This window comes from Megascapheus bottae, chromosome Y (genome assembly GCF_031878675.1).
Source record: "Megascapheus bottae isolate mThoBot1 chromosome Y, mThoBot2.hap1, whole genome shotgun sequence".
In the NCBI taxonomy this organism is placed as follows: domain Eukaryota; kingdom Metazoa; phylum Chordata; class Mammalia; order Rodentia; family Geomyidae; genus Megascapheus; species Megascapheus bottae.
This window is the reverse complement of record NC_143548.1, coordinates 8,820,760-8,883,587: the sequence shown is the minus strand read 5'-3', so window position 1 is coordinate 8,883,587 and position 62,828 is coordinate 8,820,760. Positions and strand designations below refer to the sequence as shown.

The following is a 62,828-nucleotide window of genomic DNA, read 5'->3' as shown; positions in this document are numbered from 1 at the left end:
TTTAACAAGGTTGTTTTATTTTTTTCCCACAAAATGGCTTTTCAACTTCAGGGGCTTTTATCTACTATAGTGTTTCTCTTCACAGCCTCTAGCTTATAGAATGAAGAGTTCCTGTAGTACTTGGGCTGGATGTATGACTCCAAGCAAGGATAATTTTATGCATGTGGAAAAATAAAAGTTTAGAGGAATAATACACAAATGATGATTATTTCATATTACAATAACCTAATGCTCACTTCTTAAGCATGAAAGCATCTGTTAAGTGGGTGTATGGTACAAGGTGGTAGACCACTAACCTTGAGCTGAAGAGCTCAGGGGCAGGGTTCAGAGTTCAAGCCCCAGAATGGATGACAAGAAACTAAGGAAGCAGGAAGGAAAGAAAGAAAGGAAGAGAGGGATACAGAATGGAAGAAAGACAGTCTCTTCAACAAGTGGTGCTGGTACAACTGGTTAAGTACCTGCGGAAAACTAAAGTGGGATCCTTGTTTTCCTCACAAATGGGGCGATGTCGTTTTTCCTGACAGCAGCATAGAATTCCATTGTGTACAAATACCACAACTTGTTGATCCACTCATCAACTGAGGGACATCTAAGTTGGTTCCATATTTTTGCTATGGTGAATAATGCTGCAATGAACATTGTTGAGGTAGTGGATTTAGTATGCCCTCGTTTCTGGATGGTTGGGTAAATGCCAAGTAGTGGAATTGTTGGGTCATAGGGGAACTGTGTTTAAACTCTTGAGGCACTGCCATACTGCTTTCCATAGTGGTTGAATGAGTTTGCATTCCCACCAACAGTGTAGTAGTGATCCCTCCTGGCCACATCCCCTCCAGAATTTGTTGTTATTAGTTTTCTGATACCTGGCCATTCTAACTGGAGTGAGGTGGAATCTGAGAGTTATTTTGATTTGCATTTCTTTTATGACCAGAGATGCCGAGCATTTCTTCATGTGTCTATAGCCAATTCTTATTTCTTCTTCAGAGAAGACTCTCTTTAAGTGTTTGGCCCATCTTTTAATGGTATGGATGTTACTTTGGCCATCAGTTTTGGAGTGATTCAATTTTTTGAACTGTTGATTTATTTTAGATATGAGGCCTTTGTCCATTGTTTGGATGTTGAAGATTTTCTCCCACTCTGTAGGCTTCCTAATTAGTTTACTAGCTATGTCCTTTGCCCTACAAAAGCTCCGCAGTTTAATGCAATCCCACTTAGTCAGCCTTTCTCTTATTTCCTGTGATTCTTGGTCCTTACTAAAAAAGTTTCGAGCTGTGCCAAGGAGGCCTAGTGTATCTCCTATTCCTTCTTGTACAGTTTTCAGTGTGACAGCTTTTACCTCCAGGTCTTTCATCCATTTGAAGTTAATTCTAGTGCAGGGTGACAAAGAAGGATCCAACTTTTGTCTTCTGCTGGTGCTTAACCAGTTCTGCCATCATAACTTGTTGAAGAGGCTGTCTTTCTTCCATTCTATTTCTTTGGCTCCCTTGTCAAAGATTAGGTGGTTATAGGTCTGTGGTATAGTATCTGGGTCCTCAGTTCTATTGCATTGGTCTTCAGACCTGTTCTTGTGCCAGTACCAAGCTGTTTTGATAATCATAGCTCTGTAATAGCCTCTATAGCTTGGAATTGAAATTCCTCCAGCCCTGTTCTTTCTGCTAAGAAGTGTTTTTGCAATATGAAATTTTGGATTGCCTCTTCTATTTCTTTAAAGAATGCCATTGGGATATTGATGGGTATTGAATTGAATTTGTAGATAGCCCTTGGCAAGATTGTCATTTTCATGCTGTTGATTCTTTCAATCCAGGATTATGGGAGCTTTTTCCGTTTCCTTAGTTCTCCTTTAATTTCCTTTTTTAGGGTTTTAAAGTTTTCGTCAAAAAGGTCCTTTACATTCTTAGTTAAGCTGATTCCTAGGTACTTTATTTTCTTTGAGGCTATTGTGAAAGGAGTTTCTTTCCTGATTGTTGCCTCATTCCTCTCACTGTTGGCATAAAGGAAGGCAGTTGATTTTTGAGGATTGATTTTATAGCCTGCTACTCTTCCAAAGTTTTGAATCAGCTCAAGGAACTTGGGAGTAGAGTCTATAGGATTCTTTAAATACCATTGACAATTTGTGTTGTAATATAGTCAGAAATGGCTGTCAATTATGTACTTGTGGTTCAAAGTTCATGAACATAGGATTCATTTTAAAAGAGGATGCAGTCAGTCTATGGAGGCCACAGATGACTTTTTTGGACACCTAAAAACAAACAAACCGGGCAAAATCACTAATGGCTCATCAAAGAGATCAGAACAGAAATCCAACATTTTATGAAATTTAACGATAAGGAGCACACAAAATACCAACTCCTTTGGGACATGGCAAAGGCAGTACTCAGAAGAAAATTTATAGCTCTGAGTGCCTACAACAACAAGTTGGAAAAATGTCTTACCTTAACTTCCTGGAAAAAGAGCAACAAACCAACCCTAATCCCAGTAGACGGAAGCAAATTATTAAAATCAAAGCAGAATTAAATGATTTGGAATCCAAAAAAAACTACAGAAAGAATCAACAAAACAAGGAGTTGGCTCTTTGAAAGAATTAACAAAATTGACAAACCCGTAGAAAATCTTACCAAAAAAAGAAGAGAGCATACTGAAATAAACAAAATTGCAGTCAAAAATGGTAAAATCACAACAGAAATTACCAAGATCCAGAATATCATGAGGGAATACTTCTCAAACTTTTACGCCAACAAATTTGAGAATCTAGAAGAAATGGATGAATTCCTAGCCAATATTAACATACCCACACTGAACCAAGAACTAACCCAACTAAATAGGCCTATTTCAAGCTCTGAAATAGAAATGGCAATAAGAGAACTTCCACCTAAAAAAAGCCCAGGGCCAGATGGATTCACAGCTGAATTCTATAAGGTCTTCAAAGCAGAGCTAACACCAATACTCTTCAAGCTCTTCAAAGAAATTGAAAATGAAGGATCTTTACCAAACTCATTCGATGAAGCCAGCATAACCCTCATCCCCAAACCAGAGATTCATCAAAGAAAGAGGACTATAGACCTATTTCTCTGATGAACATCGATGGAAAACTTCTCAACAAAATACTGGCCAACCGACTTCTCACTTTAAGACCCTTTGTCACTGTCTTCAAAACTGTATGAACTAATTACTGAAATGCCTACATACTCCTGAAACCAACCTTCCCTTACAAACTGTACAACTCCATCCCTCCTCCAGCAGTCTTTCCTGCTTCACCTTCCCAAAGCAGTGGTCTCACCAAATTAGCCCCCAAGGAATTGTTCTTTAGAGGACTCCACCATAATATTCCTCCAGTGTTCTCCATTTTTGTGGAGGTGGTGTTGTTGGCCATGGGGCTTGAACTCTAGGGATGCGTGTTGTTCTATCTGCATAGCTAGGATTATAAGTGTGAGTCCCCGTTGCCCAGTGCCATTTTTTAACAGACTCCATCTCTTGGAAGAAGCTCATCTTACCTTATTAAACAATCCTTCTAAACTCAAGCACAAGCTACCTGACTCCTGTTTTGATTGCACATTCCTGCAAAGTATTATTTAAGCTAAAATAGATAACAACCTTGGCCAAAATGTTTACACTGAACACATGACCACTCTAATAGCTTCCTGGAGAATTAGCTGAAACCAAAGTAGAAAGCCATTATCAGGACATTCTTTGAACCTCTCAACTTCTTGCAATTGAGGAATATAAACTCAGCCCTAGATAGGCCCATGTCAACACTCTCTAACATGTCTAGCTCCTTCAGTCTCTTGGAAAGTGGACAAGAAATCCATGTCTCATTGCTTGCTCCCCAACTCATATTTGGCAACCCACACACTGGCTAAAGCCCTCAGACAGGCATCTTTATGGACTGCATTTGTTGATGATATAAAAAAAATAAGTGGGGAAATCTCTGACAACTAGGAAGGCATTTCCAAGAACTTTCTCATCCGAAGAACCATCTGTTAAGTACTTTTCTTTCACAACCATATGGCCTAAATAAAGAACTCATGTGGTCCTGTAAACAGTTTGTCTGACTCTGTGGTGCTTGCCTAACCTTTCAGAAAAGGGAGTGCTTCTTTCTGTAGTGTCCACAGAGCTGAGATGGTGATCAGAGGGGAGATGTGTGCATGAAAGTACACCAGTAGTCACATGTGAGGTCTCAGACTAATCTCTAGGGTTGGGGATGTTCCTTTGGAATCCTCTCTGACTATGTGAGCCTCCACACCAAGAAGTAGCCTTAGCCAGGAAGTGTGGCTCACACATAATCCTACTTATTGAGGCACCTGAGACTAGCAGGCCTCCATTTTGCCTGGTCACAGTGTCTGGGTCTCTTGTGTTACTGTTTCCTCTTCCTACTTACCCCCAGACCACTATATGTTGCTGGTTCTAAAGGACAAAGAGAAAAGAAAATCCAGAAGAAGTAGGCAAAAGGAAAGTGCAAGGATCCACCATACCAGTGTCACCTGCTGTTTGCCAAAGAGTTCTATGTTAGTAAGTGAGTTTTTCTTCCTTCTGAATTTACCTCAGTCCCAGGTGTGCCCACAGGAGCTGCACAGGATATATAACCTCAGTCTTCTCTTGTCAGTACTGATATACCCTGCCCATTTGCTTTGTGTGTATCATGAAGTCACTTGTTTCCCTTTTTCTCAGTGGCACATCAGCCCTTCCTCAAGTCCCCTCTCGACACACAGATGTCTCTTACGATCATAGATTTGAGGATCTTCCCTGCCAGATGGAGTTGCATCCTGTGTATGCTCTGGGTTCTTCTTGGATTGGGTCCAGGGAACTGAAAAATGATTTCACAGCATACACAATACGTGGCTGTGAGAAACAGTGTCCTGTCACTCTCAGTTTACCCTCAGTTGCTTTGTGATAGCCTGGCATATGAACACAGACACACATATTCATTCTGTTTTGAAGTTATTGGGACAAATTCAGAAAGGAGTAAATGCTTAATATGAGCCACCAGGGAAGGTACCGCAGAAGATCTGTTCATCAGACATAGTCCATCTGTGCACAGCCCAGCTGAAATTAAAGAAGGATCTCCCCATCAATGAAGGCCTCAAATCAAATAGGTAAGGGAACACTCCTGCATGGCAGTCAGGTGTGGAAGCTTTATGTCTAGGCTCCAAAGGACTGGGGCGGAGAAGTTATAGCTTTGCAGCTGAAGAGACCAGGTTTCCTATGAAAGAACACCCTCACCAATAGTAACACACACCTTTTCAACACGTGCCCCTTTGATGCTGCATCAGAGTCTCCACCAACATTATCCTTGGAACTGTTGCAACAGCCCACAAAGGAGATCCCAACTGCACAGGTGGACAGGAGGCTCTTGGTTTGGATAAGTTCTTCAAAGTTACCTAAAATCAAATGGCAGAGATATGTTCAGGATATGCAGGCACAATTATTATCTAAGAGACCTTAAACAAGTGGAAACCACCTTGAATCTCAGTTATCTGCCCTCTGTATCCTTATGAAGGTTGTGTGTAAAATCAGAAAACATGAAGCCTTTGACAGCTTTTACTTTAGCGATGGATAGCCCAAGAAGGTTTGATTCCATTTGAAACCTCAAGTTTCCCATCTAATGTTCCTGGAGAAAATCATTAGCACCACAGGTGGATGTGCTCAAAGATTTCTGGAATGTTAAAAATAGCAGAGTATGCTGAGAACAAAAATGCCAAATAATGGGAACCCTGAGGCAGCATAACTCTTGTTTCTTTTTTTACACCTTTTTCCTTTTTTTCCACAGAAAGCAGAGACTTCTGTTTTCCTTAATTAGGAAAGTGGTAAATTGCTGATAACTTGTCCCTGTTCTGTTGGCAGACATGGGAGAAGGCTTGGCCTTGCTTTCAATAGGCCATTAAACAGTGATCATCTGCCCTTTCCAGAAGTCTGCAAAACATTGCACTTTTCTCAAATATTCACCTGGAGTGGGTTGGGGTCTTCAGGAGCTAGCAGACATTGGAGAAGGACTGTAGGGGATTGTGTAAGTTTTCAGACCAAGTGATGGTACTGCTCATGAATGAAATATAGCTATGGACAATAACAGGCATCTCATATTCCATTCAGCATGAAGCAGCCACAACAAAAGACACACAAACCCACAAAGCCTGAGAGCCTGGAAGCTTCTGGTTGACCCCTAGCTCATGTCCACCAGAGCTTTGGTCACCAGGTTAGGCACCATGTGACACCAGAAATGGTTGTTCCAACCTTTAGGAGCCAGAATGCTTCAGGTCTGGGTCTCTGACTGAAGGGTCTATACTGTTCTGCATTCTAAGAATTTCTGAAAGTTCACTATTGGGATGGACAGAAATTGAAGTGGACAGCAAAGAAGCCTTCTGGAACCAAGTGTCACTTGGGCCAGGGGAAGAGGCTAAGAGTATCAGAGTGAAGAGCACTGGTCTTCTCTACTGAGAGAGAAAGCCTTCACACCGGAGGGCTGGTTCTCTCCTGCACAGCCTGCATTACTGGGCTATTGAGTCCAAGATAGGGAGTTGTGGATCTCTCAAGCACAGCATTCTGGTTTCATAGGCTTCTGTCTGTACTCAGCTCCCAGAGTCCTAGAGACGGCCTTACATGGGATCCTCTGTATCCCAGCAGGATAATCACATGATAGCCTGGCCTGAAACATATGCTAGGATATCTTAGTCTGTGAATCCACCCTTGCTTGAACTCATGCTCAAATAAAACAGATTCCTGTAGTTCACACTATTTCTAATAATTCTCAGAAAACTAAAAATTACCTATGAGTGGTTATTAAATAAATAATTTTGCCCACAAGGCTCCATGAGCACATACATTGCGACTGCTCCAAAAAAAGGCAGAAGCTATCTGTGCTATGTCATCCTGTTCACTCTCATAGCCCAACCAGCGTGGTTGCACAGATGATTTGCAAACCACAACGTCCAGCTAACACAGGGTTGCCTATGTTTTATTCTTCAGGAGAACCTGTTCTTGCTAATGGAATCCCTTTCCTCATTCTGCTCAGGAGTTTGGACTCTCCCTATCCAAAACCTTTTCCAGGCTTAGAAGGAGAGTTGTCCCAGTCCATGAGTGGCCAAGTTTCTATTGCTATCTCTCACTGTTGGGATGAAAGTCTCCTGGGCCTCATCTGGTAAGATTTTCTAGAACCATTTGTCTCTGCTCAACACTCTTCAGACCCATGACTTACCTATGGCCTCTCTATATTATTGCTGTGCTATTGGGACCCTGTGTGAGACACCAAGCTGCTGCCTCCTCTATTCCTACCACAGAGTAGGAGCTCTGATGGCTGTGCCTGGCAGTGGAAGGCATTTGGCCCTCAAGTCTTAATGTCCTGGACCCATTCAGAAGGACCAGAACAATACACCCAATGGGCATCAGACTACAACTGTCTAGGTATTTCATAAAGTATATCAGGAATCTCTAGCCTGCCTATGAAAATGTTTCAAGTCACAGATGACCTGTCTAGGAAGCCCCTGGTGCTCAGGATCAATGGTTTCAAGGTTGAGTTGTTGAATAAGAGAAGACCCTGGGTTCTTATCATCACACACAGAAAACCATTCAATGAAGACATGAAAACACACAGAAAGCAAAAGTGCAAGGTTTTTAAATAAAGTATGCCATTATGTGAAATGGCAGGTAGTTCACTTAATTTTTTTTTAGTTTCCCAGGGTTGTGGGAGTACACGTGTGGTTCCTAAAGCAATGGTAGTGGGATAGACTAGAGAAATGAGGGATAATGCCTCTTGGAAGAAGAGTTGTCCATAGCATGGAGCCTTAAGTAGGAGTTGTGAAAAGATCAGGCTAAGAACACATGGGATTGCATTTTTGCAAGTGTCTCATTTCGGTTAGACTTAGCTCAGAATTGTCTACCCCTTAGAAGGACAAACTGGCCACTAGTTCCCCACAGGGATGAGTGGTCATGAGAGTTACTAGGATGAGATAGAACTCATGAGTCTTTCAGAGAATGTCTGGGAAAGGGAGCTGGTTTCTGGATTCTGGCCTCTAGTTAACCTGATTTACAACCGCTGAATCCAAACTCCCAACTTGAAAACGAAAAGAAAGGAACAGAGGAAGAAGTTAAGCTTGTTATTATTTCCAGGAGTTGTCTCGACTGAAGGGGATAGAAAAGTAGAAAACAGGAGAGATGCATTAGAAGGCAGAAACAGAGGGAAAAATACAGAGCGTAGGAATAAGAGGCAGAAACAGGAATGGCAGCCCTGGCAGAGAAAATCAGCCAGCATGTGGGAAGCAGAAGAGGCACATTGAAAACTCTTTCTGTGAATCAAACTATCCTTCAATAGGATATTTAAATAACATAGTTAAAATAATCGGCACAGGTAGTTTCAGGAGAGGTTCAGCTGACCAGTCTTGGAGTGAATTGGTCACCTGCCACATGGAACTCACACAGTCTGCCAAGGAGATCTTGAGTGGCACGTGGGTTGCTAATAGATTCCCTGTAGAACTGACATAATCCACTTACTCCATCAAAACATTAATGGAAAAAGAGTATGGCCATCACAGAAAGATCCCAAGTGAGTAGATGTAAGGGAAGGAAGGAGCAGTAGAGCAGTAAGGCCGTGAGAGAGAGATCACATTGCTGGTATCCTCCCATCTAGAGTGCACAAGAAGCACAACTTCATTCCTCTTCTACAAGCTCTTCCTTCACAGCAGGGAAATGTCAGTATACCTCCCTAAATCTATCATGAGGCCCTATCTGGCCTGTTGTGGTGGATCCTCCTACCTCAGCCACTAAATAAAGGGGTTACAGGCATGTGCCACTCCCTGAGCAGGAAATGTGTATTTGGGTTTTCTTAATTTATTCAAACCACGACAGGGTGAATTGTACATCTTTTAAAGAAAACCATGTTCCTTGCACACCAAGGGAAAATGACGTCCCCTGCATTATGTTACTCCTAGAGCTGGTAAACCACCTGCAGCCCAGAAGTTCCCAACAACTAGCAAGATATGAGAGGAATTAACAAATAGAAAAATATACCCAGGAATAAGCATAACCAAGGTCCCAAAGAACATCTGCATTGGAAACTATAAAATCTTGGAGAAAAAAAAACTGATAAAGACACCAGAAGATAGAAAGACTTCCATGTGTGTGAGAGGCAGAATTAACATTGTAAAAATGGCCATAATGCCAATAGAAATTCAACCTAATACCCAACAAAGTCCTGATGTCAGTTTTCCCAGAGAAATAAAAAATGGTCTAAAAATTTATATAATAGCACAAAAGACCAGTGCTAGAACTAACTCAGTCCCAAACGTCAAATTTCCTACAGACCCACAGTAATATAGACAGCATAGCAGTGAGACAAAAAACAGCCCCAATGAAATTGGAAGAGGCAAGGAATATGTATACATATATATATACACACACACACATCCATATTTTTCTTTCTATATTTATTTGTTTTATGTTTGGCCCTGGCACTGTTCCTGAGCTCTTCAGCTCAAGGCTCTCACCCTTGAGCTGCAGTGCCTGTTTCTGTTTCCAAGTACTTAATTAGATATAAGAGTCGCACAGACTTCAGTGCCTGGGCCTATCAAGGTTCCAAGCCTGATTTATTTTTTATGAAGGAGCCCCAAACATATGTTTGAAGAAATGGTGTCTTCCACAAATGCTACTGGGAAAGCTGGATGTGCATATGCAGAAGATAAAAATTGAATTCCTATCTCTCACCCTATACTAATACTAGTTCGAAGTGGATCACAGACCTTGATGAAAGAAATTTGAAACTTTGAATGCAGTACAGGAGAGAGCAGGTGAATGATATATGCAATAACTTCCTAACTAGAACTCTACTGGCTCACTACATAGAGCAAGGATTGATAAATGGGATTACATCAATCTGAAATCTCGCTGCAAAGCAAAGAAATGTAACCCCTATGCTAGTCAAAAAGACATCAAAATGACCTACATATCTGACTATAAAGGAGTCACAAATCCAAACATACTGAGACTCCATCTCATTCCAGTCAAGGTGTCCATCATGAAGCATCCAGAAACAACAACATGGAGAACAGAGGTGATCCATCCACCCATTGGAAAGGACTTTCCGACTCAAGGGACGTGAGGAATGCATGCATTTTGGGGGGAAGATGCAATTGTGTGTATAGAAGAGGTCTGGCATTTGGGTTCCCAGAGAGCCTGACTGGTGGGCAGAAGAGGCATCTGTCCAAGTTAACACATGGTTCTGCATCAGTCCTCTGGTGTAACAGTGCAGGTGTAATCCAAGATGTTTCTTTGTTCTTTCTTTTCTCTTTTTTTCCTCCTTTTCTTTTTTGTTGTGGGTCATGGGGATTGAATTTGGCCTCGGTCTGTCCTTGAGCTTTTCAGCTCAAGGCTACCACCCTAGCCCTGGGCCTGGACACTGTCCCTGAGCTCTTTAGTTCCAGGCTACAGCCCTATCCTTGAGCCAAGCCCCACTTCCCATTTTCTAGAGGTTAATTGGAGATAAGAGTCAGATCCTTTTGTGCCAGGACTGGCTTTGAACCTTCATCCTCAGATCTCAAACTCCTGAGTAGCTAGGATTACAGGTATGAGCCACCATGTCCATCTTAAAGAGTTTTTCATAGCCAATTCTTGAGGCAACTCCCAACTTGTAGACAAGAAACCAAAAATGTGGGTTCTAAAGGGACCTCAAGGGGACCTATGATGAGGACAGCCTACATGGAGGAGCAAAGCAGTATTGTGAAAGAGATCAGCAAGTAAGGTATACCTCAATGACTGCATAATGTTAATATAAAAGATGTATGTGTGTACATATATTTACATGTGTATGTTTATGACTATCTGTACAGATGTATACTAATATTACATATGTACAGATACACAATTAATATACATAAGACATTCATGTTACATACAAATCAACACACAAAATAACTTTTACATATTTCAAACACTCATGTACACCCTTTGCTTATTATTCATCTATCTGTTCACAGTCATTTAGGTTCATTCCATAGTGTAGGTTTTATGGGTAAAATTATAGTGCTGTTATCTACACAACCAAGTACAGAGTACCTGGATGGAAGATATTTAGTGAGATGGAATGCATATTTAGTTTCTGAAGGAACCAAAGTAACCCTTTTCTATAGTGTCTATACTAATTTGTATCTGTACTAACATTGCAAGGCATCTGTTGGAATGGATATGCTTTCCTTCCTAATTAATAGTTTTCTCACTGTAGGTAGTCTTGCATTATAAGTTTCTTAGGTAATCATGATTCTTTCAGAGCTGAGTGTCATAGTCTGACTAATAATATTCCTCCTAATAAATATTTTTGGGCATGGCACCTTCCATATTGGATCTTGTGAGTCATGCAAAGGTAGTAAATGGCTGGAGTCATGTAGACATGAGGTATGTACATTGCTTCTCCTAGGATTGGTTTGGTGCCTGCTGCCAGGGATTATCTGCGGCACTGAAGTTACCTGTTTACTCTCCACAGATTCTAGTACTGGCAGACCAGGAAGTATAGGGAACATTAGGCTTCTGTCAGTACCTGCAACCAGTCATAGATGCAAGACCAGATGCTTCACAGTGAATGGCAGAGATGGCTAGTACATCAACTGCATCTTCCCACCTCCTCCACCCCCCACTGCCCGCTAACTCCCTGCCTGGGGTACTGACATGAGCTCTAATAGCAGAAGCCGTTTCCTCTGTCCTCTCCTGAAAATTCCCCCTCTGTCTCTCCTGAAGGATTTCTCTGATTCTGCATGCCTTATATGTCAGAAGCCCCAGAATTCCTTGCTCATCTTCTGCTCTTCTCTCCAACTCATCCTAGACTAGACTATTTGGCACCTCAGACAGAGTAAACTCAGGCATAAGCAACTCCACGCTGTACAGTTATTTTGTTTTCTTTTCATAAATGCCTGCAGTATTAGGCAAACAATTGGATCATTTTATTTGTATGCCACACACTAAGAGATTCTGAAGTATTAACCCATTCTGATTCTCACCACAACCTTGTCTAGCTGGGGCCATTATTCTCTTCCTCTCACTGGTGAGCATGCTGGGGCAAAGAAGGATAGGTCCTCTACTCACGATCTAATTGAAGAGCAAACTGGGACACAGGAGCATAATCCTTTTCTCAAGATCTCACAGGTAAAACAAGAGTCAGTGTACAGAATGCAGTCCATTATCCCTACAGTGCACTACACCCAAGGAAGCACCTCAGATCTTCTGGCTCTATGACTGGTCAGAGACATTTGGAATACCTACATGTTACCCCCACATCGCATTATTGTGCATATTTGTATAGAGGCTTTCCCTGCTGGACACTGACTGGTCCATCCACACAGGAAACTGCAATAGGGCACAGAGATCAAATGCTCTAGGAAGTGTTTTCTATGTTGACCAACTGGCACTCATAACTTCTACCATCTCAGCTGCTGAGAAATCACATCTGCCACTATTACATACCCATGACCTGTGCTTAGCCCTATCAAGCTCCTGTGCACATACTTTTCACATCATGTGTTTTGGAGAAGCCAGAATATATATTACAACTTAATAATCCTCTGACTCATAAAGACCTGCTGAGCATTGTTTTATTCCCTCAGCCTGCATGACTCTTTCAAGCCATAGGTCTCAGGCCTTATTCTTAACTAAGAACTGCCAGGCAGGGCAGGGCAAGGCAGGGCCATTAACTTCAGGGCAGTACTGAGGCTCTGGGCATTGAAAATGTTTTTCCATGCTAGGAACTGAGACCAACAGGGAGAGAGGATAAGCCCCATCCCAGAACTCTGTAAGGAATGGTCCTGCTGAGCACTACAGTGTGAGAATCAAGAATGATAAAACTAAAGTCTCTGAAAAATGGAATCAAAACAGAGCATGTCTTCTTCACTTGTATCTCCAGGTGCTACACATACCACTTTTACCTCAACTGGGCACAAGCTCTTCCATTTTGTATAAGGCTTCTCTGAGCACGTAGCCTCTGAGAGTTTGACTAGAGCTCTGTGTTTTGGGGGTTGCAGGAAGCACATAATCAGGAAGTTACTATGTTTCCACAGGTGAGTGCTTATGTGATCATCCAGGTGAATATCGCAGTCTTCCTGGATAAGTCTGCACGCCTACATTATTTTGGAGTGTTTCCAGTTCAGCAGGTCTGCTACCTAAAGGGGGACAATATAGAGCAGAGAAATGACTTGCTGAAGAAAGGCCTCCTTACTGCCCTTTTGTAACCTCTCAATTTTCAGTGAGGAACTAGCTTCAGAAGCTATCACCTTCATATTTCAGTTCCTTCAAGCAATGTCTTTCATGAATTTCTTATATGTTGTGATGATCGTAGACATGGAGGTAATGAAGATGTGCTGTGAAGTAAAAGTGGTACTGCATCGTAAGAATCGGCATTGCCAGGAGTTTCCCAGAACAGCAAAAGCCCTGAAGGTATATTGTACTGGACTGTACTCTTTCAAGAGCACTTGGAGTAGCCCTGGCCTTGTGGTCCTTTTGTGATTACTGGTCCAGGATGCTTTGGGCTTCTGCCAAGAAGCACCTGTTCTGTGGAGAGTGGAATCGCTGCAGTATGGCAGGTGCAGAAGTAGTGGGAGGCAATTTAGAAAGGTGATGGTTAAGAGTCCACCTTGGATATTGGAGCACCTGAAGGTGCCTGCTGAAGGTGGGAGGATTGGGGACAATGCATAGAACCAGAATAGAACCCATTAAAAATTCTCACGCTGTACTACAGTTCTCTGGGAACCATTTTCAGTATTTTTATTAAGTGAGGGATAAATTGGAGTTTTTTGGGTGGTGTGAGGCAGTTAGGGTGTTTTATCACCTGTGTGATGCTGCGTTGCCAAGTGAAATTCTTGTAAAGTTCTGTGTAGTATCCAACTATGGCCCAATATCCTAATATCCAGAGAAGCTTAAAAGTTAAACTTTGGAAACAACAAGAACCTAATTAATGAACAGACTAAAGAGGTAAAGAGAAGGAAGAAGGAAGAATTAAAAATTGACACTAGAGCCTGTCACCAGGCTCACACCGTTAATCGTAACTACTCAGGAGATCTGAGGATCATGGTTCAAAGCCAGCCTGGGCAATAAAGTCTGTGAGACTCTTAGCACCAGGAGTGGCACTGTGGCTCAAGTGGTAGAGCACTGCAGAGCTTGGGGACAGAGCCTAGGTGCAGAGTTCAAGACCCATGACTGACAAAATAATAATAATTGCCAATAGACACCTGAAGAAGTGATCAACATCTCTCACCAGAAAGAAAATGCAAATCAAAACACCACTCAGATTATATTTCAACCACATCTGAATAGCCATAATCAAGAAAACAAACAATAAGAGATGCTGGTGAAGATATGCAGCCAGAAGGAAACCCTAGTTTGGGAATACAAACTTGTTCAACTATTCTGAAAGCAGTGTGGAGTTTTCCCCAAAGGAACTAAATTGTGGGATCCAGCAGTTCCACTCCTAGGCATTTACCCCAAAAAACTGCAAACCAGGATACAGTAGTCATTAGCAGAACTGTGTTTACTGTAGCACTTGTCACCATAGCCAAGTTATAAAATCAACCCAGAGGCTATTCAACAGATCAGAAAAGATGGTATGTGTACACAGCAGAAATTTACTCATCTATTGGAAGGCATTCCTATTGTACCATTTGTAAAGAAATGGAAAGATTGGGGGGGAAAATTGGGTTAAGTGAAGTAAGTCCAGGCCCAGAGAGACAAAAGATGCATGGGTGGAAGCTGGCTAGAGTTAGCTTATAAACTTATGAGTAAATGTGTTGGAAGGTACACAAGTATTCACAAAAACCATATTTCAGTTATAAGCTGAAATATGATAGACTCAAGGGAGACCTCAAACGTTCAGTTACTTAGAAATCAAAGAGAAAGCCCAACAACTAACTGCCAACTAATGGCTACTTGCAAGAGGTGGGATGGGGTTAAGGGAGCAGGGGTAGAAGAATGAAGAGGAGAAGGTGGAGTTGGGGAAAAGAATGCATTCGATATACATACTACAAAATCAAGAATAAGGGAAGGGGTGGGTAGAGTGGATAGGGTGACATGGAGCCAGATGCACTGTATTTGTAAACTGTTTGCTAAATAACCACTACTGTGTACAACTATTTAAAGATATTAAGACAAGTTAATTTTAACAATTAAGTACAGAGTGGTGGCTACCCCATGAGATTCTCACTTCAATGTTTAGTCCTCATTAAAGTAATTAATGTGGTTCCATGTGGAGAACAACGGGCAATATGTAGGTATGATCTGTGCCCATGAGATATCCAAATATTAGGAAAATACAATGTGATCGCTAGGTGATACCACACAATGAGGCACCAACACTTGCAATGCAAGCCTTACATACATTACATTTTAAATTAGCAACATAATGGATTAATGAGTTTCTTTATCAAAGAGCAGTAGTTCTCCATTACCCAAAGCCACTGGGTATTGGAGAATTCAGCCCTCACTAGACTGTCATGCTTACACTAGGTGCAGAGGAAATAGTCATCTACAATTCTTTTTTTATTCAACAATATATTTCTCCATATAACTCTCTACTAATTCCATAAACAAAATTATACGTTCATTTTGAAGGAACTGAATAAAAATCACCTTTACCTATTTTTACTTAGTCTGAGTACTAAGTCGTGACCTATTTTTTTCACTAGTTTATATGAAAGAAGGAAGTACAATGGTCAATTAATATATTAATAATGACTAAAATTCTAGGAAAATAGATTAATTGCAAATTCTGTAATAAATTAGAAAGCTGGCAATTCAGTTCTACAGGACTGGAGCCAGGTGGCATTTGTAAGATTCGGTGTGAATGTTGTTCCAGGGTTTGGGTGTGGGTTGATAGTTCTTTGCATGATTGGATGCCCAAGCTCTTGATGGTGCTTTGAAGCCTGGAGAGGTGCAGGCAGACCAGTGAAAGGTCCACAGGCCATTAAGAGTCCAGCACGGGGCAGTGGTTAAGGCCTGATCATGGCCTTTCAATTTCTCCCAGGATGGCTGCTGTAGGGATCAGCTCAGTTTTTCCCTGATGCCTACTGTGCGATCTGCTCACTTGTCTGCATGTCACCTGCCATGCAGACTGAGGCCCTTGGAAGCCAGTGCGGTGCCATCTGAGATCCCAGAAACAGGAGTGAACTCACTATCCCTCTCTTTTTCCTAAGGACCAGGCAAGTCACAACAGTGACAGAAGTCGAGCTGCCGGCTTAGATGAAAATAAAGGGATTTGTTATTCCACTGAAAAGACTTTTGTGCCTTTGTATTTAATCTGTACTTAATTCTGGCTTCTTCTAAGACTAAATAAGAAAAATAAAATAAAACTACTTGCCATTGATTTCCATGGAACCTGCTCCACTTAATCTGGTGTTCCCTAGTTTTCCTCCATCTGAAATCATCCTTAACTGACCTTTAGAACCTACCATTTTACCCTCTTCTTTGGATCCTTTTTACCCCTTTCTCATTGCTCCCTCATTGTTCAACCTCCCCACATACTAGTGAATCTCCTACCTTAACCCATTTCATCTCCTACCCCTGTCCTCTCACTCATTAATTTTCCTGGATACCTAAATATCAACCGGTAACAAGGCAACCTGAACAACATCTGTGTTTTCTTATTTCTTTGTTTTGTGCTGTTTGTTTTCCATGGGTGATGTTTACTATCTTCAGTTTTCAGCTACTATGTGCCCTTATCTAAGTCAGTTTGCCTGCTTGTCTTTCTTCTCAATCATGCTTCCAATTTGTTCCTTTCCACTCCTTCCTCCTCTCTGACCTGATGTGTGTGTGAGCACCTTCCCGTTTTGTTCATCTCAGCTTCACCATGAATCATGAGGGCTCTTGCTTTATATATGATTTAATATTTCCATATAGTTTTAACTAAATGTACTATTAGAATGTTATAGAAACTAGATGTTGGGGTTTAACTGAAAGACATGTTTGATTGGAGGTATGCCCTTGGGGGGATATGAATTTCTTGATTAGCCACATAAAAACATTCCCATGCATGCACACAACATGTAGTCTCTCTCTCTCTCTCTCTCTCTGTCTCTCTCTGTCTCTCTCTCTCTCTCTCTCCCTCTCTCTCTCTCTGTCTCTCTCTCTCTCCCTCTCCCTTTCCCTTTCTCTCTCTCCCTCTCTCTCTTTCTCCCTCTTTCTGTCTCTCTTTCTCTCTCTCACTCACTCTGTCTCTCTCTTCCTGTGTCTCCCTGCCCCCTGTACATTTGCTTGCAGATTAAAGAACATTTTTCTTGACCAAGAGCTTCCACATAATGTTCATATTCAGCACAATTGTATAAACAATGATGATAGTGAATCACATATATATACATATGCATATACATATACATATACATATGCATATACACATTCGATATTCCATTCACCCGTGACATGCTGTGTAGTCAGCTTCAGGACAATGGTGAGTTTCTCTTGACCAAAAAATTCAAGATAGGAACTTTCCCAGCTGTTTCTCCTGATAATTACTAAGAAATTTGTGTAGAATTGTGTCTGCTTATTTATTGTATTTATTTTTAATGTTCTGAAATTGGTCAGGAGTCTCTTTCAGGTGGCTGCATATAAGATCAGGTCAGAATCTGCAGTCACTGAGAACTTGACAACTTGTTTCTATATCATGATGAAATTTCTTTATTTTCTCTAGTAGTTCAGGCCAGGATATTTTTGAAAATATTGAGTGAAGATGTGAAAGTGGGAATGATTGACAGTGAGTAAAAGTTTTCTTTTCTTTTCCTTATTACAGGCTAGCTTATAGTTTAATACAGCTAGGCCCATTTTACCACTCAAGTTATTTATTTTTTAAAACTCATAAACACATACTGAATTTCATCAGACAACATTCCTAAATCTATTCAGGGATAATGTGCATGAACATTATAAAAGCTCAAGAAGAGATGTATTCACTACCTTACTTGTGTAACTGTAACCTCACTGAATATGACACTGATAATAAAATTAAAACCATAAAACAGAAACAGGATCAGAAAACCACTTAGAAACCTGAACCTGAAGAGTCTCAACCATTAACCAGTGTAATTTCTGTATACATCAGGCCATATTAGGACATCAATGACACAGGTTTGGGCAATCACAGACAAAACAAACAGCACAGTGGCTGGTACAGCCACTGCACACCTGACTCTGTGCTTTTTGTAGAAAAAAAAACATTTTTGAGGGAAATCAAGCATACATTTGTAAATCCTAAGGAATTTTCAGCATGTTGTGGTACTGAAGAATCAAACTCGGGCTTCAAACATGCTAGGCAAGCCTTCTACCCCCAGGTCAAACTCCCAGCCCAGGTGAGCTTTCTTTAATGATGAAGCAAACACCATAAGCTGGTGATCTTGTGTCCTGGGTGGTGCTGATCTTGCAGGATCATATTCAGCTGCCACCTCAAGGTTTAGGCAGACAAGAAAGAGGGAATCATTGGCCAGAAAGATACATAGCTGAAATGAAATATAATGGAATTGCCAGAGCACATGAAGGGGACATGCAGTGGGGAAAGCAGACCAAGTCAATGAGTTGCCTAAAGGTTGTTCCAAGCAGGTACCTGAAACTCCCTGAATGGAAGCTCATTTGACTCAATGACACACTTAGGTTTCTATGAGTAGCTATGTCTACAGTTAAAGCTGGCATGGAGGTCCAAATTGCATCTGGACCTCAGGGGATATGGGAGCAATTTCTGGGATCTGTGGCAAGACATACCTAGATGTATATTTCAGGATGCCAGAAAGCAGGGGGACCATGGCCTTGAAGATCAGATGGTGTGATGTGGCCATTATCACCAATACATGGACAAAACATTTGTGGGGCGTCTTGCTTTGCTTTCTGTTGCTGAATGTCCTCTTCATGGCTTCCATCAGCTCCATTATATTCACTTTAAGCTATTTATCTCTATAGGGGTGGCTGTTAAATATGATCTTCAGCTGTATATGGTGATGTATGTTTCTTCCTAGAAGAAGTTCCCCTGGGCTGTGAGTTTGACCTAGTGGTAGAGGGCTTGCCTAGCATTCATGAAGACGTGGGTTCAATTCCTTGGTATCACGTACATAGAAAAAAGCCAGAAGTAGTGGTCAAGTGGTGGAATTCTGGCCTTAAGAAAGACCAAGAGCCTAGGATCACAATAGAGGGAAGTAGGCAGCTCTGGCCATCTGCTCATACTCCTGGCACACTATCTTTGCTCTGAAGGCTGTTTGTAGATTCTCCTTTCCTGGCATCTGTGACTAGGGAAATCTCTTTACCAAGCTTCATTGGCTAAGTGTCTGACTAGACCTAAGAGAAAGAGTCATTTTTTTACAGAGTCCCCATCTAGAAGTTCATGCTGCATCCAAGCATGGGAGTTTCCTCTGACTTCGTAGGAAAGATTTCTCCTGTTTCTCTTCACCAGACTGGAATGTCGAGTACTAGCTCAATCACCCATCTCTCCAGGACAAGGTTTATATATTTTCCCTTTACCAGAGTCCCAAACTTACAGAAAAAAGTGATCCCTAAGGAAAACAAGCTCAACCTCATATCCAAAATGTGATTCCTTGGTCTTGAAATGTGCTTTGGTTGACTTGTGATCCAACCAAGTGTATGTACATCCTTCAAGATGGTGATGTGTTGATGCTGTCATGCCTCTGTTTCTCCTGGGAGCTCGAGAGTGAAGCCACCAGATGAGCACATTTGCACCATCAATCTGATCTTCCAAGGTTGTTCTTGGCACAACTCGTGGGGACAGAATTTCTGAGGCTGGATCTCTCTGAGAATCACCACTAAAGAACTTGCTATTCATTCCTTACCAGTGGGGGATGGGGTGTAAAGCTTCCCTGACCTGTCCTGGATCTTCACCTGAGATCATCACTAAGGGCATGTGTTCAATCCCCTGCCATAATAAACTAGGGAAGAAAGCATGTACAGTGGACAGAGCTGTAGAAAAGGCCAGAGGTGGGGAATGACCAGCTGGCTGCTCAGAGAAGCAGGGGGTATCAGGACAGCTGAGAGAAAGAAGAGCCTTGAACACCAAGCATGGTAACATGAAGCGACAGGGCATGCATGAGGAATCATTGTCCACGCTGAGGAAGGAGTCTGGTATTGGGAGAGGGAAAAAGCCAAGCCTTCATGGACTTCAACTTTACTGCCATTCCATGGCTTTTACCCGTTCTGCCAGTTCCCCTACCCCTCTTGCTGGTGTCATCTAGGCTTTTCTCACCCCACACAGGTGCTTACATTGTAAGCAGTTCTTCCTTATCCCCAAAGTGATAATCCAAGTCTTTGCGGAAGGTTTCTGTCGCTCCTCTGGCTGCTGTTGGCCATCCAGACAGCAGGGACATGGTCCTCTAGGTACCCCTGAAATGTTTTAGGACTTATATATGAAATTCAGAGACTATGGAGAAAGCACAGTTGGGATGGAAGCTAATGCTCCAGACCACAGTATCTAGCTATGCGTGTATACAGGTAGATGTCAGGGTTTCAACTTGGCTTACTTACTCCTAGCATAGACGTGGGTCAGGCTTCATACACTCAGGGTCATCAGTTGGAAAAGCTGCATATATTTTAGGACTAAATTCTATAGGTGGAATCTGGGTCCTGCTCAACTTCCCTTCAATTACAACAAGCCTCCAATCTAACTGCATTCTTTTCTGTCTCCACCCTCCCTTGTTCTAGGCCTGAAAGGGGCCAATTTGTGTCCCCAAACAGGACCTCAGCTAGAATTATGTCTCCTTCTTCCACTTGAATGGTATAGGCAGAGTCTATGACTGACTTTTAGAAAAAATCCATATACTCACAGGAGGCACTGGCTTGCTTTTTTACTCAATCAAGTCCTAAATATATTTGCACAGAGTCACAGACAAAATGACAGTACTGGATTGTCCTGAAGTATCAGTTCCCATTTCTCCAGCCCTCTGGCTTTCTTTGGCTTGTCTCACCACCTCATGTGTGCTCGATGAATTTTCTGACTGCTACAGAATCTGAATCTGAAGAAGGGCTTTTGAAGAATGTATTTACTTGTGGATTCAGATATAATTTAATGCTCCATCATCTTCTGGTCACTGTCTAATGTACCCTAAAACACATGAAAAATACATATACATTATAACTGTAAACTTTAAAGTTGCTTTGGTTTTTAGGACATTGGCTAAAACATGCTAACTCCTTTCCAGATTTATGATCTCTTAAGTTTCCAGTTCCTTGACATAAGAACAATTCTTGATCATTCCTTCCCAACTACCATGCAGAGGACTAGATAAGAAAACTTATAAGACATGGTTTACCTCAACCAATATTATTTCTAGATACCGGTAGAAAGAAATCTCTGAGAGCAAAAACTCAGGAAGATGGAAGGAAGATTGGAAATGGAGTTTTCTCTTGTGGAATCATGTGCAGGGAGAGGGTATTAAAGATTCAGCCTGGCTTCTGCCTGAGTGTCTCTGGATCTTCAGCATGCTTCAAGTAGAATCAGCTCCGCCTTAAACTACTGTTTCACTGCTGTTCTTCCAAGTTCCTGTTTCCTCTAGAGGCCCTGGATAGACTGGCTTTGGGCATCCCCATTTGCCCATAGCCCTCAGATATATAGGTGTGAAGTTAGCTTGTAATTACCGGACAAGATGGACTGCATATCTTAGCTACCCAACTATTCATCTTTCCTTTCTGCTTCCTCTTCAGGTGTCTTCAATCTCTTGTAGTAGTACAAAGGATTGAGCCACAGGTCTCTTCTGATGATCTGGCAATGAAACAGGAATGTCACATCAGGAATGAGACCCAACACCCCAGCAAGCCAGTGAACCAACCAAGGTCACCGATGGCTTGATTTAGTCTTTCTCGATGCACCTCGGTGATCCTGTCTGAGCCGGCAAAATTATGATCAGTAAACCAGTTAAAGAAATTTGGGCTGGTGTTGTGGTGTCTCCGACTATCAGCTTGAATTCTGTACTCCTGATGCCATTGAATGGGAGTGGAATGGCTTGTCCTATATCCTGCAATACATGATAAGACTATCCATGTCATGTTGGACACTATCAATTCACCTTCTCTACCACACAGCCTGGGAGCCACTTCTTACCGGTGATCTCCACTAGGTATTCCTTAACAATCACTCCATTCTGGAAGTATGGGTTATTCCTGAAGATGAAGGTGATCTTGAAGGAGCTCCTGGGATGTCTGACTTCAAGAACCTAACAGAACAAAAGGCATAAATTAAAGGCACTTTTCTATGTAACTTCCAAGTCCCTATTTTGCAGAGAATTCTCTTCCCTGACAGTGTACAACCTTGAGGACTCACCTCCAAACTGGTCATGTACACTAAAAACATGCATGCAATAAAAGGAACTCCTGGAACTCCGAATCATAGAAAAGGATAAATTACACGGTAGTCATTGTGTACCTGTTCCAAATCCCTTCCCTTTTCCTCTCTGTATATACAGCTATCGAGAGTAGTTTTAATGATGCTTATAAAGTAGATAGAATGTGACCATTAATTCTCTCAATTACTTTTACTAATCAGGTAAAGGAGGTAAAAACAGGTGCAGAGGTAAGAATGAGAATGAATCTCAGAAAAGAGAGTTGGGCTTTAAAGAGGCTGAACAAGGTAAGGCTTATAGAGTTAGGCTTCTCTTGTTAATGATACCTTTGTAGATGTTTAGCCTCAAAGGATCTTCTTTAAAACATAGCAAACTTGGAGTAGTGACATTTGAACTGCGTGATAGTCCTTTGTTGAGGCGGGTGGGAATCTTTTCACTAGTGATCCTCTACTTCCTGGATATTAGGGAAATAAGGAGTAGCAACACAGTGTATTTTCTTGAGATGGAAGGAATCTTACTGTATTTTTGTTTAATTTGTATCATCTGCAGCAGCACCATGCTTGTCACGTGCTCCTCCTCCTTATTGCCTCCTGTGTAATGGAGAGGCACCCGTTTGTCTTCACCTGGAAAGGGCTTGCTAACTTTTTTGGCCAGGCTGTACATCTGTGATCCTGCTGATATCCACCTCTTTGGCAGCTGATTTATGGACAAATTCCTACCGCAGCCCGGTATGAAACTGTTTACAAACCGAATGTAGATAAGATCTGAATTGAGTGACTGTGCTTGATGAGAGGCACTGTACAACTGGGAGCCAAATCCCTAGCCCTTTACTTTCAGTGAGGTAGAATCTTTCTGTATTTTTTCTCTCTCATTTGTTGTTTTTCTCTTATTATTACTATCATTGTCATTATATTACTATTGTTATTGTTGTCAAGGCTCCTCCTTCTTCTTATTGCCTCCTGTGTAATTGGGTCGTAAGGAGAAGTACCCATTTTTCTTGACATTTCACATTCTCTGCTCCAACTCATCTCCGTCTCTTTGCTGGCTTGTTTATGGGGAAATTCTTACCACACCAGGCATGAAACAAATATTAGACCCAATTTCTGATCAGTTATCCACGTTTACTTTTTGTATTTTTTCAGTATTCATCCAGAAATTTTATATAAAACTCCGGTATGGAGTGTAAAGTTTGTTATGGAAATTCCTGTTCCTGACCGACTCTCCCCACCCAGGCTACCGACTGCCCCTTCAAGTCTCTCTGTTTTGCTGGGGGTCCTCCTCCACTACTAGAGAATCCACACTAAAGCAATAAACTCCCACATCCTCTACCTCCAGAAAGGGCCAGCAATTGGGCTTGGATGGGTCTCACATCATTTGGATCTCGCCCTGTGAGCTTGCAGATATTTTCATCTACATTGTTTAGGCTTTCTTTGGTCTTTACTAGATGTTCCTGCAAAGTTCTAACTGCGACCACCATCTTCTGAATGTTCACATTTTCAATCACATAAAACATGCTTTTCTATCACTGAAAGTCTTTCTATATTTGCGTTTGATTTTCTTATTTGTATAAGATGTTGAACTTAACTAAAAACTTTCATATTTTTCTTTTTTGTTGCCCCATGCTGCAAATGTTTGAAGCACATGTATATTCAGTAGCTATCAGAAAAGAAACTCACTGCTGTGTAGACAACCTTTTCATGTGTCAGATTTTCTCTGGAATAGCTCTGCTATGGAGTGGAGTGTTGTGTAGCTTCCCTTACATTTTATTTCCCTTTCCTACTCTCCTTTTTATTTTTTTGCCAGTCCTGGTCCTTGATCTAAAGCCCTGAGTACTAGGGGTGTCCCAAGACTAAATCTCTACCACTTGAGCCACAGCTCCACTTCTGTTTTTTTCCTATGTATGTGGTACCAAGGACTTAAATCCGGGTCTTTGTGTGTGCTAGGCAAGCACTCTACCTCTAGGCCAAACATCTGGCCCCTCTTTTTTTAAATTTTTTATTGTAATTAATAAAAGGGTTACATGATATTTGCCGGATAAAAGTCCTACCCCACTTTTATGCTTAGTATTTACTTCTCCCACTAGATGTTCATGGCTTCTATTCTTAACAGTATCCTTCTTAAGAACATTGGGATGGTTTGAGGAATATTTGAACTCAACATTTGACATTTTACCTCTGAACAGTGTTTTTACCTTATAGACTAGTTGATAGTGTAAACGTAGTACTTACCAATAATGATGCCATTTGTTTTAGCTTTCTTTGAGGCAAGGGAGATTTATATGGCAGAGAGTGGTTCTAGTATGTATAAATGTATGTATTACACTGGTCCTGGGTCTTGAACTCAGACCAATGTTGAATTTTATCCCAACTACAGAGTATGCACAAGTTCTCAAAATGTTGGGAAACGGACGATTAGAAGCAGTGTGTTTTGATGGTGTAAGGAGGCTATGTCATATCAGAGGAAAGTTGAGGAAAAAGGTACGGTATGGATTTTTCTTTACTTCATGGATTCCTTTTGTTGTTGAGGGTGATGGTAGTACTGGCCTTTGAACTCAGGTCCTCTAGCCCATCCCCTTGTTGAGCTGTAATATGGGTTTGCTATAAAAAAAATAATTCATTTAAAAAGCAAAGTAAGGCGTGATATTGTCCCAAAAGGGAAATGTATTCAATACCTGACTTATACAATGGTAACCTCTCTCTATAGCACCTTCATATTAATAAAAAATAACACAAAAGTAATTTCTTTTAAAGTAAGAAGAGATTTTTTTTGTAGAACTCTCAAAACTGTTTGGGAAAAGAGTGATGTACATTATGGTATAGAAAGTAAAATAAGATCCTTGATCACTCTCATTTTCCCCACCTCTATTGTATTTGGCTAGAAAGATTCATTATCCATATATCACTGAGGAAACAAATAAAATGAATCTATAAAACAAGCGGTCTCGATTGAATTGTGTTGGTTGTAGTAAGGAATAAAAAAAACATAGGAATTATTTCAGATGGAAAGAGACTACAGGGGGTACTAAAGAAGTGAGTGTTCATTTTTTCAGTTCCGGGAAATGTATGTGGTATTAGGGAATTATGAATCTGATATATTGAAAAAATATACAACATTAGACTGGTTTACAAATTACATTATGTGTAGGAGATGCATATATATATGTGTGTGATACATATGTGCATATCATATGTACATGGAGAACATGTATATATATATGCCACATGATAGATGCCTTACGTCTAATCATCTATCTGACATACATATGTGATCCGTACACTTGAGTCTGTGAGTTCCTTCTTTTCCAACTTACTGGCATTTATTTGTAGGAGCTAACTTGCTTTATTTGTATTACTCTACTATAGGAGAATAAGCCTGGGTGGGTGGCTTATAAAGTATTTATTATAGTGTATGAGACTATTACCATTGGTGGTGGAGCATGTATGGTGAAGACTTGCTAACTGAATCTTAGTTGAGGGATGACATGTTGAAAGTGACCAAAGTGTTTTCTGGACCTTTTTTTTTGGTATGGGCACAAATCTTGATTCATGAGGATTCACCAGAATTAAACTCCTTTAATTTTTGTGCCAGAAGTGGGACTTGAACCCAGGGCTTTGCTGAAGGCTCAGCACTCTACCACTTGGATGACAGATCAGCTTCTAGCTTTGTGCTGGTAAATTGAAGCTAAAAGCATCATGGATGCTTTGAACTGCAGTCCTCCTAAGTAGCTGGGATTGCAGTCATGAGTCACTGACCTTGGGTGAAGGTAAGGATTGTTAATGAAAGCATTTTACAACACACTGTTCCGCCAATGACAGGACCTACATTTCTGTAGATGGAGGGTAGAGGTTTGGTTTCGATGGGTAATTCTTGTTTATTTTGATAACAAACTATCATCACTAACAGTTGTGGTACTTTTCCTCATTTTTTGTTGAAGAATATTTTTTCTGCGAAGGATTTGAAGTAAGTTTGGCATATGTCATGTGAGGCTTCACATATGACTGTCAGGACATCTTACATTTTTTGCTTTATAATGTCTTCCCCCTTTTTTTCTGCTGATGAGATTTTAGCCTAGGGACTGTGCATAGGAGGCAAGTTATGTTTGCACAATGCGCTACACCACTAATTTTAGTGGGTTAATTCTTTTTTAAAGTAGTTATATACTGTGTGAAAGACAATGTCTCTTTGTAACAGGAAAGTGCTGTATGACCAAAGGTGGACTTGAACTTGTGGCCCTGGTTGTGTTGGCTTTCTGCAGCACCTTTTCATCTTCCAGTTGTTGATGTGTACTTTGCCCAAAATAGACGAATAATAATGACTGGTATATCTAACACTGCTCTTTATGATTTGTGGTAATATGCAATAAATTGCCTTTTACAGGTTTGGATAAATGCCTCAGACATTATACTGGTTGGTCTGCGAGACTATCAGGTAAAAATTTCTGTGTCTTTATTACTTAGTAACAGAATTAGCATCTGTGATCAATTCCAGGCCCTGTCCCTTTTCCTCATGCTGATATTTATTAAGAGCTAGTTGAATTTGAAGACACAGGATTATTTTTATCCACAAGGGTTTCCAAAGTGGCTATAGAGACACGCCTGTTTTTGTGGGAAAATGTTTCTTGTTTCTTTTAAATAGTAGATGCAGTTAATAATCTCTAGTAGGTCTAGATAAATATCATCATTTATTTGAAAGTTCTGTGTTAAGCATCAGTCAGTGATAAAAGACTGGTGTTGGCTGATATTCCCATTGCTGTTATCATATGTGTTGTCTTTACTGCTGTTTAAATTACCTTCTCTAAAATGAAAATGGCAGTTTATGGTGATGTTTTCAATGAGTGGATTAATTTTACAGACAAGTTGGTCTTTCTCACTGTTTTGCAATTAGTGCATATTGATTATATGTGGGAGGTTTCATTGGGACATTTCCATTTGTATATATTATTTCTGCTGATAATATTCACCTCCCTACTTTGTTTTTATTTCATGAGCTTTTTGTCTTCTTTTTGTAGTGTTTTAAAAATGAATTTTTATTGATCTTTGAATACATACACACCTTAAACTTCTATTTCACTAGAGGCCCAAGTCATGTTCTATCCATTTTTTTTCTTTTAGTGCCAGTCCTAGGATATGAACAAACTGTTGGGTTTAATGGGGATCTCAGGATTTGCCCCACTGTGTGCTTTGACTTGTTGGCTATAATGATCCTCTTGCTTCAATGTCCTGAGTAACTGCTGCTATACACAGAGAGCATTTCACTGGCTCAGGCTCATTATTTACTGGGTTTAGAAATCCAAATCTGGGAACTTTACACAGTTGAGGAAATCACAAGTGTGGGGCTGGGAACATGGTTCATGACTACACAAAGCAGTAAAATGATAAAAATGTTACAGTGTGTTAGTGAATATTGAGACATGCATGCACACTATTAATTTTTTGCTATAAATTGAAAATGTCTACTAAAATAAATGGCAGTGTCATGTATAAGTATATCTGAGGGCCGGGATTTTGGCCTAGTGGTAGAGTGCTTGCCTAGCATGCAAAGACCGGGTTGGATTCCTTGGTATCACATATATAGAAAAAAGACAGAAATGGTGCTGAGGCTCAAGTGGCGGAGTGCTAGCCTTGAGAGAGTCCAAGGACAGTGCTCATGCCCTGAGCTCAAGCCCATGACTGGCAAAAAAAGTGTATTTGATTTTCACCAGTTTAAAAAAAGTACAACTATGTAAGAAACTATCACTACTTCTATTTTTGTTTTGCTATTGCTCAGTAGAATTGTCTGTAAATGTTTGTTATCTCTTCTTGGTTTAAAGGCCCAATTCCTTTATTTCTTTTGATCATTTGTCCAATTATAATTGTCATTGGAAAGAGAATATTCAAATCAATATTCCCCCAGAATTGTTTAACTCTACAACACACCCCACCCCCATGTTTTCTGTTTTGTTTGTTTGTTTTTTGCCAGTCTTGTGGCTTAATCTCAGGGCGAGAACACTGTCCTTGGAATTTCTCAAGGCTAGAGCTCTACCACTGGAGCCACAGCACAATTTCTGGCTTTTTTTATGTACTGTGGAATTGATCCTGGGTCTTGGGGCACGCTAGGCAAACACTCTACCACTAGGCTGTGTCCATAAGTGGACACAGCAGTCTCATCAACATCTTAATATTTCTTAACATTTTAATACATTTTCTCTAATTCTTTCTGAATTTTTTGCCAGTCATGGGCTCCAGCCCAGGGCCTTAGCACTGTCCTTGGACTTTCCCAAGCTAGAGGTCTACCACTTCAGTCTCAGCACCACTCCTGGGTTTTTAATCTATGTATGTGGTACTGTGGAATCAAACTCAGGTCTCATGCATGCACCATATCACTAGGCCAAAGCCTGGCTCTTAATTTTTTAAATTATAACTTTATTAAAGCGTGGTAGATCCAGTTTCTTACTCCTTGTAGATAACACTCTAGTGGCTGAAATTTTTCCTGTTGGATATAATTCCCAAAGTGACTCTTCTACTTTCCTAACAATTTTCCTTTACTCGTGACCCTTTCCATATCCTGAGAATGACAGAACATAGGGCAAAGGACCAGTGCATTTTAAGACCATTCTAAAGCTGATTGGTGGATTCAAAGCAGGGGCAGGGCAAAAACACACTTATACTCACAGACTTCAAAGCAAATAAGAGAGCGGTAAAACACCCTTGAACTTGGTGTTGTGCACTTTTGTCTCCAGTCTGTTTTCAAAGGTTGGTTTGACCAAAAAACTACACTGCTCTTTTGCAGCTTTCCAGTCAACACAGAGTATTAAATAAAATAAAATGTTAAGCTTTTTCTGATTTGTTTTTATGAAGATTGAAAGTGCAGAAATCCTATCCATGTTATGACTTACCATAAGTACGTAACATATTTCTTTCCAGAGAATTTAAACCCAGAGAATATTTTTTCAGTCATGGGGCTTGAACTCTGGTCCTGGCCACTGTCCTTCTGCTCTTCAGCTCAAGCCTCCGGTCCTATCCCTTGAGCCACAGGACCACTTCCAGTTTTCCAGTGGTTAATTGGTGATAAGTCTCATGGGGCTTCAGTACCTGGGCTGACCTTGAATGGAAATCCTCAGATCTCAGCTTCCTGAGTAGCTAGAATTAGGGTGGTTAGCTATCTAGCCTGGCTAGCTGAGCTTTATATTAATGCCTGTCATTGAAGAAACAACTGATAATATTTGTTATAAGCACTTTCAAGGCTGTTTCTTTATTCCTAAGGATAACAAAGCTGATTTAATTTTAAAGTATAATGCTGATGAAGCTAGAAATCTGAAGGCATATGGAGAACTTCCAGAACATGGTAATTTTCCATTCTTCTTTTACAATGTTATGTGTTGTTATTGTGTGTTAGGGTTTAGGTGAACAAATTGTGATAAAATTATGTCTGTTTACATTGCCAGTATATTAGAAAGGAATAGTAGGACTTGCCTGCAAAGTTTTTATGTTTGCTTTTTGTTTTTGTTTGTTTGTTTCAAGCCAGTCCTGGGCTTTGAGTTCAAAGTTTGGACTCTGCCAATGAGCTATTTTTCTCCAGACTAGCATTCTTCCCATTGAGCCACAGATTCATTTCTACGTATTGAGTAGTTTATAGGATCAGGGATCAGATGAACATCCCTGCCTGGGCTGTCTTCAAACTGTGATTTTCAGATCTCTTGTCTCCTGAGTAGACTTATATGCATGTGGCACTACTCCACAGCCCTCATAAACAATATTTGTGGAGGAATTTGTGAGTTTGTAAGCTCCGAATGTTTATGTATGAAGGGAATAATATACGTATACAGAAATAGTCTATGATATACAAGTTAGCATACATACATTATCTATAATATATAGGGAATAATATATACATTACAATATATCATGTATATAATATGTATCTAATACGTACACATAATTGTAATAAAAGATGTATATAGTATAAAATATGTACCTGTGTACATATGTCTGGCCTGACTGTGTGTTGTGTTGCAAATATGCAGGGAAAAGGCTTTTCCTCTTCTGTTCTAGTTGGTACTATTGGGATTTGCACCTACTACCTCTAGGTTCCTAGAAAGGTACTCTACCACTTGAGTGAAATCTCCAGTGGGTATTTTTGTTTCAGGAAAGCTGTTTACATTTTTTTAACCAGAGACTAAACTAATACTGAGATCCTTTTACCTGTTGGTTGTCTTGTAAGATGAGACCAAAGGCATGCACAACTACATCCAGTTTGTTAGTTGAATTGAGATTTGCCAACTATTTCCCTAGGTTGGATTTGAACCATTATTCTTTCTATCAACAAATAACTGAGATTATAGATATGAGCCTAAATAAATAACTTTCTGTTATTAAATATTTCTGTTAGCAAATAGCAAATAGATTGTAGGTGTGAGCCATGCATCTGGGTGGTTTATTGTAGCTAGCAGTTGAGCTATAAATTTTGGTGCCTCATAATGTGCTTGCTTGCTCACAGCTGGTGCTCTACTATTTAAGTCTTGCCTATATAGCCTTGTTTTACTAGTTCATCGGAACTTCTTTTGCTTGCATTGGTTTTGAGCTGCTATCCACTGTAATCTCCCAACCTAGGAATACAAAAATGAACCCAAGTATCAGATCTCCAACATTTCTTTTGAAATAGGACCTTAACATTTTTGCGTATGTACATTTCTGTGTATGTGTCATGTGTCTTACTGTCTCTCTTCCTGCCTGTCCTAAGGGCTTGAACTCAGAGCCTGGTTGTTGTGCTCAGGGCTAATACTCTACCGCTTGAACTCTACCGCTTGACTGCCTGCTTTTGTGTGGTTAACTAAAGATAAGAGAGTGAGTGACTTTCTGGCTGACAGTGAACTGTGATCCTCAGATCTCAGTCTCCTGAGTATTCTAGGCTTACAAGTATGAGATAGCATCCCCTAGATGAGTGTTTATTTTTGTAGGAAATGAAGTACATATGGTCTTGACATTGTTCTATGTAGGAGTTTTTTCTGAAGTACTTGTTTGGTTTTGCCCTGCTGGAGATGGCACCTAGAATATTAAACAATTTTGAGCTGCTTTGTATTCCTCTACTGATTTAACACTTTACTTCCCTCATGGATATTTCTGTAGGGAAAACCAGAATAAAAATATACACACTTGTGTGTATGTGTGTGTATACATGTATATACAGAATTATGTATACATATACATACAGATCCATTTTCTAAAGTGGACAGTTTTAAAAATACTTTGCTAATATAAAGAAGGTATTGTTACTTTTTGCTAAAATCAATGAATCTGACACATTTGGTCCTGGAGAGGATGATGAAGTCCAGTTTGATGATATTGGTGGTGACGATGAAGACCTAGATGATGTAAGTAGACTTTTATACAATTTTATCTATAAGAAAAACATTTTCCTGAATAACATTCATGTGTGCATGCATACATACATACATACATACATACATGTATATTTGACTATGGAGCACTTTTGATCAAGGCTAGTTCTCTGCCATGTGAGTCACAGCTCAAATTCCAATTTCTGGTGGTTAATAGCAGATAAGAGTCTTATTGAATTCCTGTCCAGCCTGGCTTTGAACCAATCCTCAGATCTCAGTCTCGTGAATACCTAGGATTCCAGGCATGAGCCACAAGCGTCCACCAACAAAACAATTTTTAACATAAGAATGTCTTCTGTTCAAAGTTAAGGGCATGCTTTGATACTTGTTCATAAATTGTAAATTTGGGATTGTTCAGAATTAGTTACTCAATTTGTTTATGTTTGAAACACATTTTGGATGCTTTCTTTTTGTTGCAACATGTATGGCTTTTGGTACAAGGCATTTCTATAAGCTTAACTTGTTTAAGTAAGAGTATCTAGAGGGGTGGGCACATATCTGTAATGCTAGCTGTTCAGGAGCTAAGATCTGAGGGTCATGGCATGGAGAAACTTATCTCCATTGGTCCCCCAAAAATGCCAGAAGTAGAGCTGTGGACAAAATATCTCAGGGAAAGTGCCTACATCCTGTGTTCAAGCCCCCAAACTGACTCATGCAAACAAAAGAATACCTAGAGAACCCAGAGAGGGCTTAGAAAGGAGGAGAGAAAGGAAGAAAGGAAAGGAGAGAGAGAGAGAGAGAGAGAGAGAGAGAGAGAGAGAGAGAGAGAGAGAGAGAGAGAGAGAGAGAGAGAGAGAGAGAGAAAGTGAAAGCATAGCAGCTTTGAAACCATACCTTCCCTAAGGGGCATTAGACTTAGGGTTATAAAGTTATTAGTGAAATTGCAGTGTACTCTAAAGCATTGTTAGAGACAAGTATGGAGATTCCATCATTTTATTGGTCAGAATAAATCCTGGATTTGCATGTATACATAGATATTTGTATGTACATTTGTGTACATATATGGGTGTGTTTATATAGAAAGAGACACAATATACAGCCATATATGTAAGGTCCATTTAGAAAATAAATCCATTATAATGGTAAGCAAATAGCACTCGGCACATAACTACGCTTTAACCCTTCATGGCCATAGCTGTAAAATATTACAAGCAAAATTCTTTTTATTCTTAACACCACACTATGTATAGTATATATGTTACACGTATCAGTATATGAATTCATAGAAGCAATTGGAATTATAGTGTAGCTTCTATTTTAATCAGCCTCTTTTTTTTGCTAGAAGGCTTTTTAATCCTGTTGCTTTAGCATGGAAAAAAAATCACCAAGTTTACAGTCTGGAAAGGACCTGAAGGGACCCAAAGGTGGCTGGTGCAGCCTGGTCAGCAATTCTAGGTTCTAGGTTCCAGGCCGGGCCTGTAGGTCTGTGTAGGAGCTGAGTGTACTATCAGACTCGGGAAAGGGGTGGTGCTGGTGCCTGCTCCAGAAGCAGGTTAGTGTCTCAAGAGTTAGGATCCTGCAGCTAACCCTTAGCTGACTGGACCTGTGTTTTGTTTGGCATTACTGGGGTTTGAACTCAGGACCTTAGGCTTGCTAGGCTGACACTCCACCACTTGGGCCAGCCCTGGCCAGCTGTGTTTGCGTGTAGTTTGTTCTCTGGCACATCCCTTGGGCTATACTAGTCTGGGAGGTGGGTCAGCTAGTTCCCAGGACAGAAAAATAATCCACTGTAACCCTAGGGGCCCAAGTCCCAGCTCTTGGCTTGAGCCCTGGGTAGAGTTACAGGAGCTGTGCAAACCTTGAATTTCAGAAAAAACAACAAACAACTTTTTAATGTAACAATGTTCTAGATAGCAAGCCAAGTGGGTGGGTGTGATGGCCCAAACCTCTGAACAAAAGGCATCACTTGGGGAAGTTGAGACAGAAGGCGCTCCAGTGCCAGGCCAATCTGGGCCAAGTACAGAGCCCCTTGTCTCAAAAAAAGCAAAACAAAACAGAAATATTGCATGGGACATGGTGACAGAAAAAGAAAGGACCCTTTGTTACCTGAAATTCAAATTAAACCCAGTCTGCTGTGTATAAGTGTGTGTGCTAATTTGGCGACTCTCCCTTGGGGCACTGGACTTGCAGTGGGGAGGGGCAGAGGAAGTGCCTGCCACTTCCTGGGGGAGGGGAGGGACCTGAGAGTCCAGGGAGCACCTTATCCCTCCCTCCACTTCCTGTTCCCTGATCTCTGCCAAGGATCTAGTCAGATTTTAAACAATCATAATTTTCCAGAATTTTTCTACTCAGCCGTGTTCTGCTAGAGAGGGGAACACAAAAACTGTGGGTACCCACGCCATATAGTTCAAGGGACCATCACTAGACTTGAGTATACAGCTACTGTAACTTTCCAAGTGGAGAGAAACTTAGTATAAAGGTTTCCTATGAGGACCTCATTCCCCTTGGTTGTGGATCTAATTAATGCTGTTGTGAGCATTGCTCTATTTGGATTTAAACACAATAAGGAAAAAAAACGCATCCCTGGGGCAGTGCCCAGGACTGTCAGCTTGTCACCCCGAAAGGCCCCTTCTTGAAAATCCAGACACCTGGGGGCTGCCCACCCCCGTCCTGTCCTCACTCCTGGAAGAGGCATTTAGGTCACTGCTGCCCCGGTCCTGGTGGACACCAGGAACACAAGGAGAGAAAAACAGAAACCAAGTGTCTAAAGCCCAGGTTGACGTCTGGCATCCATGAGGCCAGGCCAGAGGACAAGGCCGGAAGGAGGATTCTTGCTGGAACACAGGCACTGAAGGGTGGACATGGGATGCCCCCAAGTCAGGCAACCAGTCAGCACCGATGCTATCTCCTCTATTCCCCCTATTCCCCAAGCTCTCCTTGGGGCTCAGCCAGCACCCCGCCATCCGCCATCCGTGAGGTCCAGGATCTCTGCCTACCTGTGGGTGGAGGCCAGGATCAGTCATGGCTGGTGGCTACCCCTGCAGAGCAAGGTCGAGGGTCACAACCGGGGTGGAGGCAGGGGACAGATGCGGCCCAGAGCCTGGGGGGGGGGGCGGTTTCCTTCCCGCTGGCCTCACACGCGGATCTCATCCTCTTCCTCCTCGTCCATGAAGGAGAACTCCTTGTCTGGCTGCCTCGGGGGCGCGGCCCGGCCCCGTCGGGCCCCGTCGGGCCCCCGGAGGGCCGGGCTGCGCTCCTCCAGCACGCCCGAGGTGCCGCTGGACAGGGAGCTGCTGTCCTGCATGGTGTGGCTGCCCATGCTGCGGCCCGAGCTGGGGCTGGGGGCGGCGGCGGCCCAGCCCTCGTCCTCCGGGGCGGGCGGGGCCAGGGAGGCCTGGTCCAGGGCCGCCTTGTCTTCTGGCCCCCCAGCCGAGGGGCTGCGGCCAGAGGCGGGGGCGCGCGGGGCGGGCCGCTGGGGCCATCTTCCTCGGCGGCGTCGGGGTCCCACTCGTCCTTGTCCATGACGCTGAGGATGTCCCCGAGCATGGAGGGCCCCAGGTCGATGTGGAAGGACATGATGGACTCGGCGTACTTCAGCCCGAGGCTGGCCCTGAGCACGGTGGGCAGCTCGGCCAGGTCCCCGAAGGCCTGCTCGTCGAGGAGGGGGTCGGGGGCATGGGGGCTCGCCGCCCCGTTCCGCTGGGCGCCCGCCGCCGCCGCCGCCGCCCTCGGCCTTCTTCACCAGGCTGACCGACAGGCTCTTGGGCACCTTGCTGGCGCCCTTCTCGGCGGCCTCCTTCTCCTTGAGCTGGGGCAGGGACATGGCGTTCTTCACGAAGAGCGCCCAGTCCCGCAGGGAGCCCAGCATGTCCCTCGGCTCCCCCCGGATCACCGACTGGGTCTGCTTGCTGCCGCGGAACTTGCGGGACAGGAGGCTGCGCTTGGAGGAGGAGCCGGCGGCCTGCTCATCCAGGGACTAGCCGTCGGGCTCCCCGGCCTTGCTGTGGAGGAAGGAGGTGTCCCCGAAGGCGTCCCCGGCCCGGCCCACGTGCATGGTGTGGCGGAAGTCACCCAGCGGGGCGTAATCAGCCTCTTTTTAAATATACCTCTATTGGAAATCAACTTATGTAAATGGTTTTGAAGAAAATTGACCCAGTAATAGGTTTTGATATCTCAGTTCTGGAACAAAATTCCCTATATTGACAGTTTGACTGATTGCTGAGATGAAACTGTACAGGATAGCTTTCAAAACCTCTTACGTTCAACATAGTTGCCAGATGTTTCAAAAATTGTATAGGGTAGTCTTGACAAAGTTAGATTACTGTACCATGATCCTAATGTTGAGACTTCTTTGAGAATCATTCATCCATATCATCTCAAAAATCCTAATTTGTTAGATCCATCTAGGACTATTTCAGACGGTTAAAAGAATGCAACAATGTCTACATAAAGTTAGCTAGTATGTGATTAGACATAAATGTGTATGTGATGTGTGTATATAATACACTGTGTAAATATAGAGTACATGTCATGTCCTAAATAGGATAGGATGTTTTCTTATATATGTTTCATGCCATGTAATATACCTGTAGAATATATAGTACTTTATATATCCTACACTATACCTTTATCCGAGACTACACATCTTACAATATTTGCAGAATGCAAATTAATGTATTATGAACATATGCTATATAGTTATATGTAGTATATGTTACATGTATACTCTGTATAAGCATATATACTGATAAAAAATGGAGGTAATAACTACATTAATTTGATGCATCAATGTGTTTGGTAACAAGTCAAAATATGAAGTAGTAATGAGATGAATAGAAAAGTGTCTGTGAAAATTTTACTCAAGTAAACATCCATTTACACACCATCAGTATATACGCTGCAATCTAAATTTGCCTATATAGAAAAGAAGAAAGACACATTGGCAACAGGCAAAAAAGGGGAAAATTGGATGTATGAATATTATCCATATAGCCTTATACAGATAATTTTACAGAGAGCCTGCTACACGGTATTACATTGTAGTGATCTTTAGTCACTGAATCTGTCATTTCTTTTACTTACAGAACTAGGGTGAACTCAACAAATGTTATTCCAGTCTTCAAGGATTGTTCTACAGTTGTGATCTTGACCATCATCTGCAAAGGGCCGATTCATTTGCATGAGTTGAGAGTTAGTTGATCTGTTTCCAAAAACCAGTTTCCATATTGCTGCGAAGAAGAAAGATGCTGAGTTATTTTAATTAACATGTTAACTGTCTTGAGGTCAAGTGGAACTTACTAATAAAAGTGAAATATTTACTATTAAGACAATAGTTCACTTTTGTATTTATTTTATTTTATTGTGATGTATAGAGGGGTTACAGTTACATTCATCAGGTAGTGGGTACATTACTTCTTGAACATTGTTACCCCTTCCCATATTTTTCTCCTGCTTTCCCTCCCTCCCATTCATCCCTTACCTTCCCTTTTTCAAATAAACAAATACATTTATATACAAGATAGCAGGTACAAAAGTTGGATACAGTAACAACATGAGATAAAGCATAAGGGGAAACAAAAGAGAAAAGAAATAACTTCACATGATGCAACAATTTTGTGATTGAAAACAACAGTCACTAAGATAAGCCTCCTGTTTCCTTATCCTGGAGTACATTAAACTTAGCCTCATTCCATGTGGCCATGTCATGCATACATAGCTTTTGTGCCATTGTGATCCCCTGTATACTAGATATAAACTTATGTGTCCTGATTGTTCCAAAGGAGGGAAACCATGGAGCCTATGTATCTTTGGGTCTGGCTTACTTCACTTACTATGATTTTTTCTCTGTCTTTCCATTTTCATATGAATGGGGCAATGTCGTTCTTTCTGATGGAGAAAAATGGGGATCAAGACCTGTGAAAGGGTGATTGAACAATGTGCTGTTTTGAAGGGTTTGGATCCCGAATTTAGTGAAGACACAAGATTCCTATCCTTCCCCAACCTACCTGAAAAAAAACCTGAAGAATACCCTTTTTTATCTTTTTTTTCTTTTTCTACCCATTTGCATTTGCATTTTTATGTTATGATTGGTATGATATATATCACGCCCTTAAGACAAATAACTACCATTCAAGAATACTGTACCCCAGCTAAGCTCCCATTCATAACTGGGGGAACAATGAAAACCTTCTATTCCAAGGAAAAGTTACATTACGCAGCAACCAAACAAGCATTATAGTAAATTCTCAAACATGTTCTACACACTGAAAACCAACACAAACGTGATACTGACAAAGGAATGGCACCTAAAAATAATACCAGCTAATAAGTACTGCAAGAACTGTCAAGCCACAGGCCCTAATGAAAGCTTTTTAAAATGGCTGGAACTAGTTAATGTTTCTCAATCCTTACCCTCAATATCAATCAAACGGACTCTCCAATTAAATGGCATAGACTATCTAGTTGGATCAAAAAGCAAGATCCATCATTCTGCTGTCTTCAAGAGACACATCTTGCCCCCTAAAACAAATATTTTTTGAAAGGGAGAGGTTGGAATAAAGTTTATGAAGCTAACGGCCCCCATAATCAGGCTGGCGTTGTCATCCGCATATCTTTCAATTTGGCTGTTCAGTTTTTCTGATAAGTTTGCTTGATTGGACAGGGGAAAAAAACCTCCCTGCTCAGAGTAATTTTGAGTGGCCAAACATGACTGGCTCTAGAATCTGACACCATCTCTGCCATCCAAGCAGAGGCTTTCTGCATGTGGATGCCTCATTTCTTTTTTCCCAGGAATGTCTCACACAGGAATTGGCTTTTCACTTCATTGGTTGTTGGACCTGAACTCAGGGATTGTGTGCTCTTCCTCAGCTCTCCAACTCAAGGCTAGCACTCTGCCACTATGAGCTCCAATGCAACTCTGCCTCACTAGCACTCTGCTGCTAGATTAGATGCCACAGTTTCACAGGGACTTTGCTCTGTCCCGGCTAACTCAGAACTGCAGTTTTCAGAAAAATGAGTCCTTCAGAAGGCCACGTTACTCCAATTAAAGCCACAAGATGGTCAATACAGAAATAGTCTTTAAGCATGATCTTACTTGGAACATGGTAGGGGCCAAAATTACATTTGAATAAGTATCTACTGTCCTCCTCCATGGGTCTGCTGGAAATTGTTATAAACTTAAAAGACCAAACTGAAATAGCAATTAAGCAATCATTTTGGTAGTCCTACTTTCCCTTCTTTCTGTCTCTTTTATTTTTTATAATTATTTATTTATTTACTATTTATTTGTATTGGTTAGGTTACTGCTTAGAATTCCAATAACAGTTTAAACTCAAATAACAGTTTTTCCCTAATGCAAGAATTACAAACATCAGTGCACCAAAAGTCCAGACTTGAGTTTCCTTCTTTTTCTAAAATACATTTAATTTTAAAGTAGCATGAAACCCAATCACGAGAAGATAAATCTTTATATATTTATTTTAAAACCCTTTTCCCAATTTAATATACTTTAAGGAGCAGTTTAAGAAATGCTAATCACTTTACCCACATTTACCATCAGATTTCCAGTGTCAGTCTGCAAGGAAAAAGAGACAGGATGAAGATGGTCCACTGTTCCCATCTGATGAGGTTTAGATGAACAGCCTTTGTGCCAGCTTACTTTTTCACCATGCATGGACCTTTCCTAGGGCCTGTCCCACCATGGGGAACCCAGAGCTGCACCTTTGCCAATTCACCTATATCTCCCAAAGATAGGCTCACAGGACTATCCTAAGTTTTCAGGTCCTTTCTTTTGGATTTGATTACCTAAACAATTTTAAAAGACAGACAGGCAAAGTTTCTGATATGATACCCAAATTCACATTTAAATTTCTGACACTTGTCTACAAACCTTAACTCAAGGTAATAAATTCCACATTCCAAATTTAGTTCCTCTGTGCTAAACAGGATACCATGTTTACAGTAATAAACAGCTCTGTACATTACAATACCAGATTTTTAAAATGCAGATTTCAGGATCTTTAGAAAAATACTCTTAACCAGGTCCCCTTTAATTAATGCAATAATCCTTTGAGACATTAGAAACATTCAAACCTAATACTATTCTTCAAGTTTAAACTTAGATTTACCCAATTGTCTTTGTATTTTAAGTATAAATTCATTCATTGTTTTATACAGCATATTGACAATTTAACATGTTCACTCACACCCTCTCACACCCATTCATACTAAAAGATCTTAAATCACACAAAATTAATATCAGCCATACATTTAGTGTCAAGAGAATTTTGTTTGCCAATCTTACTCTTGCAGGTGACAACCAAGTTTTAAAACAAAGCTTTCTAACAAGGCAACTTAGCTGAAATATATTTTTCCAGAGATTGTTCCTGATGTCACACTTTTTTTTTTGCAGATGCATGCTGGTGGGAGTATTAAACCTAGGGGAACTAAGACTGAAGTCTGTGTCCTGCCACCAATTGTCTCCAGACTCTCACTTCAGCAGGTTGTTAGGAAAAAGTAAACTAAACTAAGCCTGAAGCTATCTGACCTCAGCTCTCCTGAACTGCATCCAAGTGGTAGGGGGCTATTCCAGGCTTGATACCTACCCCAGATATCTACTTCCCAGATATATTCAAATAGAGAGCAAAGATGTGTGTGCAAGCACACACACACACACACACACACACACACACACACCACACAAGGACACCCAAGGAAAAACATGTAACAAAAACAAGACAGAGAAGCAAAGACTTTTAAGTAACTCCTAACTTTCTGATGGCATGCCTGGCCTTAAACTATCAGAATAATGGGGCCCTGTACTCAGGGGGCACCTCCCCTATGGAGATTTCCATTCCCTGATGGCCGGCAGGCAAAGGCAATCCTAACCTACCTACAAAAAGCTCTCAAACAAAACCAGACATTGACTCGTAACAAGAAAATTGGACTCAATCAGATACACTTAACACAAAAACAAGAACTCAGATGAATATTCTCACCAAACAGCTCCTTTCGATTTACACATGTCTTGCTGGTGGGACTCCCAGGCATGCCCTGTTATCGACAAGAAACCCAGAAGGGGATCAAGGTGTCCTTTGACACCCAGGCCTTAGAGAGCTTTCTGTGTCTAGCTTTTTCCTCTGTGTTTTAGACCCACAGTGCACTTTCTTAAAAAAAAGATTAAAAAAAAAAAGAAAAAAACCATGCAGACATACAGGGGGTCGGCTTATTTCTTCTTACCTCCTGAGGCCTTTGCTTTTTACGTGGGCATATTTCCCAAAAAAGGTTGGTAAAAGGAGAGGGGGTAAAGATAAACTACTGCTTATCCAATGGATGAAGCAGAATAGAAAAACAAAAACAAGAACAATCCTTTATCTGAATAGTATAGAAATTATTAGGACTTGATGAAAGACTTCTGAGCCCTGGTTGGGTGGCCCCCATGGGCTGCATAAACCTATATTTGCCTGACCTTTTTTGATTACAAAAATGGGGAATTCTGAAGTTGTTCCTATATCAATTTTAGTGGCTCCAATTGTTTTTTTCTGCCAATAGGCCACTGATCCATCCATACAGCGTCATGTGATTTCCAAGTTAACTGTGGTCCCTAAAATTGGGGGAGCAGTTTCATGCCAATTTTCTCATAAATAATGCCGTCATTATAGAATGACACAACATCTATATTTTGTCTCTCCCTAGAGATTATTGGGCAGGTCCTCTTTAAGAACAGAGGCTGAACAACTCTCACCAGTGCAGCGGATATGAGCTCCTAGGCTGCCTAAGCCTTGGAGAGGGGACCTGCTGCAGAGTTTCTAGGAGGTGGGAACTTAAGGCTGGAGGGAGATAAAAATTCTAGTCTAGGCATTCTTGTTGCCCCTGGCCTCAGCTTCATAATAACTGGCCACATTGCACTGTAAAAAACTGTCTCCCGAAAGTATTGCCCATATGATTGCTTTCCAATGTAGGTGGGGGTCTTCAAGGTGGTAAGCATTGTTCTAAACATTTGTTGTACAAAAAAGGGGGGAATTACTGAGGGATGGATTTCCCATCCCATGAGATTCCTGAGGGGCATAAGGGAAACTCCTTAGAGAAGCCACCAGGATGAGGGGGAGGTCGGCTTTCATTCTGGAGTTTGAGATCAATCAGTGATGGATAAATTTGCTGACCTGTGACTTTATCTCAGGGGCAGCAGAGAACTCTCCCAGGGGGCTCCTAGGATGCTTCCCTTTCTGATGCTTGCCAGGCTACCCTCTCCCACGTGGACTTATCCCATCCTGCAAGAATCCATGGGCAGTTGGACAGAATAGTTTCATAAAATTGCTCAAGCTTTTTCTCTACCTTTTGCAAGTTTTCCAAATATAGGGTTCCCTCCTCTGGGAACCAAGGGCACACTCCCTCAATAAACTGTAGGATGCCTTCAACCTGCCTCTGCCCTTCCCGCAATCCACTGGCTTAGAGTGTCCCTCTAAGGGCCTGCACATAAAGCCTGCGCCTATTATATTGTCCCATTATTTTTACTTCCGACTATACTATCTCCCACTATCTCACTCTCTTAAGACCTCACCACAGTGGGGTCCTCTACCGTCATCCCAGGTTGTCAGGTCTCTGTTCCAGAGCTATGTGCCGAGGCCCTGAATTAGAGGATGAAACCTTGGAAAAGAAATACAGAAGAGACAAACAGATGTGGACTACAGCCCAAGTCAGCAGCCCAAGAAGGCTTATGTACTTTCATGAAACCAGGGAACTGTCAGCACCAAATGGTAAACAGGTCTCAGATCAATTAAGCAGAATGTGATAAGGCAATAACATATTTGTACCAAATGGTAATCAAGTCTCAGCAGAAAGATAAATCAATAAAGTGAGGAAGTTCACAATAATGACAGTATAGCTCAAAATTTATAGGCATGGCATCATACATGACAGCTCACTTCTTTGTGTACTTATCTTACTCAGTGATGCAGATTCATGCAGATTCTGTCTCTACACTCCGGCTCCCAACAGTCCTTTTCTGTTGCATGGCCATTGAATATCTTCTCCCACCTCGTGGGCTTTCTATTTAACTTGCTAGCTATATCTGTTGTGGTACAGGAGCTCTGCAGTTTAATGCAGATCCATTTGTCCAAGCTTTCTTTAATGTGTTATGTTTCTGCGTTTCCACCTGTGTCAAGGAGCCCTAGTGTATCTCCTATTCCTTCTTGTGAAGGTTTTTTTTTTGTATACTATCTGCTTTTGCTTCAAGAGTCTTTGACACATTTGGAATTAATTCTGGTACTGGTTGACATAGAAGGATACAACATTAGTTTTCTACCCGTGCATAAACAATTCTACCAGCACCATTTGTTGAGGAGGCTGTCTTTCTCCCATCATTTTGCTCTGTTGTCAAAGATTAGATGGCCATAGTGCTGTGAGTGGATTTCTGGGTCTTCATTTCTACTCCATTGTTCCTCAGGCCTGTTTGCACGCCAAGCTGTTTTGTTTACTATAGCTCTGTCTAAAGTTTGGTATTGATATTTCTCCAGCACTGTTCTTTCAGCTAAGGATTGTTTTTGCTATACAGGTTCTTTTATTATTCCATATGCCTTGACTTCCTTTTTCAGGTTTTAAAAGTTTTCATCATAAAGGTCATTTACACTCCTTAGTTAACTCATAAGTATTTTATTTTCTTTGAGGCTACTGCAAAGGCAGTTGCTTTCCTCATTTCCTCCTCACTCTTCTCATTGTTGGCATACTGGAAAGCAGTACATTTTTGAGGGTTAAGTTTTAACCCTGCTACTTTACCAAAGTTTTGAATCAGCTCAAACTACTTGGGATTGTGGGATCTGTAAATATACAATCATGTCATTTGCAAAGAGAGAAAGTTTCCCTGTTTGGATCCCCTTTATGTTTGCTTCTAGCCTTATAACTCACTGCACTAAAGAGGAGTGGAAAGGGTAGGCATTCCTGTCACATTCCTTATTTTAGAGGAAATGACTTTAGCTTTTGGCCATTAAGCTTAATGCTAGCTGTGGATTTGTCATACACAGCCTTTATTATACTGAAAAATGTTCCATGGATCCCTAGTTTCTGCAGAGCCTGAAGATCCGTTGGAGCTGGTCAAGTTTTTTTTCTGCATTTATTGAGATAATCATGTGATTCTTGTCCTTACTTCTGCTCATGAGATGGATTTATAGTAATTGACTTGCATATATTGAACCAGCTTTGTGATCAATCTTGTTTGATCATAGTGTATAATTTTTTTGATGAGTTGCTGAAGATGATTGGCCAGTATTTTGTTGAAAAGTTTTACATCAATGTTCATCAAAGAAATGGGTCTACAGTTCTCTTTCTTTGATTAACCCCTGCCTGGTTTTGGGCAGAGGGCGTCTAATACTGGCTTTGTAGAACGAGTTTGGCAAAGAGCCTTCATTTTCAATTTCATTGAAGAGTTGGAAGAGTTTTGGTGTGAGCTCTGCGTTGAAGGTCTTATAGAATTCAGGTCCATCAGGCCCTGTGCTATTCTTGGACAGGACGTCTCTTATTATGATTTCTATTTCAGTTCTTGAAATAGGTCTGTTTAGTTGGTTTAGGTCTTCTTGGTTCAATTTCAGTATATTAATATTGGCTAGAAATTTATTCATCTCCTCTAGATTCTCAAATTTGTTGGCATAAAGGTTTGGGAAGCATCCCCTTATGATGCTCTGGATCTTGGTAATTTTCATTCTCATCTATGATTTTGTTTATGTGGGTGTGTTCCCTTCTTTTTTTTGGTAATATTTGCTAAGCATCCATCAGTTTTGTTTAACTTTTGTTTTGTTGATTCTTTCATGGTTTTTAATTTATTTTAATTTATTTTTGACTCTAAGTCATTTAATTCTGCTGTAATTTTAATAACATATTTTCTACTACTGGTTTGTTGCTCTTTTTCCAAGAGCTTAAGGTGAACCACTAAATTGTTGGTTTGAGATTTTTCCAATTTGTTAATGTAGGCACTCAGAGCTATAAATCTTCCTCAAAGTATACTGCCTTTGCTGTATCCCAAAGGAGCTGGTATTTTGTGTGCTCTTTTTTGATTAATACCATAAGCTGTTGAATTTCTGTTCTGACCTCCACAAGGACCCACAATGTATTGTTCAGTCTCCAAGAGTTACCAGGTTTTTCTTGTAGAGATTACAGCCTTTCAGTCTCAGAATATGTTTGTTTTATGGGGCAAAATATGTCTCTTGTAGACAGCAGAAAGATGGATCTTTCTTTGTGATCCACCTAGACAGTCTACCTAAGTCCATTGATATGGAGGATTAGGATCGAATTACATTTAATAATTGCTGCCATTTTTTTATTTTGTCAGGGCCTGTGACTTGTCAATTCTACCTGTTATTAGGTGCTATTATTTTTGCCAGTCCTGGGCTTGAGCTCAGGGCCTGAACGCTGTCCTTGGACTTTCTCAAGGCTAGAGCTCTACCACTTTAACTACAGCACCACTTCCAGCCTTTTTCTATGCATGTGGTACCCAATGAGGAATCGAAGCCAGATTATTGTCCATGCTAGGCAAGCACTCTACCACTAGGCCAAACTCCCTGCCCTTAGCTGGTATGCTTTTTTCAGGTGCCACTTTTCTGTTAATAACATGTTAACAACATGTTATTGTTGATTGTCAATGTGTAGAACATCTCTGAGACTTTCCTGTAATGCTGGTTCTCTGGATACATACTGTTTCAACATTCCCTTGCTGTGGAATATTTTTATTGTTCCCTCACCTATGAATGAGAGATTATCTGTGTACAATATTCTTGAATGGTGTTTTTTTTTTGTCTTTAGGGCATGGCATACAATCATTTTAAGCTTTTCTTGCTTGCATAGTCTCTGCTGAGAAATCTGTGGTTATACTGATTGGTTTTCCTTTGTAGGTGATTGTTCTCTTTTTCCTAGCTGCTTTAAGGATCCTTTTCTTGGTCTCTGTTGATCCTGTAAGGACTATAATGTGGCTGTGGGATGTCCTTTTCTGGTCAGGTCTGTTTGGGGGTCTAAAAGCTTCTTGTATTTTGAAGATCTGTTCTTCTCCTTGGGAAGTGCTCTGATATGATTTTGTGAAGTACTTTTGCAATTCCATTAACCTCTTTCTTCAGACAGCTGTATGCAGTCTCATCAACATCTTAACATTTTTAGATACATTTGCTCTATTCATTTTTTTGCCAGTCCTGGGCTTGAGCGCAGGGCCTGAGCACTGTCCTTGGGCTTTCCCAATGCTAGAGGACAACCACTTCAGACCCAGCACCACTTCTGGGTTTTAAATCTATGTATGTGGTACCACGGAATCAAACCCAGGTCTTGTGCATGCTAGGCTAGCACTCTACCACTAGGCCAAACACCCAGCTTCTAATACTTTAAATTATAATCATTTAAATGTGGTAGATCCGGTTTGTTACTCTTTATAGATACCATTCTAGTGGCTTAAATTTTTCCTGTTGTTGGCCGTAATTCCCAAAGTGACTCTTCTACTTTCCTTACTATTTTCCTTTACTTGTGGCCCTTTCCGTATTCTGAAAATGACAGAACATAGGGCATAGGACAAGTGCATTTTAAGACCATTCTATAGCTGTTTGCTGGATTCAAAGCAGGGGTCAGGGCAAAAACACACGTATACTCACAGACTTCAAACCAAATAAGGAAGAAGAAAAAACACCTCTGAACTTGGTGTTTCATACTGATTCTGTTGCCTCCAGTCAATTTTCAAAGTTTGGTTTGACAGAAAATATTACACTGCTGTTTTGCAGCCTTCCAGTCAACAAAGAGTGCTAAATAAATGAAAATGTAAACCTTTTCCTGTTTTGTTTTTATGGAGATTAAACCTGCAAAAATCCTTTCCATGATATGGATTATAATTTAGTTACCTGTAACATACTTCTTTCCATTCTCAACCCAGAGTATTTATGGATACTGTGTGGATGGAAGATATGGGTTGTGTGCAGTTGTCCAGGTCTGGAAGTCAGCTGCCCCAGAAAAGGACTGTCTCAAGGTGAAGGGATGGAGGCTGGCTACTATCTTCTGTAAGAAAAGGGTTTAGTGTTGCTTGTGCAGGGTGCCTTGTGGTCTAGAGTTGTTTGTGGTAGAGGAGACCCCTAGGCCTACACTGTCAATATCATTTTGTACTTTTCCATTTTATAAATTGAAGGGGGGGCACAAAATCCAGAGTATGGGAGAAGTTTATCTCTTCAGCAGCTGCCTCATTCTGAGATGGGGGCAAAGAAGTCAGGGGTTGATATTCGACTGGGTGCCCTTTTAGGAGAATTTAGTTGACAGATTGGTGGATGGAACGTCCGCATGCACCCATTGCATGCTTGTACCCCAGAGGCATGAAGGCTCTAACATATGTCCCAACTCCAGTTCCTGCTTCAGATAAAAGTTAGAGATATAAGTTAGTTGGGCCCAGATGAAGCCAGGTGTTACATTACAAGCAGTCCTGAAAGCACTCTGAGGATCCTCAGGAGGAGGAGGATCCTCTATACTATGTAGTGCAGCTGTTTAGGAAAAGCAGGCAGAAAACAATAGCTTAGGGTGGTAGGATTTTTGCAGCCATTGTGAGGACTTGCCTTGTTGGAAATGCTTGAAGTAAAAGGAGTTGTTAAGGGTATGGTAATTTTATGTTACCCATATCTGATGAGATAGGAGTTAGTCTGGTGGGGCTGCTGTCCCCATGCTCATCCCAAGGAGGAATGAGTTAGGTGTTACTTGTTTGAGGTAGATGGGCTGGCTGGTGGGATGATAGGGTCCAAGCTGGTGAAGGTGGGGATATAGTGTGGTTGATATTAGAGGGGTGAGAATGTTGGCTAGGTCAGCAATGACCAACATTCAGGGATAAATCCAGGAGGGGTGTTTTTGGAACTCTTCAGCCATAGAAGTAGAGAAAATTAGAGTCTTTTTCAGGAGAACTGAGTGTCTTGGTAAATGACAGGCCTTGGTTTTGGAGGGAGATTTAGAAGACAGAGAGATATAGGTATTGAAGATGGAAGGGCAGTGTCAGTGGAAAGTCTGGGACTTGAAACGAGGGCAGTATACATGGAATGAGAATTAAGTAAGAAGGAAGTATGTGAAAGGGATAAAAGTTGAGTGAAGAAGTGAATTTTAGAGGTATCCAACAAGGCTCCTGTACAAGTCTAAAAGATAAGCTGGATAAGTATGTTTTTAAAAGGAGAACAGTTTCCCTGTGAGGTTTATTGGAAGAGTTAAAAGCCAGCCAGGGAAGGATCTGTCAGGTCATGATGTGTGAGGTCACCTAAGAGGGACGCGGAGGACATTATTGGTATAGAGGAGAGGTAACTCATTGATTGGTAGATGGTTGTCCTCTGGGGTAGGAGTGAGAGCAGATGTGCTATCATCCTCCTGAGGAGATGTGTCTGCAGTCCCTTTCAGGAGAACTGTGACAGGTCCTGGGGGAATTGCCTGCTTTGTAAGAAGGGGCTTTGTAGGCCCAAATTTGGATAATGTGAACCAGGCTGCTACATCCTTTAATTTGACTGCTGTGGAGTGGTTAGAATGATCTCTTGAGGTTTTCTTCATTTAAGCGTAGTCCTCCTGAAGAGGTGGAGGAGGTAGAGTGAGTTGAGGTTAAATATACTAAGTCCCCTATCTCAAAAGGAGCCATGGCAGTCTTTTCTGGGAAGGGATTCTAGAACTCACATATTCCCAGAGAGCTGCCAGGAGATGGCTGAGGACAGGTGGGAGGTGGGGTGAGGGGATAAGATAAGAGGATTTTTGAAAGTGCTTGGAGGTGTAGGAGGGCAAGGGGACATAATGTTACCCAGTCCCGTTAGAGTTTTAGTCCCGGTGGATAGGGGGATTATAGTAGCCTGGCTAGGAGCAACCAGTCAGAGGATAGGGCTGGACTGGACTAGTTAGCAACTATTTCTGATTAGTTTGAGAGGGCAGGTGTAAAGTGACTCCATTTAGAATGTGACATTACTTCCTTACTCTACTCCACGGTTCCTCATCACCAGGGCTGGTCTGGTGAGTTCAGGACTTGGCTGCTGGGAAAACTTGTCCCAGTTGGCACTTATAGGGGTTAGAGCTCAAGGCCTGAGCAGTACTCACAAGCACTTCTGCTCCTGGCTAGCACTCTACCACTCTGACTCACAGGGCTACTTTCAGTCTTTGGCTGGTGGGAGATCTTGAGAACTGCTTCCACCCCAGCTCTTTGCTGGATAGTTGGGAGATGGAGTTTGGACAGATTTTCCTCTGCCCAGGCTGGCTTTGAACTGGAGCAACAAGAAGGAATAGAGCTCAGTAGGAATAAAGCTCACCTAGGCAACTGATTTAGGGTTTGAGGATTTTTGTTTTTTAGTCTGAGTTAACTCTTAGAGAAGATTTGACTTAGAATCACCATTTTTACTGCTAGAGTTATGAATACCAGCACTGTGCCACAAGTCCAAACTTGGCATGGTTTGCTACTTGGCATATTTGCCAGACTTTGATATTTACCGAAGTGTATCTGTTCATATACCTGTCTTGATCTAACTTGTGTGTATTAACATACCAACAGGTGAAAGAGAATATAAATGAATAGAGGTTAAGAGGGTAAGTGTCCAGATGATGTAAAGGTCCTGGCTTTAGTGGATCTGAGGTGATTTGTGTCTTTTATCAGCAGGCTTTCGTTGTGTGTGATGGGGGAGACAGGGATTCATTTTTACCACAGTGGAGGAAGTCACAGTGGTCCAGACAGAAGATATGGCCTGGATCTGTGTGAGGCTGAAGTAGCATCTTCCAGTATCCATTTAATGGATTGCCATACTTCTTGTTGGTTTGCCTGCAAATTTTTGCAGAATCTACTTACCTTGGTTGCATATTTTGAGTACACTGGTCTTTGCAGGTCGGTCGGTCTGTCGGTTGGTATTTTGCTGGCAAGTTAGGTATATGTTAGGTGGACATAAAGAATGACATGTGGGTTTTATATCAGTGCTTGTTGGTGTTAACAAGGCATCTTTGCATATCAACTACTTTTAATTGGAGAAGGGTGTTTTTAGCTTTGAGAAAAACATAAAACAGGACGGAGAGACAGGGACTTGCTTCTGGAGGAATTTTGAATGACTCCAAAAAGATTTTAGATGGCATCAGCAAGCTGAATGTCAGAGTGACAGAAAGGTTACAGGGCTGTGAAAATTCACAGGGGGACATAACCTTCCCTGTTGGGGTTTCTGTCCCCCAGCAGCACACCTGCTGAGACCCATCACTATTATAAGGCTAATAACTGCATGGAGTAAAAAGAGAAATAGACCTGGTAGAAGAGTAGTGGGATTGCAGAAAATCCCCTGGCAGGTATGCTTTATCTCCTTCTCTGTGTTAGTCTCCAAAGCCTGTAGAAAGAACTGGGAGAGCAGGATTTAGGAAAGTGGAAGTTGTGGTACCAACAGTGAATGTTGGAGCAGCTGGATAAAGCTATCCAATAAGGAGGAGGTTGGAATATGAGGCAGTGGGGCAGTGTTTTGCCCAAATATCTGGGCACAGTGAGAGCGGGAATCCTGAATTGTCTTAAGTGTTTCACATGGAGTGACCTGAGGAGGAGGAGGAGCTGGAGGAAGGTGATGTTGGGAGTGGAGGGGGCGTAAGCCAGGGTGCTTGGAGAGAGGCAAAGGAGCTTTGTAATGGGGGGAGGAGCCACCATAGTGGCCCTGGCTGAGAAGCCCAAGCGAGGTTGAGGGTGGAGGCAATCCCTGAGCTGGGAGTGACTGGAGCAATAGGGGAAGAAAAGGGAGGAGGAAGAGTTTGGAACCACCCAGCTTCTTCTGAGAAGTTTGTCAGGAGAAGGGCTGAGAAGTGAGTGGAGAGGAACGGGCTTTGCAGGCAGCTGCTGTTGCTGAGGCCTGGGGGAGGAGATCGTAGGTTTAAGGCAGAGGTTTTGAGTGCTGTTTCTTGATCTGCTGGTCAGTCGGAGAGAAAGATTTCGAGAGATTAGAGTTCCGGATAGGGCTGGAGGAGTAGAAAGCTACTGTACCTGGTCCCACTATCCCAATTACCGTGATATAAGTAAATACCAGAGAATTATGGGATCAAAAGTGCTGTCATTCGGCCATTTAGAGGTTTTTTTGGTAGATCATGGCTTGGCCATGCTTCCTTAAGTGGAGAGAGAATATATTGGCCAGGAATGCACCCGAGGTGAATCAGGTGGGATTTTAAGCTAAGGTCTACTAGTTCGGCTATCACTGAATATACTTAGCCTTAGGGAGGAATGGTGAGAAAGAGCAGTGAGCTCATCAACTGACCCTTGTGTCTCAGACCCCAAACCTGGTTCTTAGGTCTGAGGCCTTAAGGCTTAGCAGTGGCCTAGTACCAGGTCTATGAGCAGGAATAAGTAAAGACAGCACTGCTAATAGGGATACATCACCATGGGGATTCCCAGTCCACTTACCCTGTGATGATGGAGACCAGTGAAGTGGATGTCGATAAGCACTTGGCGGAAGGCAGTTGTTGGTCTGGCAGAAAGAAGTGCAAGGGTTCAGGAGCTAGGTTCCTTGGACAGCTGAGATTCCATGAAGGGAAGAGCAAATTCCCAAGAGGACATGTTGGTGCCCATATTGGGCACCAAATGTTAAACAATGTGAGGACTTTGCCAGGAATCATGCAGAGGTCCAGGTACAGGGAATGAAGGAAGAAGTTTTAGGGGATGAGGCTAGGCGGGGTGGAGTATAAGGGACCCCTTCTCACATATGCCACATGAAAGAAGTGCCGACCATTGTCTGAGTGACTTCTATAACCTGTGAGGTCTAGGGGAGGAAAAGAGGAGGGAACCCAAGGTGGAAAGGAAGACTAGGAGTTTCATTGTGGCAGACTAGGATTTATGGATACTCTCCATATGGCAGATAAGGAGCATGTACAGTTGTCCAGGTGTGAAAGTCAACTGCCCAGAAAAGGACTGTCTCAAGGTGAAGGGATGGATGCTGCCTACTATCTTCTGTAATAAAAGGGTTTAGTGTTGCTTGTGCAGGGATCCTACCAAACCGTGGTAGAGTTGACCCCTGGACCTACACTAGACAGAGCCATCCTTCACAACCCGGAAGAAGTCTTTCATGTTCATGCTCTTGCGCTCAGAGCTCTGTACCCTCTTGGTGTTTGACGGCTGGCTGCAAAAATGCCATTTAATTTCTCCTTAGACATGATAAGACGTGCGGTGTTCCACCACTTCCAAATAAGGCCCCCAGTACCATGCGCCCTTGTTAAGTGCAGTATCCCAAAGGCGTGCCATTGCCACTCTGCTGTTTCCAAACCAGTTGGCAGATCACAAATTATGTTTTTATTTAAGGTATACTAAAAAAATGCATGCAATAAAATGAACTTCTGGAACTCCGAATCACAGAAAAGGATAAATCCCTTCCCTTTTCCTCTCTGTATATACAGCCATCGAAGTAGTTTTAATGACGCTTTTAAAGTAGATAGAGTGTGACCATTAATTCTCTCATTTACTTTTACTAATCAGGTAAAGGAGGTAAAAACAAGTGCAGAGGTAAGAATAAGAATGAATCTCAGAAAAGAGAGTTGGTCTTTAAAGAGGCTGGACAGGGTAAGTAAGGCTTTTAGAGTTAGGCTTCCTTTATTAATGATAACTTTGTTGATGTTTAGCCTCAAAGGATCTTCTTTAAAACATAGCAAACTTGGAGTAGTGAGATTTGAAATGGGTTATCTGTGTTTGATCCATACAACCTGAACCACATCCATAGCCATTTGTTCAGGCAGCAAGGGTCTTCTTTTTTCTTTTACTTTTCTTCCGTTTTTTTGGTAGTGATCCTTGAAGCCTCCTATGTAACAGGGCCATAAGAACAGGGACCTGTTTTTCTTGAGCTAGGAGTCTCCCTAAGCTTATTTTCATGCTGTCTCAAAAGCTGCAATTCTTTTGTCTTCACTTCTTGGGTAGCTGAATTTTTGGGAGTGAGGGAAGTGGGTCCTGGGCCTTGAACTCTGGGCCCGGGTACTGTTCCTGAACTCTACAGCTGAAGAATACCACCCTACCCTTTGAGCCTCAGCCCCACTTCCCATTTCTAGTGGTTCATTGTAGATAAGGGTCTTATGGTGTTTAGTGCTTGGCCTGGCTGTGAACTGGGATCCTCAGATCTCAGCTTCCTGAGTATCCAGGAGTAAAGGAGATAGCCACTGGATAGCTGATTTATGCACAAATTCCAACGATACCCAGGCATAAAATGGATCTTACTCCTAATGCTGAGCTGTGCCCCATTTTTTTCTCCACATTTCTCAGTTTTCCTCATCTACAGTTCTGCAGATATTCTATCTGTAAGGATCATTTCTCTCTGTGTCTGTCATCCTCTGCATCACTCTCCTTCTATCTCTTCCTCTCACTTCTCTTATCCCTCTTGCTATTTTTTTTCAGGTCCTGGAGCTTGAACTCATGTTCTAGGTGCTGTCCCTGTACACTTTTCCTCAAGGCTGGCATTATACCATTTGAACTACAGCTCCACTTGAAACATTTTGGTAATTAATTGGAGGTAGGAGTCTTAAAGATTTACCTGGCTAACGTGGCTTCAAACTATGATCTTCATATCTCATCCTCCTAGGTAGCAGATATCAGCCTCCTGAGATGTTAGGACTGGAGGCATAAACCACCCTTGCCTGGCTAATTTCTCTAAAATACAAGCTGAGATGGAGGATGTATTGGTGGTATTTATGTTCTTTGCTTTGTGTGTAAGAAAATGATGGGTGAACATAACACAGAAATAAATTTAGCATCCAATGGTCTTATTAAAGAATTTATACTAGTGAATCATATTCTGAGGATTATTGTTTTCAGTAACCATACAGCATATTCAGGAGAAGTAATCCTAATTTGCAGGTACAGTGTTGCATGTCTGACATTTTAGCACTCTGAAGATGAAGGCAGGAAGATTTACAGTTCTACCCCAGACTTGGCTACATCATGTTGCTCTTTTCAAAGGAGTTTTAAAACCTGGAAAAACACATTCACCATTGTGATTATATTATATGCTTTTTCAAGGTAACATTGGACCTTCAGTACAACAAAATCTTACGTATTTTGCTATTTCACTTTCGTTTTTATCTACCCGCATGATTGTGTATAGTTATAATAAATTCTCCATAGGTCTAAATACTTCAAGAAGTGTTTCATCACATCCTGATATTATCATTTTTTAAACAAACATAGAATGATTGTAATTTAGCTTTCCATTTGATAACCTATGTTGTAGTAATTGTTCACTTCTGAGATAATCTTCTTCCAGATAGTAGCCTCCCTACTAATGGATACACTGAAAGGTGAACTGGAAATCAAGATGTACTCTAGTAAAATGAAATGAAGTGGTCGATTACTAAAACATTAAGAAATGTTCACCTGAATAATGCTAGAAAAGCCATTTACTGTATAATTTAATGAAATGTGCACTCAAATTTCCTTAGGTGTCTCAGTAACTTCTAGTCTTTATTGCATAACTGTGTGTTTCTCTTACTTATTTTTTCTCTTACTTCTTTTTTCTTATCACTAATATTGTCGGTGTAACTGGATAGAATGTATCCATACATAAGGGCTGGGGAAAATTCCTTGAGAAAAACAAAATGTATTCTCATATAAACACACTGATCCTCAAATTCAATTTGATATTTGCTTCTCAAGATTAATTTAATGGACAAGCAAAGATCTAAATCTATGTATCTTAACTCACAACAAATGCTGTAATACTTGACAGAGGTGTCTGCATTTAATAACTAGAACTAGCAGCTATATTTTTGGTACCTTCATGAAATAAATAAATGAAATGTTCAGTACATACTTCAGAATTTCCTTTTTAAGGCCAAACTATTCTTTTACAAGTGAAATAGAGGGGCGGGGAATTTGGCCTAGTGATGGAATGCTTATCTACACTGCATGAGGGTCTTGGTTCTGTTCCTCGATAGCACAAGCATAGGGGAAAAAATTCTGAAAGTGGTGCAGAGACTCAAATGGTAAACTTATCCTTGAGAAAGTCCAAGGACAGTGCTCAGGCCCTGAGCTCAAGGCCCACAACTGGCAAAAAACAAACAAACAAACAAAACCAACAACAACAAAAACTGTTTGTATTACCCCAACCCTCCTGCCCCAATGGTGGTACTGGGGTTGAACTCAGGACCGTTTACTTTTAAGGAAGGAACTCTTATTGCTTTCCGAGGTTTCTACTAGCTCCCCACTCATCTTCAACCACAGTGCTGGAATTCCTAGCGAGAGCAGTAAGACAAGAGAAACATATAAAGGGTATCCAAATAGGAAGAGAAGAAAGTCTATTCCTTTTTGTAGACAACATGATCCTGTATTTAAAGAACCCTATAGATTTCCTCATCCTAGCTACATGAGTTGGTTTGGAAGTTTGGCAAAGTAGCAGGTCATAAAATCAACCCACAAAAGCAATATCCGCAGTTGGGGCACTGGACCCCGAGGAGCTTAAGAGCTGCGAGTGCCATGACAGCGAAGTTGGGGACCGGCTCCTGGGCGAGTCGGCAGCGTCCGGGGCGGCCTGAGCTCGGAGGACGCAGGCCCGGCAGGAAGTGGCCTTCCAAGGGCTTGCAAGGGAAGTTTCTTGCCAGTCTGGGTAGTGGTGTGCTCTGTGAGCTGCTCTGCAGCTTCCAGCACCACAAGCAAGTGGGTAACTATCTCATGGCAGCAGAAAGCTGGGCGAGAGCAAGGGGCTGCATGGACTGACCGAAGAGATGGTAACAATAAAAGTCATGAATAAGAAGGGAGCCAAGAAGGACACTTATGTCATCCAAAATCTGAGGGGAGAGGAGCAGATCTAACAGATGATCCGCCACGCCAACATCACACAGCTGCTGGGTATTATCTCGTGTTGGAGCTATGTCCGGTGGCAACTTAACACCAAACAAGTGACTTGTGACAAGAGGCTGGAGGAGTCGCAAGCCCCAAGATGCATCTGGCAGCTCGTCTCCGTAGCGGAATGTCCGCGCGGGGCTGGGGTGGTGCACGGAGACCTGAAAATACAGAATTTGGTATTGGATGAAGACAATATCAAGCTCATTGACGTCGGATTGACCAACGGTGCAGCGATTCTGCATTATTTGGACCCCTTCAGCACCCAGTGTGGGGGTCCTGCCTGTGCTGCGCCCGAACTGCTGGCCAGGAAGAAATATGACCCCCAATTCGATGTCTACTCCATTGGCGTGAACGTGGACTTCATGTTGGCTAGGATCCTCCCTTTCACTGTGGAGCCTTTCAGCCCGAAGGCTTTATACCAGAAGATGGTGGGCAAAGAATTGAAGCCCCTCCCCATCGAGCTCTTCACAGGGGCCATCAATTTCCTTCCCTCTTTTCTGACCCCGTGAAGAGGACCAATATCCACCAGGCACTGGCAACTTGCAGCTCAATGAGAATTACACCGGGAAAGTGCCCTATAATGTCACCTTATCTCTGCAGGATTTCTCTGGAAGGCCTGAGTCCCTAGCATGGTGCTGCACATGTCTGAGAAGCCGGGCTGCAAAAACAGCGATGTCATGAACACAAAGCTGTCCAACCATGCCTGCCACATCCTTGCCATCGACTCCCTCCTAAACAAGAAACGCGATCTCTACTTGTCAGGAAACTCTGAAATCCAGGACACCGTGTGCTCCATTTACAAGACCCAGCTCTACCAGACACAGGAGCCCTACCAAGAGGCAGTGGACACCCGGAAAAGACTTGGGAAGCCATGCTGCTGTGCAGGATAAGAAGCCCAAAGAACAAGAAAAGAGGGCATTTTCTTCATCAGATTTCCCAGTAAGTTGGACAGGAACCTGCCCTCACACAAAGCACCCTCGCTGTCCCTCCTCTCGCAGATTCAGAACATCAAAGCCCTGCTGAAGGACCTGAAGGCCTCGAGGTCTGCCATCCCTGACAACGATTCCTTTAGTTGCCACAATGCTTTCCAGAAAACCTCTGATTCCAGTTGGGTGGCACCATCTTCCATGGAGTTCATCCCCATCTCACATCCCAGGAGATGAAGAAAGCACGACACCAGCAGCTAGGGCCCGGCAGGGCTGGCATCCTTCCCGAGGTAGACCCCCACTCCACGGGGTTCGCTCCTTTGAGTCTGTCGATAGCGACGACCACATAGAACTGTTGTCTCCCCAACACTACAGGATCCTGAACACACCTGTGAGGAATCCCAGCGACAGGACACTCCAGGGCTCTTGTCGGGAAGTAGGTCACCTCTCCAGACCCCGTAGCATCCCACCCTGGTCTCATGAAGATAAGAGCAGCCTCCCAAAAGAGGAATGGGTGTGTTCCCCACCTGCTGTTCCCCGAAGTGGCCCCGTGCAGCCCCTGAGGTGCCCCATCTGTGTGAAGACCGAGGCAGGTTCTCCATGATGGGCACTGGCTATATGTGAGCAAGCGACACCAGAGCCTGAAGGCCTCTGCGGAGGGGTCCCTGGAGCCCAGAATGCCCCTGCTGCAACCCACCGGACCCAGGAGCTTTTCCTTTGTCATGGCTGTGTTTTAAGAAGCAAAAAGAACGCTTGCAAAACAAAACACCACCACGTCTAAAAGAACATATGTAATGATCAAGTTGATTTCATTCCAGGATGCAGGGAATAATCCAGATTATAAAAATCAATAGATTAATTATAACAAATAAGCCGATTAAACAAAAAAGGGCACAAAATCATCTCAAGTAATTCAACATCCCTGGGGCTGGGAGTTTGGCCTAGTTGTTGAGTGCTTGCCTAGCATGCACGGAGATCCAAGTTCAATTCTTCGGTGCCACATATACAGAAAACAGCCAGAAGTGGTAGAGAAAGTCCAAGGACAGTGCTCAGGCCCAGGACTAGCAAAAAAATTTCAAACATCCCTTCACAATAACAGTTTGGAGGAAAGTAGGATTAGAAGAAATATACTTACACATAATAAAAGGTATGCATGGCAAACCCAAGCCAATATCATGCTAATCAAGGAAATAAAAACATTTCTTCTAATCTCAAGAATAAATAAATGTTATTATCAATTCAGTGCTTGAATTCCTAGATGGGGGGAGGGTAAAATCCTTATGTTGGCACAGCACCCAGGCTGAGTTCAAGCCTCATGACCAACAAAATAAACAAACAAATAAACAAATAAAGAGATAGGTAAACAGATAGATAGACAGATAAATGTGAATCCCTAGGGACTATGAATATTCCCTGCTTTGCACTTTATTTTAATGGAATTTTAGGTAATGTTTAATTCTATGATTTCTTTTTGAGACAAATTATGAGACATAGTACTCAGGCTGTCCTCAAATGTGTGATCTAAGTGCTAAAGTTAAAAGCATAAATCAATTTGCCTGGCATAGATAAAATATAATTTTTATATATGCATTTCCTGACATCCAACAAAAGTTATATTCATATTACAGAATACATCATTATCTGGGGCTGAAATTTGAAATTTGAGGTTGAAAAATCAAATGCCTTTTTTTTCACTTGGTAGTAGTGATGTTTGAAATTGGTGTCTTCAAGTGCTCTACCACCTGAGTGCTCTTTGATACTGGGTCTTTCCTGCCTTTGCACTGGGGACTGCCTTAGATCACAAGCTTTTTTTCTAACGATTGGTCTATGTTTTCATTCCAGCTGGCACATTACAATGTGACAGCTATGCCTCCAGCTTGCATCCCCACAATATCTAGGCTTTTATCAAGATAGGATCTTACATTTTTTTCCTGTCAGCATGATGTGTAGAGGGGTTAGAGGTATGTTCGTAAGGTGGTGAGTACATTACTTTGTGAACATTGTTACACCTTCCCATATTTTGCTTCCACTTTCCCTTCCCCCAACCCTCCCAAGTTGTGAAGTTCATTTCCATCATATCTCTTAACCATCTCTGTTTCACTGGTTCATCCCTTGTCCTTTGTTTCATCATCTCTTTTTCTCCTTCAATTCCCTGCCTTAAATGAACAAATGAATATATGTACAATACACCAGGGATCAAAGTCAGTTGCAGCAACAACAGAAGATAAATTATAAGGAGGGAAAAAAGAGAAATAACTTGTGTTAGAGTGCTTGCCTAGCGTGCACTGGGTTCGATTCCTCAGTACCACATACACAGAAAAAGCCTAAAGTGGTGTTGTGGGTCAAGTAGCAGGGCAGTAGGCTTGTATCTGAGGACAGTGGCCAGGCCCTGAGTTTAAGTCACAAGACTGACAAAAAACCCCAAATTTAAAACATTAAAAACCACAAAACGATTTGGGAAATTCATTTGGGTTAATCCTATATGGTCATATACCCATAGCTTTTGAACAATTTCTCTGCTAAGATAATCCTAGACACATACTATTAATTATTAAAAATGAAGAAAACCATGGAGCCAGTGTATCTTTGGGCCTCGCTTACTTCACTTACTGTGATTTTTTTCTAAGTTTTTTCCATTTTCTTACTAATGGGTCAATGTTGTTCTTTCTGATGGCAGTATAGAATTGCATTGTGCCATAATGAACATAGCTGTACTGTAGGTTTAGTATGCCCTTGTTTCTGGATATTTGAGTAGATGCCCAGGAGTGGAATTGCTGGGTCATAGGGGAGCTCTCCCAAAGTGACTGAAGAACTTTGGATCCCTTTTAGTGACATCCCCACCAGCATATGTTGCTATTAGATTTCTTGATAATGGCCATTCAAACTAGATTGAGGTGGAATCCGAAAGTTTTTTGACTTTCATTTCTTTTATGCCAACGAGCATTTCTTTATATGTTTATTGGTCAGTCTGATTTCCTCTTCAGAGAACTCTCTTTAAGCCTTTAGTCCACGTTCAAATGAGATGGTTATTTCTGGAATTAATCCATGCCAAGGATCACCATTTTATCTCTTATCGCTTCCTATAAACATTTCAGGACATATGTTTTGCCTCGAGGTTTTTGATCTGTCTAGAGTTGATTCTGGTGCAGGGGGACAAAGAAGGATCCAAGTCTGGTTTCCTACATGTGCTAACCAATTCTGCCAGCACCATTAGTTGAACAGGCTGCCTTTCTTCCATCCTAGTTTTTTGGTTTCCTTATCAAACAGTAGGTGGCCATAGGTCTGCTGCTTATTTCCTGGGACTCTGGCTCAGTTCCATTGGTCTCCAGGCTGATTCTTGTGTCACTGCTAAGCTGTTTTTATTTCCATAGCTCTGTAATAGAGTTTGAAGATTGGTATTTATTTTCCTCCAGTGCTATTTTCCTTCTAAGGATTGTTCTTACTATTAGGTGTCTCTTATTATTCCATTTGAATTTTTGGATTGCTTTCTGTTTCACTAAAAATTGTTGCTATGGCAATATCGACATTTTCACAATGTTAATTCTCCCAACCAGGAACATGGGAGGTTTGGTACACTCCCGTGGTTCCACTTTAATTTCCCTTTTTAGGTTTTTAAAGTTTTCATCCTAGAGGGCCTTCAATTTTTTTAAATTGCAATTAATAGAGGGTACATTATGTTCACCAGATATAAGGTGCATTACTTCAAAACATTGTTACACTTTCTCATGTTTTTGTCCTATTTCTCTCCCCCAGACCACACCCCTCATCTTGTTTACCCCTTTTTCTGTCCTATTTCAAATAAATAGCTAAACATATACACAGTATATCAGATGAAAAGGTAAGATACTGTAACCAAGGAAAAACACAAGAGAGGAGAAATAGCATAGTACACTATATGGCTCTCCTTTCCATATCCTGAAAGTCCTTTCATTTAGCCTAATCCTATAGGGTGTTATGAATCCAGATTTTGCCCTATTGTAATCCTCTGCTGGGAGAGTCCAAGGTTATACTAACTATAACAAATGAGGGAAACCACTGCATCTGTGTGCTTTTGGTTCTGGCTTACTTCCCTTAGTATGATTTTTTCCATTTCCATTTCCTTTCCATTACCTTGCAAATGGCAATGTTGTTCTTTCTAATGGCCGGATAGAATTCCATTGTGTATAAAGACCACATCTTGTTGATCCACTTAGGGACATCTTTGCTATGATAAACAGTGCTGCAATGAACATCATTGTGCTAGTGGATTTAGTATATCCTTGTTTCTGGACAATTGGGTAAATGCCAAGTAGTCGAATTGCTGGGTCATAGGGGAGCTCTATGTTTACAACCCCATCCACAGAGTAGTCGTGATCCCTCCAGAATCCATTTTTTATTAGATTTCTTGATCATGGCCATTCTAATTAGAATGAGTTGGAATCTCAGAGTTGTTTACATTTGCATTTCTTTTATGGCCAGACATGTCTATTACTTCTTCATGGGTGTGTCTACAGGCCATTCTTCTTTCTTCTTCAGAGAAGACATTCTTTAATTCTTTGGCCCATTTTTTAATGGGATGATTGTTTTTTGGAGATTAGTTTTGGAGTGATTCAGTTTTTTTAGCTGTTGATATATTTTATATATGAGGTCTCTGTTGTGTGGTTAGTTAAGATCTTCTTTCCCTCTCTGAGCTTTCTATTTAGCTTGCTAGTATCTCCTTTGACATCCAGAATCTCTGCAGCTTAATGCAGTCCCATTTACATGGCCTTTCTTTCACTTGTTGTGTTTCTGGGTCCTCATTAAGAAAATTTTGACCTGTGCCAAGGAGAGCTAGTGTATCTTCTATTCCTTCTTGTAAAGTTTTCAGTGTATCTGCTTTTATCTCCAGGACTTTGATCAATGGATCAACTGCAAATGTGGAGTTAATCCTGGTGCAGGGTGACAAAGAGGCATCGAACTTTAGTTTTCTGTATGTGCTTAACTATTTCTGCCAGCAATTTTTTTATTTTGGCTCAATTACCAAAGGTCAGGTGGCCGTAGGTTTGTGGGTTTTTTTCTGGGTCTTCAGTTCTGGTCCATTGGTCCTCAAGTCTGTTCTTATGGCACTACCGAACTGTTTTGGTTATTATAGCTCTGTTCTGGAGTCTAAAGTTTGGTATTGAATTTTCCCCTGCATTGTTCTTTCTGCTAAGAATTGTTTTTGCTACATAGTGTCTTTTATTATTCCATATGAAATTTTGGATTGCCTCTTCTATGTCTTTCAAGAATAACATTGGGATATTGATGGGTATTGTATTGAATTTGTAGATAGCCATTGGCACGATTACCATTTTTATGATGTTAATTCTTCCAATCCAGGAGTATGGGAGGTTTTCCCTTTCCTCAGCTCTGCTTTAATTTCTTTTTCCAGGATTTTAAAGTTTTCATCATAAAGATCCTTTACATGTTTAGTTAAGGTAATTCCTAGGTACTTTATTTTATTTGAGGCTATTGCAAAAGGAGTTGCTTTCCTATTTTTTGCCTCATTCCTCTCATTGTTGGCATATATAGGAAAGTGGTTGTTTTTTGCAGGCTAATTTTATACACTGTTAATTTGCCAAAATTTTGAATCAGCTCAAGCAATTTGGGACTGGAGTCTGTAGGGTTCTTTAAATACAGAATCATGTCATCTGCACAGAGGGAAAAATTCACTTCCTCTTTTCCAATTTGGATCCCATTTCTACCTGCTTCTTGCTTTATTGTTCTGGCTAGGAACCCTAGTACTATGTTAAAGAGGAGTGGAGAGAGGAGAGAGTGGGCATCCTTGTCTCGTTCCTGATTTTAGAGAAGTGGCTTTAGCTTTTGGCCATTAAGTATAATGCTAGCGATGTGTTTTCTCATACACAGCCTTTATTATATTGAGGCATGTTCCATAGATTCCCAGTTTCTCCCGAGCTTTTAGCCTAAAGGGGTGTTGGATATTGTCAAATGTCTTCTCTACATCTATTGAGACAATCATGTGGCTCTTTCCCTTCTACTGTTGATATGATAATATATGATATGCATATATTGAACCAGTTTTGCATCCATGTGATGAATCCTGTTTGATCATAGTATATAATTTTTTGATGAGTTGCTGAAGATGTTTGGCCAGTATTTTGTTGAGCAGTTTTGCATCAATATTCACCAAAGAACTGGGTCTATACTCCTCTTTTTTTTAATGAATCTGGTTTTGGGATGAGTGGCTGTATAGAACAAGTTTGGCAAATAGCCTTTGCTTTCAGTTTCATTGAAGTTCTTGAGGAATATTGATGTGAACTCAGAATTCAGCTGTGAATCCGTCTGGCTCTGGACTTTTCTTGGATGAGAGATCTCTTATTATCATTTCTTGAAATAGTGCTTGAAATAGGTCTGTTTAGTCTTCTTGGTTCAGTGTCAGAATGTTAATCTTAGCTAGCAATTCATCCATCTCTTCTAGATTCTCAAATTTGTTGTAATAAATGTTTGAAAAGTATTCCCTTATGCTTCCATGTATCTTGTTAATTTCTGTCTTGATATTTCCATTCTATTTTTGCTTT

General features: G+C 41.5%; 1 protein-coding gene and 2 pseudogenes across 1 annotated transcript; 2 read left to right on the top strand and 1 right to left on the bottom strand.

Moving 5' to 3' along the window:
• Positions 1–10,659: 10,659 nt before the first annotated feature.
• LOC150040291 (eukaryotic translation initiation factor 1A-like) lies at positions 10,660–33,990 on the top strand. Its single transcript, XM_090327344.1, has 9 exons — positions 10,660–10,712; positions 13,206–13,305; positions 13,477–13,627; positions 22,472–22,555; positions 24,642–24,745; positions 26,646–26,696; positions 29,510–29,589; positions 31,524–31,617; positions 33,937–33,990. The coding sequence occupies exons 1-9, from the start codon at positions 10,660–10,662 to the stop codon at positions 33,988–33,990; spliced, it is 771 nt and encodes a 256-aa protein (XP_090183470.1).
• A 727-nt stretch (positions 33,991–34,717) lies between these two features.
• LOC150040290 (cdc42 effector protein 4-like) lies at positions 34,718–48,111 on the bottom strand (annotated as a pseudogene).
• Positions 48,112–50,962: 2,851 nt separating this feature from the next.
• Positions 50,963–57,029, top strand: LOC150040289 (hormonally up-regulated neu tumor-associated kinase pseudogene; annotated as a pseudogene).
• The last annotated feature ends 5,799 nt before the right edge of the window (positions 57,030–62,828 follow it).

Bases quoted from the DNA above. Each gene is read 5' to 3' on its own strand.
- LOC150040291 (XM_090327344.1), top strand. From the start codon at position 10,660: ATGAGGACAGCCTACATGGAGGAGCAAAGCAGTATTGTGAAAGAGATC. The intron at 22,556-24,641 runs GTAAGGCTTATA...TCCCAACTACAG, and splicing joins CTTTAAAGAGGCTGAACAAG to AGTATGCACAAGTTCTCAAA. The intron at 29,590-31,523 runs TGGTAATTTTCC...ATTGTTACTTTT, and splicing joins TATGGAGAACTTCCAGAACA to TGCTAAAATCAATGAATCTG.